Raw genomic sequence first — 64,931 nt, forward strand, 5'->3', positions numbered from 1 at the left:
GCAGCGGCGATGTATTACAAGGCAGAGGATTGTGTTCAAGTGCACAGTGTAGTGCTGGGAAAGTGATAGATGTGTGATTTTTGCCTCAGTAATAAACCGTCTGCCGAACATTTGTAGACTGTGTCGTCTCACTTTTCTGCAGGGAACTTACGTGTGTAAGGCACACTGTAATTTAATTTAATACCCCCTGGCAGATGCCAGAGTGAGTGTAGAACATAATAAACTGCACCATCATAGGGATTTCGAAGTTCAACCTTCGTACAGCTCAGGACAAACATCAGTCAGAATTGAACAGAAGCTGAAATTTTGTAAATAGAAACAAGAGTATGAAACATACAATTTGTACCTATTTTCCGGGATCTGAGACAAAAGAAGGGAGCTGGAGACGAACAGCTGTTGGCCGTACACACTCGTATTGAGATGGTCCAGGCCAGGATAAGATTGAGAGTTATCACTATAAAAAAATAAAACACTCAAATAGTAATGGATTCAACAAATTCAATAACAAGTCCGGGCACTCTGACGTCCTGCATAAAGCATACGAAATGACATGCTGTTGCTTGCTTTCAGCTTGCAAGCATTTCGCAGGTGATCAACTAAGAATTACATGATGAATGACATCACTTGAAAATAGGGGGATTGAAATGAGGGTTTTGCATGCATTCGACCTGTTTCCTCCAGATGGATCTGCTGGAAACAAAGGATTCCCCCTTGTGTTCACTATTGAGCAATTGGATGGAGCACTGAGCTCTAACAAGCATGAAATTAGATATCATAGTCCAACTGGAGCTTTTGTTGACAAGTGCAAAGAATCTTCAAACAATATTCTGCAAGCATGGGAAGCAGACTTTGGAAAATCTGCTACCGGGAGAGGAGTGGTGACAGGCTTGCACCTCAGCTCAAACCCAATCTGTCCACGCAAACTCCAAATTACTACAATACAAATGGCAACACCTCAGTCCGATCAGGCTACATCACTTCAACCCTAATATTCCCGACGTTAAACGCAGGCATCAGAAAGGGACTTTATTTCATTGCATGTGGGAGAGTCCTCAGGTATTGACTGATTGGATTATTAGAAGTCCGGGCTGACTGTGATTGATCGGATGATTGGTAAAGAGGTTCCTTTAAATCCTAAACTGTGTATTTTAAATACCTATCCTGAAGATTTTGATAACTCGACCAATCTGAGGTCCCTATTTAATGTTTGTTTTTAGGAAGCTCCACGCTGTTTTGCATCTTCGTGGAAGCAAGAGTCACTGTGTGGAATTTCCCAATGGCTTAAAGGGATGACTTTATTTTGCCTTTGAGAAGATTAGCTACTTTAGTAAGAACCAGCCTGATAGATTTTGGGTAATCTGGGCTGTTTTTTTTTACACTTGGTTAGACCAAAATGAGATGTTGATTTGACTGCTGGTAGGACGGCTTTTTTGTTTATTTATTTACAGATTTTTCACATATATATGTTTTTTCTGTTTGTATGTATATGTGCACAAGAGAGCATGTTCATTGCTCCTCATTTGTTAAAAATAATAAATAGATGTTTGAAAAAAAAAAATAAAGTCCACAAAATAGAAAGTCTGTCAATAAAAGTAGTAGGTGGCCAGATGAGGAAATACTTCTCCACTACAATAATAGCTGCTGACGGCATGCCCGCTAATCTACTGGATGTTTATGAAGGCAGACATGCTTAGTTTGTGAATAAAACACACGCAGACATCTGAACGATTGCCTCTCGTTTGAAATGAATACAGATCGTGGAGACAACTGGAAGATCAATGTCATTTAGCCTCCTCACTCAGTATCCTTCCCACATGTGCAACCTGGAGCTCCAGTTTTCATCTTATTTATTTCTGTCAAACCTTCAGTGTGTAAAATAGTATTGATTTTAATGAACTGAAATTGACTTGTTTGTCATATGTTGTCATTGCATATTACAATATGACCAGAATATAATTTTGCTGTTGTATGGTTGGGGTCTCTTATCAGTCATCTCGTGATACTAGATCAACTTAATCAACCTACAGTAAAATACTTTTCCAGTATATGTGTTCACTTCCAGACTGAATGTATTGTTTCCTAAACTGTTACCGCTGCCTTTCAGCAGACAGAACTGGCACAGTGCCTGTGTTATGTTGAAATGTCTGGATTGTACTTCCACCCCTGCTGCTTTTTTTTCCTGAATGATCACAGAGCAGCATGACGGAGCCAGTGATAATAGTGCATCTGGCATTCTGACAAATCTGACACAGCTCCACGTTTACCTTTGTCACAACTGATTCATCTGGTTTTCCAAATGTCACATGGCCTCTCACGCTTGAAAGTATCGGAGCATAGGCATGTGTAGGCTTCATTAACAGGTTAACACTCACCTATATCAAACCTGTTAGGCAACGTTAACTAGTATCTGGCATTAGTCATCAGTGGATTACCAAACGATAACAGGGAGTGACGTATGTGTACATAAGATCTTTTCAAGACAGGATTAGTTTGAGATTCTTGTTCATGCACTTCCTGTTAGTGTCAATAGAATGACTCCCAGAAAATCCACCAATACGGAACATGTAAATCCAAACGTCAGACCCATCAGAAATCAAACGTTTTGAAAGATACCAGTCTCGTTTGAGGCAAAGATATTACCTGACATTTCCTTTTTTTTTTTTTTTTCCTCCTAATGGTAAACACTGTGAGTTGGGAGTAAACTGAAGGTTTAATGGATTCTGCATATAGAAAGCCCAACATTGACGTGGTGAGGAAATGTTTGTTTGAGCTTGAGTTCGAGCTGCACCTTTAGTCTCCCCACTGTGCTGCTCAGCTTCGCTCTTCTTAGCAAACAGAAATAAGCTCCAGCCAATCTGTTTGCTCTGAAACTGAGACTAAAGAAGATCAGACGGAAATGCTTTTTGCCTTCACTCAGTCATGGGATGGACTCAGGTATCAGGTACCTGCTCTGTACTTTTAAACACCGCCCCTACTTTTTCATTTACTTTGTGCCTTATCCTCCCCCCCCCCCCCCCCATCTCCATCAACCCTCCACCCTGAAACACCACACTTCTTTTTATTCTCTTTCCCTTCTCGCTCACGGGGAGTGGTGTCGGGGCAGTCATGTGACTTTTTGTCTGAACACAATTGCCGGTGTTTTCCATTGGCCGAGTTTCTTTGAAAGAGCGTCGGTTTCCCGGGTGATGGGGAATGGCGGCACCACTTCACTTTTCTCTGCAGCTGCCCCCCCCTCCCCTCCGCATTGCTCCGAGCCGGCGCTCTCTCAGTCGCTCTGCCTCTTCACTCGCAGGCTGTGGCAGATCAGGTAGCCTGTGTGCACAACACCCACAGACAGGGACAGGACAGGGTTGTCTCGTTCTTCCTCCTTCTCGTTTTTCATCAGGCAGGCAGCCACAGAGACCATTAGACTGCAGGAGGTGAGTCAACCAAATGGCTGTATTGTCTTTTGATGCCCATTAAATTCACACTTTATTGTTGCACTTCTTGTCATTACCATGAGAATGTTACTAAGACTCTCCATTAACTGAGCCGCCTTCATGAACTTTGAAAGTTAAATCCTATCCTAATCACTGTATTTGACATGCGGCAGAAAGTACTTACTGGGCACTGTGGCACTATATGATTAAGAGATATTAGCTGAAGATGAATCATTCAGAAGTATCCTTTAAGATTACTATTACCACATGGTATCATTACTACTAACTTAAGTGTATGGTCTGGGAAAGATCTTAAGGTCAAAAACATATAAAGATGAGTGTTACACTGGGTGACATCACACTACTAGATTACGCTTAGCTTACAGCTTATGGACACTCAAACTTGGACTCAGCCAGCTTTTAAACAAGAAGTGCTTTGTCATTTCCCTTAGTCTCCACATAGACTCCAAACTGAACAACAATGCTCATGCAGGAATCACTGAGGGAGAAATCACTACGTGGAGAAAAGTATCCAGACGTCAACCCATGATACCAACAGGGACTGCATTGACGTTGTATTGAAATGCATCCACTTTTCATTTCTTCCCCCTTTTGCTTCTGTAATAGATTTCACTCTTCCGGGAAGGCTTTACGTGCAGATATGTTGTTTTTTGTGTGAATTTGTGGAGTTTGTGCTCATTCATCCTGTGAAGCAGAGGCGTTCAAATCATTCTGAATTGCTCCACAGCAGATTGTAACTTGTACCTGACTATATTGTTCAATATACTTCTGAATTTGAACACTATGTAGAGCTCAAATAATATAGTTCAGCCATCATCAATCTGTTTGATATGAGGGTGGATTCAGATTTACAGAGCAATTAAGCACTACTTGGCCAGTGTTTTAAGATCATGCCCTGGCAGCTCTCACTAAAACAAGGCTAATTAAGTAATTAATGGGTGTGGCTGAATACTCTGGTTCTTATAGTGTCTTTTCTTATTGCTAACAATACAACTCCTGTACTTAAGAACACGTGCCTGCTATATGAATGTTTTGTCAGCCTATTAGTAGTGTCACTATTTAACCACGAGCTGTGTTTTCAAGCCAAACAGCCCATCCTGGTTTTTCCTGCCCATATGGTAGACATTAGGACTTCTCTGTATTACAAAAGTCAACCTTATCACTTCAAATAACAATACTAAATTGATACAATACATTTCATTATTATTATTATTATTATTATTATTATTATTATTATTATTATTATTATTTCAATTACGATTGCTCTGTGAGTACTGTATTGCAAATTATATTCTGTGATTATCAAATGCATGCATCTTAATTTGAGAGGTGTCATTTTTTTTTATCCAGTTAGTTGCCATACTTCTCAAATATTCTTACAGAGGGAGTCCTCTGGCCCGATGGTAGTGAGGATGACATTTTTGTGATTCTCTCAACAAATTAAGCTTACATCCCGGGTTTTGACTGTAAAATGGATTTTGATGCATGTTAATATAAAGCAAATGTAAATATATGACTGTAATTGAATGGAAGCGACTGTGGTTAGTGTGGCTTTTACTGGAGTAAATAATTAAATACGTGTCCAGATGAAACAGAAAAGACTGCATAAAGTTGTGTCTGTAATTAGAGCTCTACAGTCGGCTCAGCCTTTTCCCATGAAAGCTTCAACAGCTGTGCATGATCTGTGCGCCACTCATCATGGCACAGACACAATGAGAGGTTGTGTTTGGGGACTGGGCCACTTTAAGAGGATTTTCTGGCGGAGGGTTTCCTGTCCTGAAGTGCTGCCCTCTGACTGCCCCGTCTTGGGCTCGGCCAACCAGGTGGTAGCTGCTGTGTTTGGTTACCGCGGTAACCCTGAAAACTGGCTCGCTGTCCCTCCATCAGGTGCACTTTATCTGATGACTTGTATGATTGTGTGTACACACACACACGCACACACACACACACACACACACACACACACACACACACACACACACACACACACACACACACACACACACACACACACACACACACACACACACACACACACACACACACACACACACTTCTGCCTGTTGACCCTTGACCCTCATGAAGACAACAGACACATGGAAAACCAGGTTGGGCGAAGAAGCAGGGCCTTTGCTGGGCTAACAAAGACAATCACACAAGTTCGTGTCTGTAGGCAGTTAAAAGACATAAAATAAGAAACATCTCAAAGCCAGAATTAAGTGAGATGTTGCCATGAGGTGAGAGTGGTAAACATTTCAAGTATTCTTTTGCATCCAATCACACACATACAAACACACACACACACACACATCCATCCATTCATCTTTTCTACATAATTTTATCAAATTTATAGTTGGGAAAACGTGGAGTCAATCGCAGTTGATAATGGGGGAAGGCAGTGTACACCTAGTACAGATTTCTCTTTTGGGTCATTTATGGTGACTAATTACTGTTAACCGCAGGTTTTTTTTGGAGAGTGGGAGGAAACCTGTAAATACTCACGCACACAACACAGAGAACATGCAAACTCCACGCAGAAATTCCAGCAAACCAGGCTTTAATTCTTGGATATTCTTGCTGTGAGGCCAGAAAGACAGCAATGGTCATCAAACAACCAATATTGACATTGAAAAATGACCCACTCTATCAAGTGCTTCAGACTGCTGCTTCTTCATCATGTCACCTTTTATAAATGTAAAGAATGAGAAAAACAGAATGATGCCCAGTCCTCCTTCCATATACGCCTCTTCAATAAGTTTAAGAGAATAGCCTTCAGGCTATACTCTTGTTTCTTTGTAAGCCATCCAACTATGCATGTCAGGCTTTTGACCTTAGCTCACCGTAGCCAGCTGAAGACTGGAATTTCACTGAAGCGCTAATGTTGTCAAAGCTCTTTCATCAGACTTTAGATTGTTATTGTGAATATTGTGCGAATCAAACCCCTCAAACTTGATTTCAGGCTCAACATCCAGGTTATATGGATGAAATCTACTGTCATAAATATGGCATTTTAGTGTACTCCATCAATTGCTGCACTTTATTAAGTGAAAACTCGTGAAATAAGTAGCAAGCCAGGCTGTAGTGGGTGTCATTCATAAACAGACTTGTATTGCATTGCTGATGCAACCAGGAGGAAACTGGTGCTGAGGCCTTATTGTTGCCTCTGCCTGGCTGCCATGATGTCACCGCTGCTGACCCGACAGTCCTAACATTCCTGCTGATTGGCTTTTACGCAGACGTGGAGGGGAATATGTGAGGGAGATGTGGCAGAGATGCAAACTTGCACACATATGGCCTTTGTCTAAGCACTGATTAGTAATCTGGCATATCCACCAACGGGGAGACGCACATACGTCATTAATTCAGTCTCACGCACATGCCCACTCCAGAACGCACTCAAATGCTCCGCAACCTGAATAAAGATGGTGATGGCAGTCTCACCGGCCTCGTTAAAATTCAACAGGTCTTTGAGTGTCCATACTTGAGGTCCGGGTGAATCAGTTTTGCATTCACCCCGGGTTCGAGCTAAAATGTCTGTCGTTAAAAACGGTGTGATTAGAGGCCTCCATGTCTATTATACATCTGTGTCATCATGCTTTCACATGTGCGCATGCGTGCATTAAATTATTCTGTGTGTACATGTGCTTGTCGTGCACCATTGTCGCTACAAAAGACTTCCTTGCTGTAACACTGCTACAGCTTTCCTTTGATCCAGTAAAAGCACAGCAGGAAAGAGATGACAGGCCTCGTGCAGTGAAAGCTTTCAAATGCTGTTGTGACTGCAGGTGTTTGGATAGTCCTCTCCCCTGCACTCTCAGGCTGACATTGTAAACAATGCAAAGAATAAATAGAGACAAAATAGAAGATGAGATTTTGGAGGAGAAATGGGTAAAAAGACATTTAGACTTGACGCGTTTTCACCGGCAAGCCGGAGGTCGATAGACCCGTGGAATAAGGTGCAGTCAGACAGTCTAGGCGTCAGTGAGTGCGTCCGGGGTGGGTGGGGGGGGGGGCTCTGATTTCCTCTGACGGGCTTATGAACCTTTTGTTTACCTCTGACCTCTGACCTGCACCCCCCCCCCCCCTGCTAGTTCCCCCGTCGCTAACCTGGATTTTCAGTCCATCCAGTGCCCCACGTCGCTGCCGCTCCTGAGATCATCATTGAATTACCAGTTCAACCTCCACATTCTTGCCAATATCTCAGCCTGCCCAATATTTTCATTGCCTTTGTTTACTTGCTCTGTGCACATGGTTTGCATTGACCAGGGTTCCACTTGGTGAGGAACTGAGGGAGGCACTGTCAGAACCATCTTGTTGATATTACTTTGGCTTTCTTTTGTTCCCCGGCTCACTCGTGCTTATTGCATGGGAGGACAGACAGGAAGAAATGAAAGTCGTCACCTATTCGGCCTGTCATCAACAAGCTGTCCGACTTTGTGTGTGAGTGAAGAGTTAATGGCCCCATGACAGTCACGACTTTCTCCTCAGACCATTCAGGCTAGTTGTGGCGTATCTGTGTTTACTGATAAGAACTGCACAGTGTGACACTAATGGTACAGCTTTATCTCGAGAGACAGAGAGTGGCTTCACATATAGAAGCAGGAGGGGGGGGGGGGGGTGGCGAGGTGGATGAAGGAGGGTGCTAAGACATTTTGAGACACTAATTAAGTACTTCCAACACGACAACTTGAAAGTTACAAAGGACAATGGCACAGCTTTGTGATCGCGAGCCAGTTTTTTAAGTCACCTCGGAAATTATCTTTTCATACAGCTTTTTTAGAAAAATGCAACTTGACGCCACTTGAGAGGTAGCGGTGTTGTTGAACCAGTCAGGACTGGTTCTGATTAAAGAAGGAGAGGAAGAGACGATGGAAAAAAGGGTGCCAGAGTGCCGTCAAAGTCCTGAAGACTTGGAAGCTGCTGAAGGCGACTGAGACTCTCTTGTGTTTCGTTAGAGTGGATTGAAAAGAGTGTTTAGAGGGTCAGAGACAGGGGGGGAAAAAAAGAAGCTTGTATCACTTTTTATTTGATATGTTTGAATGTCTGTTATTTCCCTCTCCTATATTTGGAGGAATGCTCTGTTTGTTCAGCAGCAGTGTATGTGCACAGCCGCCATTGACCACATTATCCTGTCTTTTTCCGTTTGTGCTCACTTGTCGTTTTCGTCCTCTGATTCACCTTGACAGTGCGTTATCAATGTGCCCATTGTTATTTGTGAATGGTTGATACAGTGACATGCATGTGCTTTCAAACCATGAGTCATCTCCTGAGTCAGGTCTCTGGGATATAAAAAAAACAAAACAAGCCTTTGTCTGCTCCCGATGTGGGATGTTCTATATTTATATCGCAACGGGGCAATTACCTTCGCTGGCAAAAGCCATACTGCCTGTCATAATGACACACAAGACATGGATCTACTACTGGAGCAACAGCATATGCCTGACCATAATGAGGCAGCGTTGCTATACTTAGGCACGTTTGGCACAAACAGCATTACTACCATGTGTTGCTTCCCATGAAAATGAAAACCAGTGTCAACACAAGTTCATGATTTTAAAACTTCAAAAAAATAGGGCTGTTGTAGTATGCTCTCCAGCTATCCACCGTCCAGGTTTTGGGTCTAAACGGACCTGTTGGCCACCTGTTGAAGGGTGGTTTTTGGTGTGAGGCTATATAAATAGAGAGAACAAGGAGTGGGGGGGGGGTTTCAACAGGGAAGATGGAAAGGCCTCGCTGCAACTTAATGCTATTCAATGTTGGTGAATAATGGCCAACAAAGACACGATCAGCATGTATTCCCCTCACTCTGCTCCCCTCCACCGGACCAACTGAGCCGCCGCCAGACCGAACCAGTCCTTTTTCTCAGTTTGGGAGCCATCGTCTTGTTGTGTTATGGCTGGCTCACCACTCTTTAGGCAGATTTACAGACTCCCTTGTTGAAGTATTAACTTAGTAGTAGGTGGTGATTGAAAGCAGCCGAGAAGCTGTGCAGATTAAGGAGCGGGGTGAACTTCCAATAGGGATACACGACGAAGAAGTGGTTTCAAAGCCTTTAAGGATTCATCTTTGTTTTCTTTAGCGTCGTTGCTGAATGCACAGGGAGGGTCGGAGGAGGAGATGGGAGGGCAAATGGGGGAAGGGGAGGGCTGCAGGAATGTTTGAGTCACGGATAGAAGAGGGATGATATGTGTTGTTTGACAGGGGAGGGTTGGGAATAGGGGGGGGCACAGCAGTGGGAGGTGCCCTGAGGAATGCCTGGAAGGTGTCCGCTAAGACAGGGAGGCTTTAGGCTGATAATCTTCCAAACCACAATACAAAACACCAAAAAGCCCCATAAATGGACCCGATGTGCGTCTCAGGATGGACGAACATATGATCCACTAAGGGTAATAGCCTCTCAGGACTGTAAAGTGTAGTTCTTTTAAATGGTCTCTCTTACATGCCATCTTCGCCTTTTCTCACTGTGGCTCTTTGATACGTAAGCAATGTCTCACGCGGCTTTCTCCCACTTTTATTCAAGTGTGAGGTTCAAGTGATTTGTCTTTAAACACGACTCCGCGAAGTGCCAAAAGCTTTTCTTTGCAGAGAGAACAGTGAAACAGTTCACATGGATGTGAACCGACTCTCGGTGGGCCTCGGTGACTCAGCCTGCCTAAAAGCTGCAGCATTCTTTGTCTTGTTTGAATGATGGACTCAATCAATTTAACACAATTATTCCCAGACATCTATTTTTGGAACGTCTGCTTTATAACATGTTCAGTAGTTATTAGGCACCGTGACTGTATGCCCTTATTGGTTTGTACACAATATAATCAGAGGTGAAACAGAAGCAGAGTAAATTGTATTGTAAAGTATGAAGGTGTTGTCCATCTCTAAAACATTTTGTTAGAGTTTATTCTTGAAAAAGATAAAGGAAGAATAATCTATTTTGTCATACTTGTCAATGAAATTTGATTTTCAACTTTGTGTTGTTGATGAATTCAGCTGCTTTTGTTGTGTTTGGAAAGGAAGTGCAAATCACTGCTACCTATTAGCAGAGCGGCTACTGTGATTAAGGTTGGAGGCGTTTCCTCAGCTGCTTGACACTACTTTTATCTGCAGAATTTATTTACAAATCATTTTTTTTATATCAAGACCCTTCTAAGGTCTTGCAATCTTTTCGGAATCTCTTCTGTTGCTTATCTTTTTTTCTTACAGCTTTGACTTTGTGCCCAAGTTCAGATTTGTTTGCTGTTATGTTCAGATAGTTTTGTGTTTGTGGGGGATCACTGCATCACAATCCATCCAGTGACTCTAATAGTGAAGGCAAGCTCATGTATATGGTCCCATTTCCAGCAGATTATAAATGCGTAACCGGAGCATAATGTACACAAATCCTTGATTTGAATCCTTCTGTTTCGGTGTGATGTCATTCATGGTGTTATTGTATTATTGATTATATTTTGCAATCGATTGAATCAATGCGCATGAATGAAAGTGCAATCTATTAACAAAGAAACCATCCAAATCAGTAATGCTTCTTCAATTTTTTTTTCACTCTTCACAAATGCATAAACAAGTTTCTGTGTCTGTTTTTAAAAAAAAAATTCAAATATATATATATATATATACATATGTGTGAGACACTGGCTTCAGCGATACTTCTATAACTCCAGTGGTTGAGCTCGGTATTCCTATGGAGGACTAGCTGTTACAATCCCTTTCATTAATAGTTAACAAACATTGGAATGACTTAATTAAACTTATCTGTACCTTCTAAAAGTTTTATCATTGTTTTCTTTTCTTTGTTTGGGAAAGTGACAGTCCTGGAGATGAAAGCTTGTATTCCACTTTGAGCTTTTAATGTATGCTCATTATACATTATTGTTACTTGGGGTAACTTAAAGGCTGGTCGAGCTCATGTTGCTATGCTTTTTTACATGATCTGATGGAGAGTAGTGAAGAAGAAAAAAGTTCTATAATGGGATGAATTGTAGAAAAAGAGATGTGGGGATAAAGACATTATTGGGTGGGGGGGGGGGGGGGGGGGGGGGGGGGGGCTCATGCTGAGGGGTGCCTCCACATGCTGCCTGGCCCATTGGTCACGCATGTCTTTGCTCTGCATGTGTTTGTTTGGGAGGAGGCTGGGAAGAAGACAAGAGTTCAGAATGGTGGCATCGTATGAGTGTTGAAAAGCTTTTTCTTTTGCTCATTATTTTGCTATTTATCGGGCGTCTGTTTTGTCGGCAGCCTGGATTTGAGTGGTCATTTGTTATGTTCAGATTTCCTCTTGCTTCCGTCACTGATTATCCCACAGGGCGTTGTCCAGCTCCAGCACACCGTGTTACCTGGTTTGTTGGACTATGACCTCATTCCAGGAAAAAGGAAGGGAACATCACCTGACAGACTCATTTGTTTAATCAGCTGTTGTTGCAACTCGGCGCTGGTGCATGGAAGTCTTAACGCCTCAGGTTATTGAACAGACAAATATTGGAAAGAGAAAGTTATGGATCTATGCAAAAAGATTTCGGCGTCTACAGTTCTTATCTGTTGTGTATTCTTAGAGGCAACATTTCTTGCCGGGAAGTGTACAACTTAAACAGAGCAATAGAAAACTGATACTATGAGATGACAGCGAAGTCTTTCAACTACCTGGAGAGGGGGAGGTTTCAGATCTGTCAGCACAGCGAGGAAGGGTGGGGAGGAAGAGAGTGAGAGAGGAGAGGAGAAGAGAGGGTGTGTTTCTGTGTGGGTGAGAAAGAGAGGAAGGAGGGGTGAAGAGAGAGAGTGAGAGAGAGAGAGAGAGAGAGAGAGAGAGAACTCTCAGATCTTGGCTGGGTTGAGGACACCCAGTAGAAGTGCATTCCTGAGGCAGCCGGCGACGGAAAAGCAGCCGGACAGAGCGGAGGAGAAGACGCAACATCCTTTACATCTCTCCGTGATCACGTCCGACTGCTTCTGACCTCCGCTGGACTCGCACGCTTCTCACACGCACCCACTCGCTGCCTCGCACACCAGCCGCACAGCCGGCCAGTAGAGGATCTCCCCGTGTGAGGCACGGGGAAGGAGAGAATTAGAGAAAAGGAGGAAATTTTAATAATTCAAGAGAAGGAAAGGATCCTCTCTCTGGCTCTCTGTGAGTAGAAGCACCTCTATTAGATATTGTTTGAACGTGTCATTGTCTTTGGAAATGTCACTGTCAGAAAGTTTTTCTAAAGTCAAGCAGTCTCTCTGTGGCATTGCTGTTAGAATTGAAGTCCATTAGTTGACATATTGTCGTGCATTTGCGTAGTTCTTTTTTCATATGTGGCAGACAAAGAAAGGCAATATTGTGTGATGTCTTTGCAGAGTTAAACCATGTCTTTACATGTACCTGTTGACACTAGACCCGCCACCCAAGTATTATAGGAGACAAACGGGATCAAACCTGTTTGAGTGAACCTCAAACCCTGAACTTCCAGTACTTTGTTTTTGTTTTAAGTCCTATTACTTTTTTTAATATTTAGAGTTGTTCCTGTGTGAGTCAGGGAGCCTGAGTGCATGTGCTGTTTTTTTTTTTTTGTGTGCAAACATTTGCTGTGTGAGAACTCTGAGCAAAGTGGAGGCTATCTCTGACACAGGTCTGCTGTCACACTGGCTGCTCCTTTTACCACTGTTGGATTAAAGATTAATTTATGGAGGACATGGGCAGAGTTCAGCCAGCTCACTGTGTGTTCCCGCTGCATTTAACTGTTAACGTGCTACTCATGTTAAACACCAACGCCAAGCAAATCTAATGCGCCAAATCACTCGAAGCCAAGTTATTTAAACACTGATGCATCTTTATGCATGGCCAGGATCTTATTTAAGAATTCCCAGTGTGAAAGGTGTCAGACTGTGGAGCTCATTAGCAGGCAGTATTTGTGATCCAATCAGGTCCATCGATTGGAAACCCTGCATCCCTGGAAGTGATTATTTTTTTCCTGACTGTGGGAGACGCACGGCTATACCTTATGTGTTATTTTTGTATATTTCACATAGTTAACTTGTTTCCCAGAGAGGTTGTGTCTGCAGAATAGATCGGTGCAGAGAAACAAACAACATGAACCACTGTTCTTCCCGTTGGGCCCAATTTTCCTGTTTTAATTCTTTTACGTTCTAATTCGCCTAATTACTTCAGTCTTTTTTTAGTTGAGCTGTAACACTAACCACTTTAATACTGGTGAGCTTGTTTGCAATAATGTTCTGCTGTTAGAATAGTTACAAGCTATTAAGACACACTAAAGTCATTAAAAAAACTTTTTTATTGACTACTGCAAATGCAATTAGCAACAACGTTGATTGTATTTACTGCTCTGCCATTTGAAAGTAATATCAGAATTCACTGATGCAAAAGGTTTTCATTTTCATTACTTTCAGACAGTCAAGGTCACCATGAAGTGTTTGAGTCTTTGCTTTGTATCTTTCACCAGGAGGCACAGAAATTTTGGAAGCAATTTTCATTCATATTGATTTTCAGACAGACAGCCACCTTCAATCAAGTTAACCATTTTCAATCACGGTCAGTGAATGAAAAATCTGTCCAGTGCCGCTTTTCTAATTTCCACCGACTCGCTAACAAGCTTGCTATTGTTGCACACTCTGTGTATGCACACTCTGTGTATGCACACCTGTGCTCGGGGAACTCTTGCGATCTTCGTTTGACACTGCTCAGTATCCGCTAGGATTTTATCTAAGTGCCCCTTTCTAGCATGATGCTATTGATCATGAAAAAGTGAAACCTCTATTCAAAATATTCTTGGGTAATCAGGTGTATCCGCAGTAGGTAACCTTCATTCAAATGATTCAGTCCCAACTGACCTTTGATCACTTCAACGTTTGAAGTGCTGACACTAAATATGCACACCTCCAGCTAAATCCATTACCAAGTCCACTATATAAAAGAAATTGGCCATTTGCATATGTTTATTGATGTACAGAACAGAGAAGTAATGGTGTATTATATTTCTTAATATCCAGTCACTATGTACACTGATCGGTTGTGACATTATGACCACCTGCACATCATCGTGTATGTCTCACCTTTTGCTCCCTAATATTCGACAAACTGCATTGTGTTGTATATTCTACAGCTTTCTACTCCACTCTCTGCTCCATTTGAGCTACAGTTGCTCATCTGATTGGATCAGAGCGCACAGACCAGCCTTTAATATCCATGTGCATGAATGAGCCCCAGCTGCTCATGACTCTGTTGCCGGTTTCGCTTTCTTTGGCTACTTTTAATAGATTGTGACGACTGCAGACCACAAAAACCCCACAAAAGCTGCCGTTTTGGAGCTTTTCGGACTCAATCCATCCCATCTTGGCTTTTGTCAGACCTTCCTCAAATCCTTATGCTTCCCAAAATGTTCACTTGCTCCCTAAGATATTCCGGTCATTAACAAGTGCCACGTTATGTCGGAATTCAGCTGATTACTTCACTTGTCACTGGTTAGAATGTTGTGACTGATTGGTTTCTACTCCATCTGAAATGAAACCCAGTAACTGTGAGTAGCTGAGATGCTTTATAATACTCCCAATGTCAGTTACCACTTCTTTTCTCTCTCCTTCCCTCTGTGTCTCCTTTTTTTTTTTTTTTTTTTTTCTGTCACACGAATGAGCATGTTTAGCATGGAGAGAGCAGAGCCTCCTCTGAGATCGGTTGTATGCGTTGTTCTCTGCTGTTTTAGTTTTACTGCTCTTTCACTGCTCCAATACACAGACGGACTCTTATTCTCTTCTTAAATATTCTGATGTCGGTCTGTCAGTGTGTCTGTCTGTCTGTCACCCGGCTTGTTTGGCAAGGAAGGCAAGTGTGCCCATGCGCGGCAAGATATCCCTTGGGACTCTTGATGGGAACTTTCTCAGTCATCTCTCTTGCTGGGAAGTGACTTAATTTCTCGCTGCTCTTATCAGCCCTTTTTCCATAGTCCTGCTGATGCACTGCAGGCCAGAGGTAATTGGAAACTCCATGACAGCACGTTGGTGAAATAATACTTTTGCATGTTTAGGTTCTGTGTGTATTTTGAGGGAGGTGATTGGAACATCTCTCTCTCTCACACTCTTTATTTCTCACGTGTTGCTCTCTCCGGCTCTCCCGCTCCCCCCCTCACACTTTCCGTGCGTCCTTCCCTCGGCTGTGCAATGTGACGGAAGGTACTGCTGTGCTCTGCTCATGTCGGATCCATTAGGGATGAAAGCACACTGCAGTGATAAAAGATTGATCCAGTCCTCCTTGCATCACAGTCACATCTCTCACACCCCGTTCCCTCATCCTCCCTCACGCCGCACTTTCCAATCCAAAGACAACCCAGTTTTCCCATTTATCAAATCATCTGTACGCCAATGAATAAATAATTCTGTCAAAGTTTACTGTGACAAACTTTTCCCTGCAGGATCTCAGGAAGGAGAATGTTCTGCTGTTCTTGCATAGGATGCTGTATCAAACTCTACAAGGTTACAAGTTCTCAGGGACGCAATGGAAATATTCTTATACTCGTGAAATTTCTTGACAGTGCACTTTATTAAGGGAGGACTGTTCTTTCTGAGTATCTCCTTCAGTGTTCTTGTTGTACCAGCAAGGGTAATATGTACTTGGCTAGCAAACCCAGTAAGAAACTGGCATCTCGCCCAGCATACACAGGCTTTTCCTCACCTGTTTTATCCAAGGAAGCAAAGACAAACACAGCAGACCTGTAGTTTGTCAGCTGAGAGGCTATAATTACAGAGAGGAAGGAGGGGATTTGAGAAAAGATTTTTTTTTCTGCTTTTCTGAGTTGTTTTTTTTCATAGATCTTTAAAAAAATACGTTTTCAATAGCACCTGAAAGTGATTTTTTTGATTGAAAAAGAATCAATAGTAAACATGGTGTAAGTCATTGGATTGCAACTGGAAGTTTGAAAGAACCCGAAAGGAATGGTTTGTTCAGCCTTGCACTCGCTTTTGTCTTCAGTCTGCCTTATTCAGGAATGCTGTTCAAATAGTTTGAGGTCACTGAGCGGCATAGCTGTCCTTAGCCTGAATCTCTCTTTATTCATGCAGCATGTGAAGGTCAGAGGTCTCTTACAGAGTTTGATCCACCTAAGGATACATTCCAGAGTAAGTCCAGCTGACTGTGAAGTTCACTCGAGTGAAGTCTGTCACGTTCTGTCAAGGTGAAATCCTGTACTCTTCAAACGTGCTTTGGCAACCCGTGACCTCATCAACCCGTCAGTGTCAGATTTGGAGTTTGTACCGTTTTGAAACCAGCTGCAGGTTTTGTTGCCGGGGCGTTGGACGTCTTTGTTTGTCTGCCTGTTCATAATTCTCAGTTCTACATGTACTGATTCTAGCTTGGTAAACATCTCCACACCCCTGGGATGGTCACGTGACTGCACGTGCGCGCGTCTATGGATATCTGTGTGTGTGTGTGTGTGTGTGTGTGTGTGTGTGTGTGTGTGTGTGTGTGTGTGTGTGTGCGTGTGCGTGTGCATGTGTGTGTGTGCAGCAGGTTGCTCCCCTGCTTAACCAGCCATGCCGTGTTGACTCTGCTCACGAAGCTCTCTGGGCAGTAAATAACATGGTGCCTCGGCCAGGGGACCGAGGCAGGGCCAGAAAGGGGTGGTGGTGGTGGTGGTGGTGGGGGGGTTCGGGGTCAAGATGCCAGAAAGAAAGAGAAAATGTCTGCTTCGGGGGCTCGGAGATACTAAATCAACAGAAAGGAGAGCGGCAGGTGAATCTGACAGAGCCGTTGAGAAGCTTGATAGCGGAACTGTCGTCGGATGGAAATGTGTTTGATCAAGTCAATGTTGCTCATGTGTCGATGTTCGCCGTTGATAACTAGCAATATGTGAAAAATAGAGAAAGATTTCAGATGGTCCTTTAGTTGCTGCTGTGGTTTAGTGCTTTGGTTTTTTGTGTAGGGTTTCTAAAGCTCTTTGAAAATACATAAAACAAGGTGAGTCTTTAGTTTCAGTGAAATTTCCACACTGGCCTTGTGAGTTTACGGACACATAATGTAAGTTGTGCACATTCTGCTGTGCTTTACATAACCCAGGGACTAAGAGGCATCGAGATAAGCCCTAAATTCAGTGTCAGATTACCCTTTTCTTTGTGGTTTTTGATGCAACGTTCGACTCGGCCCTACTCCAAGATGCTAATTTACTTAGTTCTCCAAAACCCACCAACAACCTGGGTCTTCCTCAAATGTAGTTGCAGTTTTTGTGAGTTGTTCTATCCGTTACATCTCAGACATGGGTTTTTTCTCTGCGCTCTTGAACTTTTGCTCTTTTTAACGGACACTTGTTTTTGTGGGGTCTGTTCCAGCGTCTCCTTCCATCATTCTTTCTCACCCGCCTCCTGAAGCCCTCTCTGGGCTCTCAAATGTAAACTCCAGCAGCACCTTTGTCAGTATTCATATGTTTGTGTAGCCATGCCAAAGATCACCCTGGTGATCTTGTGTGAGAGTGGTGGAAGTCAGCACTCTGGAGATGAAGGGGCACCTCACACAAATACTGTATATCGTTTCAGTGGCAGAGAGGCCAGGAGGACACTCGCCTATAAATCTGCCCTCTGGCCTGCTACCTTTTCCTTACTCATCGCGACTGTCCACACATCTTCCAAACACACGGCTTTGGTAGACATGATCGTTACTCCTTCGGGGAGGAATGACAAGAAAAGAGAGTCATGTGTGACAGCTGCATTTCCCCATCAAGCCGTAAATCAGGTGTATTAAGAGACCCATCAGGCATACTGTGAGTCACATCGGATGCAAACAGTCTACACTTTGCTTTGTTTGTAGTTTCTGGTTGATCAATTTAGTGGTGGTCATAAAAAAAATCCAGAAGGACAGCTCTGCATATATGAAAATCTGCTTTGAGTTGAGTCTGTTTTCCTGCGCTTCTATTCTTAGTAGCAGAATTTAAACACTGCTTTACTCATTTATTTATTAAAATGTCATTTTCCACATTATTTTTTAATAGGAAGATTTTTTTTCCCTCTACCAAGATGTAACTCTATTATATCTTTCAAGTAAAATCTTAAAAAAAACAAAACTATGTTGATACCAAGGCTGATGACTCAAGACTAGAATGGAAACATTTAGGACAATACTTGGCATCGTACCTGCTACTGTATCAACATTACCAGAGGCTGATCCTTTTTCCGAAAGACTGCACACCCCTCAGTCAAATACAGGTCTCGGTCCTCATTCTGCTGTAATGTAATGGCTCATAACGGCCATCCGCTACCTTTGCTGTGCTTTTATTTAAAAAAAAGAAAGAAATGTTTTAAAAAAATTGCTTATCTCTCTGATTCCTGTGGGAACAGATGCACTCTACCTCACCACCTTTTTAAAGTACTCCCCAAGTTCCTCCAGATACCTTTTTTTTCTTTCAGTTCTATTTTTTGCCTATTACCTTTTTTCATGTCTCCAGTCGACTCTTATGTTTGACTTTTGAAGTGTTTACTTGCAATATCTTGTTCAAGGAAGTACATACATCTGAACATTGTTTAATTCCATATTGTAAATAACACAAGTGTCTATTCCAACCCCTCAAGGACCTTGTTTCTGCTCTGAAAGGTCATTTTTGTCGAATGAACCTTCTTTATGGAAACCAAAAGGCAGATCTTATCTCTCTGCAGATAAGATTTTACCAGGTCATGCTGCGATAGAAGGTGACTCAGTCGCTGTCACACTGTGGCACTGTTTACCTGTATCCCTCTCTCCAAGGGCCAGGTATGTTGGAACTCCCTCGGTAAATATCAGGAGGGTGCGAGGAAAGATGTTTTGCATAGCAGAAGGACCTCAGCAATGGAGTCACGTGGGAATCTGTACAGCCGGTGGATTTCTCTCAGGCTTTCTGGTAGGTTTTCAAATGATTGTCATCGCGAGCAAGTCCAGTTTTTCAGTTTCAAAGTCGAATCAAAAGTCGAATCCAGCAGGGACTGGATTGCATTAGCCATGGCAGGTGTTCGCGAACTGCCCGTGTAATGTCCATGACCTCAGATTGATGTCTTGGGAGGAAACTAGGTCAAATTTCTCACTTCCATCTGAAGAAAAAAAAACATTCATCCAGCAGACAGGTTGATGTTGCGTGTTTTGTTGTAATATAGGAGTTTTAACCCTGCTTAGGAATATGCACCTGTTTTCTCCTGGATTCATAACTGCCTCATCTAAATCAAGTCTGTAGTGTATTACTGTTGCATATGATGTGGCAGGCTGGCTCTGTGTGTGTGTGTGTGTGTGTGTGTGTGTGTGTGTGTGTGTGTGTGTGTGTGTGTGTGTGTGTGTGTGTGTGTGTGTGTATGCTGTAATTGCCAGGTTTTGAGAATTTTATGTATGGCATATTCTTTACTGTGTCACCATTTGGTTCCAAGATCATGTTAATAACAATATGCCCTTCAGCTCAAATAGGGACTAGCAACTGTGTCTTGCGTCATAGATTGCATGGAATAAAATATGATGAAAGACCAACGCGAGTCCCCGTCACTGACAAAACAGCGCTCCCTCAGTGTCCCCACAGTGAAAGGAATTCCATATTCATATGAAGTAGATTGCATTCAGTTGCTTACATTAGATTATTGACAAGTGTGTAAATGTTTGCGGACAGGACTGAAACCTGGATTTACTGCACAGCTGTGGCTCAGATAACTGTTTCCTTGTGTTTTATTCAAGGCCATATTTGGTAATGTGCTTGAGGAATTTAGGGTTGCCAAAAAAAAAAAAAAAAAAAAAAAAGCAGATGTGAATAATTGATATGAGCAGACATGGAAGCGACCTTTAAATTACTAATGACTCTGGCTTCAAACCTGTGACACGGGACGCCACGGCATTCCCGATTCCTCAATAACACATGCGTGCGAGCTCAGGTGAAGTGAGAGTGAAGCGCTCACACCACGGCATTCCCGATTCCTCAATAACACATGCGTGCGAGCTCAGGTGAAGTGAGAGTGAAGCGCTCACACGTTTACCCCAAGAATAAAAAGTAACTACAGGTTCTTTCATGTGTAACAGCCATTTTGAAGCAGCTAATTTTCCACTTATGTACTCTGTGAATTGCATTCTTATAAAATAGTGGGTTCACATTTACGGTTACATTCAAAATCGAGCATCATCATTTTATTTTGAGTCAGACTGTCTGCTGCCTGTACTTATACCTGCACGCAACATATTATTTTAGCTGACAGCTACCTGATTACCTTGCTCTGCCTATCTATATCCATACAATGCAAATCTGCAGTAGATATGCAATTTGTTAACTATCTGTGTGCTATAAATGAGTCGACCCAGGAACAGAGTGATGTCCTCCTTCCCTATCAAGCGATGCTGAGTCAGATCAGGAGTATATAATTACACATGGGTGCCCATCAGCAGTCTGAGAGCTTTTCTTCCTCGGTTCACCCAGCTATGCAAACTCGTATGCTCGCCTGGCTCAGCCTGCAGGCAGCCAGACCACTCATCCTGAGCTGAGCTCCCAGTGGAGCCAGGCTCTGCCCGGCCCTCCACCGGCGCTGTGCAGTCCTTTATTATTATTCTCACCATTAGCTGCCGGCTCTGTGGGTGGATCCATGAGTCAGCGCAAACCAACTCCTCGTCTCTAATGTCCTCACCTCCGCTCAGTTTCCGGGGTTAAGGCGAGCAAGCAAATAATGACTGCCGTGCCAGGTATGAGTAAATCTTTCTCTCGGCACGATGAATAAATAGTGATGTTCTATTGTGGCCAGGGTAATATAAACTATTGTGACCACATGCCTTTTCAATGCGCGTCATAAGTGGGGCATGAATGCTTTAGACTCTCTGCCTAAGAAAACAATGCTTGTCTATGTTTTTTTTTTTCAGAAACTTTTAGCTCACATCTGCTCACTTTTCATCACTTTTTGTGGTTGTGTGCCTCAGCATTCACAATGACTGGGACTTCACTCCAAGGCCTGTTTTAAAGTTAAAGTGGTGCTTTCACAACAGTGGACTGACAGCCACAGGTGTGCTCTGACATGTGAATACGTGTTTCTGATCTACTGCCGTCATTTTCTTAAACCTTTAACCTCTCGTCAATCCTCAATTTGAATGCCAGTCCCATAAAAGTTAGGATTTTGCTCAAAATATAAAATACATTGCCTACAAAACTCTAAACTTCCCATCTTCAAAGAAGACTTGTACAAAAACATGTAGAAACTATTAATACAACTCAAAGAACATACAACCATCAACCTTTTTTTTAGACACTCTTCAAGCACATGGGAACTTTTGTTATATTTTAAAAGAATCCTCAGTCTTACTTGATTTCGGACGTCAGCTGCTCGGCAGTGTGGAAATCTCCTCGCTTGTGGTTTTCATTTTGTACTGAGTAAATCGTTTTTGATAGGCAATAAATCTGGACTGGAGGCAGGAATATTTAGCTCCTGAACTCTTTCGAGAGTGGGTAGTAGTGCGGGTTGACTTCCAATCCAAAGTCAAGTTTTTCGATACCCATCTCTTCCTGTCACCGTGTCCTTATGCAAGATGCTGAATGGCAAGTTGCTTGCAATAGTGAACCTGTAACCCGCATGCTGCATGAGTGTATGCGCATGAATGGTTTAATGTGACTGATTGTGTGAAGTGCTTTCAGATTACAGAAGTGGTAAAAACACAACAAAAGTGACGTCCATTTACATTTACTCTTCGGAGTTATCATAGAGGTTGTCATACATGCAAAGTGCCATTTGACATCGCCCTATAAGATCTCCTGGAAAAAAACAAATTTCATTGCCTCAAAACTTGTATATGTTGTCGGTCACACAGCATAAATGATGCATGTGCAGATGCCTCAGTCATGTCAGGTGTGTGAATGGTCCTCCACGTCATCACACACGGTGGCTTCGAAAATGTATGTTCATCATGAGCAGAATGGACCCGCTCCTGTTAAAGCTGGAGGTCAGGGCATCTGTGATTATTGAATAGGAGTTTGATCACTTTATTCTGTGGAGCTATTTCTAACACTTTTATTGATCAGTGCTATTGCCATAAGGTTCATTAGTATCTTATATCTCATAAGCATTTTGCTTCTTGGTTCGGAGGACACTTTTTTTAACTGGCTTCCACTTCATTTTAAGTGAGTTTGTGTCCAAAAAAGGTGGCAGTATATTTATGTTTATTTAATGAAATTATTTTTTTTCCCTCTGCACTGTAGAGGTACAACTAGCGGTTATGCATAAAGCAATCAGCTTTATTCAATGTTTGTCATCATTACTCCTCAAAAACACCCTGTTTTGGTCCAGATATGTTTATAACCTGGTTCCATCACCATGATTAACTGTGAGAAATCTTACCAGGGAAGTGGTTGGCACTCTTGCTGCCTGGTGACAATATCTTGTTTAGATTCTGGGCTTAGCGACATTTCTTTGTGGAGCTTGGATGTTCTCCTTGTTCTTTTTCTTACTATCCAGGGACATGCATATCATAAATGGGTATTATTGTGCTCTGAAGTTAACCACAGCACATATTTTTCATTGCTTGTCACACTGTGTTTGCCCTTTGAGGGAATGGCATCTGCTATTACCTCGCCACAGTAAATTGGACTAGACAATATAGAAGATGAATAAATGATGGCTTGATACCCCAGTTTCATCCTGTCTTTGTTGTCCCCTTTTTCAACTTTTCAAAACACTTGTATATTCAGTGATGTACAGTTACTACCACATGACATAAAACAGTTAAAAGGGAAATCGGTGCGTGTGTGTTGCAGATAAGATGATGAGCTTGCATGGTTTTGATAGGCACAATGATTTTTGTTGGCCCATTATTTGACCTTGATTTGGAGGCAAAGGTGCTCGTCTGCATTAATGAACTGCTGAACCACTCTCATTGAGATTTCACACTTGGATGAGCCAATCATTATAATTGAGAAGGCTGAAGGCTGCAGCGACAGATCCCTGTATGCGAGTATGACGAGTAAAGCTTATTAGTGCTGTTTGTGATTCCTTAGTGCTGAGTCATTAGCATGTCAATGTAGGAGAGACACAGGCGGATGGGGACATTTTCAAAGAGCTGTTCGGTAACAACCGCTTGGACTTTGTTCCAAGAAATATTTGCCGAATTAATGTGCTGTGAAAAGATACATTATTCATCTGCTGTGTAGAAGCGTTTCATGAAACTGTGTTAATGGAGAACGAGGCAACCATTCAGCCTAATTACCAAGCGGTGGATTGGTGGAGCTCGCTACATCCCGGGTCCTCTACTGCATGGGAAAAAGCTCCAGTGTCATTTTAAAATACACCTTTTTTACACAGAAACCTTAATTTTCGGACATGCAAATGAAAACAAAACAAAGTGATATTAAATACACCGCTGGGATTCATCGTCGATGTCGGTTAGCAAAAGTTCTGTCATATAGAGAAAACGTGTGTTTCAAGCTTTGTTACCACCGATAGACAAACTAGAAGTTATTAACTTTTAATGTCCAATAGAAACTCCAGACGTTTCCTTTCATGCCCTATGGACGACTCCCTGCTGTTTGACTGCAGGCACTGCTGCTCTGATCATGATGGCTCTCACACGAGAGTTATGGTGTTTGGAGAGCTAACTGTGGCTTTTGAAGAAAACCTTGGTGGGGTTTTTTTTACGACAAAATTGGAAGATGATCTGTCAGAGATGCAATCATAAAGCGAGGCTAGGCCTGTCGGAGCAATAATGCAATGTAAAGCATTTCCAGGAATGTTTTGTGAATGTGCCCGAGGACTCGGGCAGTCCTTGGTTGCACAGATGTTTTATACAGGAATTAGCACAATTTAATCCTTGGGGCAGTTTTTTCACGTTTGGGAAGCGATGCAATGTTTTGAAATGAGATGCTATTAAGTTGAGAAACACTTTATGAAAAGTCCCTCACGGATGTGTAGGAAAGAACGTATTAGAAAAAGTATTGGAGGTGCAAGAAATTGAGAACTCTACAACTGCAGAAACAAGTGTGGAATACTGCAATAGCACTGTATACAGTAACTTCTCCTGAAACAATGAGATGAGTATGATCCATTTTAATGCTCAAACAGGGACTGTATTTTCTCAGGGATTTTTACCTGTGTGTAACGGCTCTTCTGATCCATCTGTTGTATGAAGAAGAATAAATAGCCGCATGACTGATCACAAGGTTTTTGCTGTTTAAATTGCAGAAGCAAACTGACAGTTTTAGACCATAATAAATACTGATTAAGCTGTTCTCATGCTAACTACTGGCCTGTCACAGTCCTCACTCTTTGTTGTTGGCCTCATTGGTCTTTGAAAACTGTACTTACTCGGTAGAATGAGACACTGGAAGACGAAGGAGGAGGGGGTGGAGCAAAGAATGCAAAGTGCTCTGCGAGGCCCAACAAAAGAAAGTATCTGTTTTCTCTTGCATTAGTTTTATCGGTGGCAACATGTGGACACAACAGAATGGCAGTTAGAACTGCGTGGCGGACGACTCGGCGATGACGCCAGAAGCCACAAAAGAGGCAACACTGTCTTGCTGAGTGTCGAAGCAGAACAACAATAGTGTCTCTGCAGTACAGATGAGACCAGGCTGCTCAGTGCCAGCATGTTCCTGGCTCTTTGAGCATTTGTCACTGCCAACCTGGAGCAGCGTGGCACAGAGGGCACAGCTTCTCTCCGCACCATCCTTTGTCTTTAACAGTGGTGTTTGTCCTATTACGCAATGCTTCAAAAAAAATCTGCCTTATTTTCTCTACACATATCGATATGCGCATTGGTTCGGTTTGTCTACACTTGTTGTGTTGGTGTGTCCATCTGCGGCGGAGGTCTGAGGCTGTATGTGATGTTCACTTTGCCCTTTAATCGTGCCATTGTCCTTCAGACTTCTGTTGCTGTAGAGATAGCGGGGTAATTGCTCTGAGCTGAAACAACCTCTCGTAAAGATAGGCTCAAATGGCATGTCAAACACACACACACATTCAAGCTTGTGCATGCTTGCCCAACCTTTGACCTATCTAATAGACACCCACTGTTGTGTACTTCCCTCACACACAAATACACATCGCACACCCAGTGAGGCTGCTCCTCATAATAGCCTCCAGGTCTGAGCAGCTAAAGTATTTAAAAAACAAAACAAAACAAAAAAAACATTGGAATTTCTCTAGAAGCTTTTATTTCCCAATATTGTCTATGACTAAGACAAACTTACTGCTCGGAACTTTGGAAAGGCAATCGAGGGTTCAGGGTGTGATGCCTGAGTGCATGAATGTATGCACTTTTTGGATGTATAACAAAACAAAATATAAAAGTAGTGCGGAAGTGGATGTTGACCTACATCACGACCAATAAGGAGTGGCACATGGACGCGCTGTGTGGTGTGGCTCCGGGGCTCTGACGTTAACCACTTCTGCCTCCAGTCAAATCACAGAGGAGCAGCGAGGCTGTTATTGATGGGAGACAGTGCAGAGGCACCGACAGGCTGATGAAAGACGCAAAGCGGTTTAGCTAGATGGGCGAGTGATGATCAGAGAGGTGAGAGGGAATGGCACCTGTCTCCAATCGCTGCTCTTCTCTCTACCACTCTTTCCCCTTTTCATCTGTCAAGTTTTTTTTTATTTTATTTTCTCGTTTGCGAACTCTGTCTTTCTCCCCCTTTCATCATACGGTATGACTAGTCTGGGTTCTTTGTTCACTTCAGCAGACAAGCTTGTCAAATGTGGCTTTTTTGGGGGGGTTTATGGACATGAGTTTGATTGCTTCAGTTTTGCTGATTACCTTTTGAGTGATTGTTCATTTTCTGGGTTTCATCCAAAGCGAGGAATGGGTCAGGCATTGAGGGTTTAGCTGAAAATCTTTCAAAAAATACTTTAAAAAAACAAAGTGTTGGAGTGCCACGATTTTGACCTTAAATCCTGGCGTTGTCTCATCCACTCTTGACCTGTCAAGAAAGCAACTTTTCAGGAACGTCTACTTTATCAAGATGAGGACTCACACTTTCTACTGCTCTACTGAATGTGCTGCTCAAACTATCTGTCTAGACACCAACTAACTCTTCCATGTTACTTTATTGCGGGTATAATTGACTCTTCGAGGCCAGAACATCCTTCGGGCCAACAGGAAATGTGTCGGGTTCCCGACAGGTATCCACAGTTGATTCTCCTGCAGGCAGTTTCTGTCTGTGCAACCTTGGATTCCAAATTATATTATTTCTTATTTCCTCCTGTATGTTATTTAATTAGTTTCTATACTATTTAATGCACAGTTGCATTGGCAATCCTCATTTGGATGTGTTTGATCCTCTTGTGCACATTGGGGTTATGTTGTTTGTTGTCATGTGGTTGCAATTATGAGCTTTTGTTCACTTTTCTGGTTTGCATAAGACAATGCATGTGCACTCATGTGCTTTCTAACATGTGCAAAGCAGCTTGCAGCTTGTTTTTTTGTTTTTTTTTACCATCTGCATGCTGACTCTTTAACATTCTGAAATAGAAATTTGTTTTGGTAAAAGCTCATTCTGAACATTATGTCCAGTTCAGTCATCGCTGTGTAGAGCCTGTTTTCATTTTATACAGACTGTATTTCACAAACAGTGTAAAGGTGCCCTCCTCCATCTGTGCTCCTTTGAGAATTGACACGGGACTCCAGAGCTGTGCTGAGAAAAACGACCTGGGTCAGGCGGATGTCTGGTTCTCACTGTTGTGCCTGTGACCAAAAAGAATAGACAGCAACCTGAGACTCACAGGCCTGTTTGTTTCCTGTTAGTGCAGATTATCACATTTCAGCAGCCAGGAGGTAGAAGAGCTAAGCATCATGGGAGAGTGACATTTGTAGCTGGGAGATGTTTGTGTGTTTGTGTTCTCCTCTAATGTGATTGTTACGGTACAGAAACATCTTAGGAGGATGTGGAAACTTTTAGATTTGGGCACTGGAGGTGCAAACTTGTAGCGATTCATATGCAGTGTGGACGGCCTGAGTTTCCCTTTGCATGCAGACATCTACTTAACAAGAATGTCAAGAGTTCAAGATTTTATGGATCCTTGTAAAACTCACAGGAGGTTACTCTGAAGTATGAAAATGTTGTTGTGTGAATTAAAGTTTGGTTCTGGACAGCATTCCCCGACACGAGGCTTGAAACTTTAAAATGATTCTTACTGTGATTTTTTTAAAGCCTTACAGCTAAAATAAATGAGCATCGAATCACTCAGTGACTCAACCGGTTTGTCTTAATTATGTATTGCAACATAGCACGTTCTGTGCTGTCTTGAAGAACAATATAGACATCCTAGCTGTAGTGTAATATTTTGTTCAGCCCGCCTTTTATAGATCAAGTTTCCTTCTTGATGAAATCACCTTGCTGAGCTCGTTTCCTGTGATCTCATTGTGCGGGTTCAATCTCTACGCCGTCACTCCCCCGTATGCAGTGTCATGTTGAGCTGTTCTATGTGATGTTGTTGCCACATCAGAGAGGCTGTTGCTCCCTAGCAGAGTTCGTGTTTGGCACCTAAACAGCAGAGAAGCACTAGTGGTGCAGGGGGCAGCCAGGTCAGCGGCGGAGGGGGTGTTAGCGCGGCGCAATTGCTTTGTTAAGGAAAGCAGGAATTCTTCCGGCTGGCAGATGAAGTCAGTGCATTCCTCCAAAGCAGCTCCCTATAGGCAGCCAGTGAAGCACAGCCATGCACTGAATGAAGGGCAAGATAATGGTGGGGCTCAGTGTTAAACACCTCCCATTGAGAACTAGAGAGACAGACAGAAAGAGAACACCATCTGTCTGACGGCAGATGAAAAGTTGCCTTTTACTCACCTATGCTACAAACTTTCATTTACAATGCCAAGTTCGACAGAAATAGTCTCCCGTTGCCTCGGGCATTTCGCAATTTTATGTGCTCTACAGTATTTTATTACCTTGTTTTGAAGTTCAGCTGTAAAATACAGGCAGAAGTTGGGGGGGCGGTCGCACATAATGCTTTTCTAGGTTAAACCTGCTGCCCAGACGCGTGTTTGGCTACCTGCTGATGAGCTCTCTGAAGTTTGATGAGCCCCAGTTCTGGTCCTGCTGAGGCTGGAGAACGCACACAAACACAGGCATACACGCTTGTTCTGTCGCTGCTGTTTCTGTATATTTCTACTTCCACAAACACCCTCTCCAAAACATAGACACACTTGACTTGCTCTACTTTCCCTGTCTGTTCCCCTCAGCAATAAGCTATCATAACGGCTTTGAAGGAGGGCAGCCGAGCGTTTAATTGGGTTACAGATTGGCATTTATGCTCCCAGGTCCACAAGATACTGCCGAGGTTCTTAACTAACCACTATGAATTTAAAGAAAATGCTGCCGTGCGTCACCCAGTAGCTGCCAGTCTTAGAATTTACAAGTCAATGATGTTGTTCCAACTTAGCGCAGCACATTTTTTGACGTGACTGCAGTTTGGTGTACAAACTGGTATTTCAACAAAATGACTTGCAAGTGTGGGCACTCTGTACACAACAACTTCCGATGTGTTTGGATTAATATACAAACAATCTGTGTCACATGTTACACGTGAAACGTCATGGTCTTAGTGAGAAAAAGTTTGGTAAACAGGCTGTTTCAGCTCAGTGGTACTTTAGAGAACTTTTTTTTTTTTCGTTGAAGTTCTGTGACATTTTTCCTTATATTCAGTACCTTCGTAATCTAAGTAGGTTTATAGGCCTTGGAGGCACATTGGGTGGAGGGCAAAGTACATCTGGCCAGGTGCCAGTCCATCATATATTTGAACAGAGAAACAACCCCAGACACACATATGATTAGTTTAAGTCACCAGTTACTTACTCCATTTAGTTATTCTTTATAGTATGGGAGGAACATATAGAAGACATAGGCATGCAGCTCCGAACCAGGAGTCCTCTTGCTGTGAGGAGAAAGCACAAAGTAGATGGTGTATTTGTGGACCAATCAACAGTTGGCTTAACACTTTGCTCACATCTTTTACAGAACCTGTGTCATGCAGCAGTGAACTCCATTGAGCCAGTCTGCAGTGATCTGATTTGAAGACCGTCTCACCCCTCAGCCCAGATGGAGCTCAAAGTTTGGGTGGATGGAGTGGTGCGGGTGGTATGCGGACTGTCAGAGGAGACGTCCTGTCAGGATGTTGTCATCGCGCTGGCACAGGCCATCGGTGAGTAGATCAAGCCTAAATTTCACTGTCTCGCATTTCGTGCTACCAGCCTGCAAACAACCCTGTTTTCTGTTTGACAGTTTATCTGAAAGCTCCAACTGATTAGATAAAAGCCGTCCAATAAAAATCTCGATGCTGACAAAACAAGTGTACTGGTGTGTGCCAAGGTTGTAGCGATCCTGTTTTGGTGTTCACCTTTTCATTCTCCACTGACCCAAATCAAGTCCTCCCCCGGATCGTCGACGGGTCAGTTTGGATTCGAGCCGGTTTGTCCCTGTATCCTCCGGCTTTACTCAAGCCATCCGCCACGGCAGCATTCAACAACATAACTCCAGATTTAGCACTCTCCTCCTTCTATGAGTGAGCTGCCTGCCAAATCATTAGGGAGGGTTTGTCCTAATTTCGAGGTCCTCATGGAAACTTCATTTTATTTGAACATTTTTCAGATGTTGTGCGAGTCTCGCGCAGCTGCCTTTTATTCTGATCCTCAGAGGCAGAGATTTAGAGGTATCGTCATCATCATAATGCGCCTGATGTCATTTATTCACTCAGCATTACTTGTGTGTCATCAGTCGCAAAAGTTAAACCCAAAACATTATAAAAAGTGAAGGAGAAATGTTCTTTGAGAAGTAACTCAGACGCCAGAAAACATGACTAATACTTTGAATTTAGTATATTACATAAGATGGCACTATCAAGCATCTCCATATATATTGAAGGGATGTTTCTTGCTGATGTAGTGTCTGTTCATACATAGATTTTTGGACTAACTATGTTTCTCTCTGTCTTACTTCTCAGGCCAGACAGGCCGTTATGTTCTAATCCAGCGTCTTAGAGACACAGAGAGGCAGCTTCTGGCCACTGATAGGCCTCTGGAGTCTCTGGCAAAGTTAGGCCAACATGGCAGTGAAGTTCAGTTCTTCTTGCGTCGTACTGGTCCCAGCAGCAGTGACGGACCCAACTCAAAACAAGAAAGACCGAGCCCTATTCCTCTGCCCAAGCCTGCAGAGTCAGAGCCTTTGAAACGGAATCAGCCTAAGAAAGCTCTGACTTTTAATTTGGGGCCATCCACCTCCCCTAAACCCAAGGTCCAGCAATTTAGAAGGTCTCCTCGGGACTCTCCAGAGCAAAGAGCCTCCCCCTCCCCTTCACCCAGCCCTTTATCCCCTCGCATGCCATCTCCTTCTCCCTCACCACCTGCAGGCCCACCAAAAGAGGAAGTCTTTCGGAAAGTTCTTCAGCAGCAGGAGAGGTTGAGGGCCATCGAGGCCCAACTAGAAGCATTAGAAATGGAGTCACACAGTTGGGAGCGCCCTTACCCGTCACCCTGTCCGTCACCAGTCTCTGACGCTCGTTTGCAAGAAGAGATGGATGCTTTGGAGCAAGCAATGCGGAGAAACCAGGCCGAACTTGCACACGAGCAGTATTGGGAGGAGGAATATCAAGCAGAGGTGGAAAGGGAGCGAGGGATGAGGAGGAAGCTGGGGGAGCTCCACGCTAAGCTGGATGACTGTGGGCGACGGCTGCACGAGTTCTCTGTTCGCTCGGCTCAGCTTGAACAAGAGATCCAGAGAGAGAGCCAGGTGGAGGGAAAAGTCAACGGGCCCGAGGAGTCGATTGATGCTGTGAAGGCAGAGCTACGGAGCCAGGAGAGGAATGGAACGGAGGTGGAGGAGCAGATCTCTGAGACCGAAAATGCTCTTGGAAAGGCGGAGTCTCTGCTGCAGGTAAGGAGAGGCCCTGTAAATCCATGTTCGGCCCCATGTTTTGATCTGAGGGATGTGTGAACATAGACTGTTGCCCTCTTTTACCTCTGCAACACAGCAGACACAGAAAACAGAACACTGGGTTTCATTACCTTTTACCCAGTCTAAAGGACTATATAAGGTATAGCTTAGCGTGTTTGGCAGGTATCATTTTATGTGTCTTTCATGTTCTGTCAATGTGGTTACTCCCAGTGATTATATTACATTGACAGAAATGCGTTGTACATTGACAGATAAATAAAACCCTCTCTCATAGGGTCTGCTCAGTCTCATTGAGGTGTGGTTTGTGGTGTGTGGCGTTGAGGTTTTGTGTCTGTCACAGAAGCAGCTAAATCAATAAAAGACTTGACGAAGCGAAACTCGAACTTCGCCATGATCCAGGTGAAATATAAGCTGAACATTGTGCTTTTAACTGAACCATTCTAACTGGAAGACTGAAATAAATACAATTTCCCTCTGCAGTAGTTTTATAGGACATGTTGTTTTGAATGCTTTATTCCAATGAATTAGAAAAGTATTTGTAAACTGGTTGCAAAACTAATAAAAACATGATGATAGGCTACATTGCTTTCTGGCAGAGGTGTCAACAAATTTAGTGTGTACCTGATGGAACAAAGAGAGAATGTTATGTAAGAGACAACTATAGTTATTTGCCAGTTTTATAGGAATCATCTGCTGTAGATCAGAGGTGCATGTTTTGTTTTGTTTTTTGTATAAAATTTACCTCCATGCCACAACATGTAACCAACAGCATTCCAAGTGTTCAGAACTTGAAAGTAATCCGAGAGCTTTTTGCAACCCAGATGGTAATTATATGGAGGAAACAAGAAATATTCACACTGGTAATATGGAACGGTATAATAAATCTCTGTTCATAGTTGTGGAAGGCAGTGTGTGTGTCAGTCATCAGTTAGCTGGTCGAGTCGAGGCAGCCAGCCGAGCGTTTCCAAGTGTGGCGATGATGAGCGTGGCGTTCCTGTCATCAGGCTAATGGAGGCAGACCCGCAGGTGTGAACTGCCTCAGCGGGTTGCCTCAGTCCATCATTTACAGACACACACGCACGCACACACACACACACACACACACACACACACACACACACACACACACACACACACACACACACACACACACACACACACACACACACATACACACACACACACACATGCAGCCTCTGTTGAGGGATGGTGGAAGGTGGGGTGTTAGCATACTGCCACTGTTGCTTTCCACACTGTGTGCACACACACAGATTAAGCACAAATGGAAAGTCGATTAAGACTGATTGACTAGCCTGTTTGTGAGCATCAGTCCAACCTGTGGGCACAATGTCATCACTGTTCTGACAGTTTTCTTCACTTCACTTTTCCAATATGCACTGCTGATAAATATCAATCCCTCTGGCATCTCGTCGATGAAGACAGCTACGGAAGGCAGCAGGCATATTAGTGTTTTGATTTTATCCCTCGATATGTCTGCTTAAATACAATGGATTAAAAAAAAAAATGCTTGTGGCACTGGTGGGGGCTTTAATGATTCACCATAGCTGAAAGGTTTGAGGATGACCTGAGAGGGAACTGTGTCTGCAGGTGTGACCTATAGACTGTGCTGCCCCCTTGTGGTTGAATGTAATGAACTGATGTTCACTCATCCGCTTCATCCAATGCATCATCCAATCGAGCTGTTGCGAATCACAGCTGAGTATGTTCATGTTCAACTTACTCTATTTTCACAAGATGCACAGATAAACAAGGTGGCCATTATTCAGTCAATCGGTGCAGTTCTGATCATGGCTTTCAAACGTTCTTTGATCTCCCCCGTGATTCATGGTCTTTTTCTATTCCAGGTCAAACAGGAGGAGCTGGAGGAGCTGAACAAGGAGCTGAGGCAGTGCAACCTGCAGCAGTTCATTCAACAGACGGGTGTCCTGCCTGTGCACTCCAACTCGCGCTCAGAGCTCCAGGAGCAGCTGGAACAGTTGGAACTCGCACATTTTCTGCAGGAGGAATACAGGAATGGAAGTATGCAAACAAGAATTGAAAGATCGATCAGATTAAACGCTTTTATGTTGCCTGTATGGGGCTGACACATCGACTGCTTTTGTCTCTATCCCACAGATCCGGATGAATCTCCACCTCGCCCCACTGCAAAGCAGTTCCTGGGACATCCACGCAACCTGCAAAACCCTCTAGTGTCCAGTCTCAACCCAGAGGGTGTGTATGTGTGACAGCCTGCTGCTTCCCAAGCCCATCCTGCCGTGCGCCTCTCCTGCCCTGCTCTGTCCCAGAAGCCCCTGCTCTCTAATTTTTATTTTCCCCATCTTGATCGGGTTGAAGGCTGCAGCTGGTTTTGGTCTTGGGGGTTGGAAGCATGTGTTTGGTGGTGGTTCCTTTGACTTCTTGACCTTCAGAGACTTCTGTCCTTTACCTAACCATCAGTAGCCCTTCAGTCCGGTCCTTGGCTTTTTTTATTTCATTTTTTTTTTTTTTAAGTTGATGTACTCTTCCCTGCTCCTCCTCACATGTCCCCGATTTGCTTTACCTCTGTGGGTTTATTTATCCTTTCATGTTCGTTTTACTCCCCTCCTCCTCTCACTCTTTGCGTCTGGACTAACAGTAGCTGCTTTTGTTATACTTAAATGCATATGGGGATTTGCTGCTAATTCCCCCCCCCCCCCCCCCCCCCCCCCCCCTCCCTCTGTAATACAGAGTGGCCTTCCCACCCTCAAGTCAATAATCAACTACCAACAGCTGCTTTTCACTGTATCTCCTTGTAACACATCGATCTCACTGGGATTTACTGTGGCAGACATTCTTCTTGGGTTTGTTTTTATACTGTGACTTGGAAAGTTATAAAACCAATGTCCTTTCAGTTTGCCTTCTATGTATGGATACTATTTGTGTGTGTGTGTGTGTGTGTGTGTGTGTGTGTGTGTGTGTGTGTGTGTGTGTGTGGTGTGTGTGTGTGTGTGTGTGTGTGTGTGTGTGTGTGTGTGTGTGTGTGTGTGTGTGCGTGTGTGTGTGTGTGGGGGGGGGGGGATCTACACAATGCCTTGTACTTTGGTGATGCCTGACTGCCAAAGAGAGAGAGCCTTTCACTGGGGGCTCTGCAAAAAGTATTGCACTGTCCCATTCTCTTTCTGTGTGAAGCCTCAGTCCCTGTGTGCCTACGTAGAAATGTATCTTTCTGTTGTCTTGATTTTCCCTGCTTGAACACAATGTGACTTATTTTGAGAGCTTACTAATTTAATCGAGCTCCACATTTGCTGAAGAGATACATTTTGAAAGTAGCGCCACAGAGCCATGGATTGTTACGATGCTTTTCTTTTCATCTACTTGGACTGGTGCACGTGGTTGTTTTACTCTCATCTCAACTAACTTTTGACCTGTCACAACTTGTACGGTGCCTACATAATTCATATTTGGGATTTTACTTTTTTCCAAATAATAGCAACAATAATAAGTACAACAAAGGGACCTGATGTTTAAAGTGTTTAGGCAGATAAATTAACCTCCAAAACACCAAAAACAACGTATATTGTATCGTAGCACTTAAAGGAGAATGTGGGCAAAACTGCTATATTTCACTTTAATATGTATATAGTGGGTCTGTGGGTCAGGTGACAATGCAATAATAGGAGAAATTAGGACAAACACAAAGCTCTTCTTGAACATAGTTTGTCACTTTTATTGTGTATGACAGAAGTTAACCACATATGTCAACAACGGCTGTTTGAGTCAGAGCTAAAATTAGTGATATCTTATGTGGAACTACAGATCAGATACAGTGTTATCGCAGTGAAGATCAGCCTCTCACACACACACACAGTGACACATGAACAAAGAGCGCAGCTAGTTGAACTTGGAGGGAATTTCCTCATGTTACCATTAGCACTGTTTCAAACTGTTATTTTCTGTGTTTACCTTGGGTCAGATTCCAAAACAAATGTTAGAATTATAATAGTGAAATTACATGTGTTTGAAAAGCTACTAGAAGCTGTGTGTGGCTCATGAATGTGTTGTTGGGCAATTATATATTTTTTTCTAAATGTACGTTAACAAATGGGAAGAGGCTAACATTAGGATGACGTACAGACCCACATTACATCCATTATAGCAGATTCAGATTATCCATACATCTCCAATATGTTCTTATGTATTCTGTATTATACTGACAGGTCAAAAAGTCATTTGTTTGAATGTGTGCTTGTCTGCAGTGTGGTGTTTTCCTTGTGGGGTTATACAAACACTCCTTACTTTGGAAACCAGACACATCTCAATACTTGTTGTAAAGTCTGCTCGAAACAGCCTCGGTTCCAAAAAGCTCCTCTGACTGAAAGATTTCACTCCGCAAATCGTGGATGAAGGCATTAATCCATTGACAGGTTGTTTCTGATAGACGCCTATGAATGTTTTTGATCCGTCTGTCGTGTTTCTGAAAAGTGTTTTGTTCCCCCGAAACAAAGGGATCATCATCCCCACTTATTTTTGTGTGTCTTGCAGTCCTGACATCGCAAGAGTCGTCATGGAGATAAAACATGGACCACAGGGCCAAGAGACAGTTGTTTCACTGTTCTGTCACGTCACGTCTTATTTAACCATTTTCTACCACCTTCCTTCATTCATTATTCAATCTACCATGATATACATACTGTATATATGTTAGACAAATATATTTACAAACTTTTGCTACTGTAAACATTTCAAATGTAAAATAATTTAGAAATCTTTGACCTAGACAAATATCACCTATTACCATGTATTTAAATATAATAAAATGTGCATTCTGTTTTATGATTGTTCTTTTTTGTATTTTGTTTGAATGATACTGTAACAAGAATCAGAGGTTCAGTGCTTATGGAATAACCAGCAGTAAATAATTAACTCACATGTGTACACTTTCTTAAACTTACAGTGACATCAAGCCCCTGCGTGACATGCTTAATGAATATATTATAGGCACTGAAATATACATGCTTTCCTCGCTTTTTTTCTTTCTTTTGCCACAGAGGGTCCTGCACAACAATTTCATGGCATTTTATAGGCGTTTTATTTATTTTTTTTCTCACAGGCTTGAGAGTTCATAAAGTGCATCCTTGAAGCGAAATGTAGCAAACATCCTGGCATCACAGCTGTCGCTGTTATGGATGGTATGACACAGTGCAGCCACGGGAGGTGACGATAAAGGCGAAGGAGCCCTGCAGACTTGTGAGCACTCAGGAAGTATAAATGTATATTGTCGAGGTTATTCATGCCACGGGTGTATTTGAAATTAGCACTGGGTCATGTGATAATGGTGCATGTGTACTCTCCCCTGTCTGGGTGCATGGACATGTTATCACATTTTTTTTTAAAACTACGAACAAGCACATGGCCTGTTGTAATTTGATATCTGATTTAAAAGAAATCAGCCTGGTACATGAAACACAACTTCTCAGCTTCTGCACACCACTTTTGTCCTCCACCCCTTTCCTGTTTGTTTACCCTGGAGAGTAAATATGCTGGCTGTCACACAGTGAGTGACGTGAGCTTCTCCCAGCGCTCTGACAGCCCGGACTGAAACCCCGCGAACGTCTATAAATACTCTCATCTGCTGATATGTTGATATGTGGCAGGTAAAGTACCATCTAAAGCTGCCCCCCCCCCCCCTTCTAAATCTGCATAAATCAAGAAGTGTGTACACTCGTCAAACATTTTTCTCATCATGCCTATTGTCTTTACTCTTTTGTTTACAGTATAAATGAACCTGCCGTGTGTTAGAATGAGGCAGGGCCTTCACGACACTGCCAGTTTTGACGTTGTGATTAATTATGTAGAATTGGATTATACTGAGAAGATTTAGAACTGTCTGGCTTTTCAGGGGTTAGATAAGCTTCAAATCCTTGTTTAGTTCTCACTGTCTGGACAAGTCTGCAGCCAAGTGTGACACTGACGCCAACCTGTGGACATGAGAGATACTGTAATACGCATATCACAATAGAAATGCCTTATCTCAGCTTTTCCCGCTTTACTGCTACTTTTCACCCGGAGGATATTTTGCTCCGGCCACATGATTACGAATGGCCATAAAAACTCACTGCTTTACTCCGGGACAGTGCTTGTGAAATGTTTAATGCTCAGGTTACAATAGACTGATGGTGAAATCGTTTTCCAGAACTTCCGTGTGCAATATAAATTACATCTCACCTCTCCCATTTCACATCCAAACCCCGAGAGAACTCCAATCTCATCATGGCACATTAACAGATTATGATGATGTTTCAGGGCGCCATGCTGGGGGAATTATTTTGGCTCATGCATCAGCACTCCACATGAAACCCCAGCAGAATCTGCTTTGGAAGATTTTAATGTGAAAGGGGGGAAGCGGAGCTCCATATCTGAACTCGTTCAGGGGACAGGGGGGTCAATACAGTGTGTATGCATAAAAGGCAAGTAGGTGGAAGGGGCGAAAAACCGCCATGTGGATATGGGTACGCATCTGCACGTCCACATTACAATGATAAATGGGCCACAAGTTAATGAGTCTGACATACTGCACTTATCTATTCCTCTGTGTCACAATGAGTCATTACACACTGACGGGAATGGAACATCCTCACTGATAACAAGAAATACATTACATGGTAAAACACACAATAAGATGCATGATGCCACAATGGGTTTTGAGCAGAAACTTTATGCACGCACACACGTAGCGACATTGTACATTGTACGTTACTGGTGGGCTTCACATTTATTCTGTGCAAACAAAGAAGTGAAAGATTGTCATCTCTTTTGAAATCAAAGTCTTTATAGTAATGTTTATTTTTTATTTTTTTTAGAACCTCTTTAAGAACCCCTGGAGGCCCCCTGACCTCAAATCAGTACCCGGCCAGCCTGAAAATAATCTAAACCACACAGATGAAATAGAAGCTGAAGAAAAACACTCACCAGCAGTTTCAGTTGGTGGTATTACTGAGGTTATCTCCACAAGAGGCAGTGTAATAACCATTAGTCCTATTTAAGGGAGGGTGAGAACATAGCAGGAAGTACAGTACAGTACAGTACACATGGAGACCACTGGGAGGGCGTCCATGTAAAGCAGGCCTGTCCCAGAAGTGTAGATAAAGGTGCTGTCTGGTCCGGCTAGGACCGGTCTTTGGATGAACCAAAATAGAGAGGTATTCCCAAAACCAGGTTAGCCGCTGTCACACGCACAGTGGAACTGGCAACTGGCACAATGTGCGTTAGTCAGTGGCTTACCTGCTCTTAGATATCACACATTTTAATGTGAAGCCTTAAAGCGCACACACTCTGGAGAGTAAGACAAATAAACACAGTGTCATCAAACAGCAGTTATTACAAACAGTCATCATAAAACGGGCGCGTGTGATTTCTATTATGCAGGCCTACGTTACTAAGATTGCACTTTATGACATTTTTTTTTCCTAAAAGATACGAAATTTAAATGTGTCCAATAATATTTTGTGGCCTCAACACAGCAAAAGAAAATCCGCTATAGAAAGAAAAATCACAGTTGACATTCTGTCTACCATAAATAAGGCGACCTCAATTTATTATAGCACTTTCCATTATGAGCGGGACACAAAAAGTTTCGAAATAAACCGTGATTACAATTTCAAATATGACAATCGTAAAGAAACTTTGAACAAAAAAAAGACATTTACTGAGATATATCTGTCCTATTTACCGCACCATAAAGACAGAATAAAGAATAGTGGCGGATAATGGGAGCTACTTACCAGTTCCAAGTTTTCTTTGGAAATATCTTTTTAAAGAAAGAAATACATTTACACACACAGGTCCGGTTCTAGCAAATATCCTAACACTGTAATTGTTTGGGGGTTTTTTCCTCCAAAAAGCAATCTCGGTGCATGACTAAAGTTGGGTGCATTTAGGAACATAGTGTAGCCTACACCGACGCAGAAGTTCATTTCACTTGCACTGCCCCTACCCTGCCCACTCCCCTGCATCTGCAACCCGACCTGGTTATGCAAATCACACACGAACCGGCATCCCGCAAAGCCAATCAAAACTCGCCGTTGAGCTGCGCGCCCCGCCTTCTGGAGAGGTTTAGCCAATGAACATCTGAGAAGGGCTGGCCTACGAGACGAGCAAGTTTGCATGATTTGTAGAGTTATAGTTGGGGTGCGGCGCGTTCAGTTTTGCACGTCGTACATTAGGAATGAACCATTATCTTGTTCACAGTTTCCTGTCCCGGACGATTATTTATTACAAACATAAACGCGACACGGGTTCCTTTGCCCTTAAATAGACGGCGCGTAATGCGGCAGCTGTCGTTGGAGGCGTCGCGGGGGCGCTTTGTGCGCACTTTAACAAAGAGCGCGTCTACCCCTCCGGAGCGAAGTGGTTGAACTCGGCTTTACTTGTGTACAGTGTTGCCATGAGCGGAGTGTGGCTGTGCACGTACCAAGGATGCTGCATGACGGTCTGATCTGATGAGGAGGAGGAGGCGGAGGAAGACCACGATCAACCCTCAATTATTTACAGAGGACTCCCTGACATCGTGTACAAATTGCATAACGCATCAGTGTAAATCCACCATTAAAAAAAAATCAATTACCAGCCTTTGAATTAATTAAACAACAGCACATTTTTTTAATTAAGTTGTTGTAATTAACAATGCAGGGAATGGATTTGTCAAGGTTGTCTGTTTTTTTTTTTTTTTTTAATCTCCACATAAACTTCCCCTGACCCCCCTTTCAAACTGTCACCGAGAACACGATGTTCTCCCTCCAGAATATTGTCGACATTTAGTTTTTTTTGTGGTTTTTTTTCAATGTGGGGAAACACATTTTACTTTTGTGGGTTTCCCTCAAAACATTTTGTTTTTTTTGTATGAAGTTTTCCGCTTATCAGTTTTGGATTGTCGGATTATTCCCTGCCAGGATACACATAACCCCATGACATGCAGCAGCAAATCAGGATTACACGTATTACGTAACAGTGGCTTTTTGGAACAGTCCCTCCACTAGAGGGCGACAACGGTTTTTTACAGCCTGCGGGTACAATCCAGAGACTGGGGCTAATTTGTTAAAGTTGGTCTTCTTCCAATCCAAAATATTATGGTTATATCACCATCTCACCCTATCAACGTGTACAAGTAAAACTAAACTACACTAAACTTTATTTTTCTCCCCATGAAGTATCACACAAGTTACAGTGTTAAAATGGGTCAAATTTTGACCTGTAAATATAGATATGGGTTAAAATGGTTCTTGAATTGAGTATATAATATAATTGTACTGTGAGACAAAGATTTCTCAACTGAATCTGTTTCATTCACGAAATTGTGTCAAATAATAGCACTGGGCACACCTGCTGTCTTCACATCAGTTGGAATGATATGTGTGCACATTCACCGACTGAAACTTAACTGTATAATGTTACGCTTAACACGTTTATAATAAGGCTGACAGTATGGGTCTCCACAGATCTCATGTTTGGTCAGAGTTAATAAATAGTTAGCTTTATATTTTTGCAACTATGTTGCTATTTTATCTTTGTGGTCACCTTATCATATGTTGTATGACAGGTCGGTGATTGAAGACACACTACTGCACACTATTTTCAAAAATATTCAAGAATTTCCCGAACAGCTGCCCATTTCTTTTGATGGGGAAGGGATTTCATTTATTGTTGCTTCATGAATGTTTAATTGTTTTGAAATAACAAAGTCTCAGTTTGACATTGTCACTCAGTGAGTGCAGAGGTCTGCAACCCTTATCACCAAAAGACCTATTTATTCCAACATGTCTGTAGCCATAAAACATTTTGAACCTTTAAAATGAGGAAAACAAAACTAATTGAACTATATGTATAGTTTTAGTTAGAGGCAGCATGCAAGAATCTAGAAGAAACAATTGGGTGTGCAAATGTGTTTATCTCAATATAATTTCAGGCCCACCAGCTACCCCTGATTAAGGCCAAGTAGCTCATCCCCTTAATTCATGTTCACTGGCTCTTCTAAACTCGCCCTTTGTGCCCTGTCTCAGCGCTGTCTGCAGACCTTCTCTGCTCACCATCTCCCACACCCATGCAGGCACGTCCCTTTGCAGACAGGTGCTTCAGTGTAACAGCCCCCACCACCACCTGTTCATGTGAGCCTGTAAACTCAGTCAACTCTTCAAAGTCCCACCTACTCAGACCCATTCTCTCTTTATGTAACCAATGCTTGGGTGTCATGTACTGTATTCTTTGTTAAGGTGTGTGCACTTGGGTTGGTAAACAATTGCAAAAAAAAACCATATAGTTTAATGGACAAGCTAAATTTTATTTTAGGAAATTGGTGAACTTGACAATGGCATGTCCAGGCTTACTTGGTGATTTCATTTTTAAACTCTCCTGCATTCTTTTAGAGTTGCATCCAATCACTACATTTCCACGGCAGCTCGTGGTCTTGTCGCTCGTGCTCTGAACCCTGGAACAAGGGATCACTGTCTCTTTAAGAGCGCCGCTGCTGGACTCCGTGCGCTGCACGCGGCCTGTTCAGTCCGCAGCCAGCCGGTGGTGTCACTCAACAACGGTGGAGACTTCAAATCACTCAAAACATACCCCCACACTATTGAAGAGGGTAGGTTTGCAACCACTATTAAACGCCCACGGTGTACATTGTAGTCGTCTGGATTAAACAGGAGGTGTGTTTTAATGTCACTCAGGCACTGGTATTACATTAGAGGTTAAAAACCAGCTAATTTTAGCGATCCCGGGGCTAGCAAACACGCTGAACTGAAGCTAACGTCCATAGCGAGCGTCATTTGTCAAGAGAAGGTGGTTACTGGATAGCTTCCTTTCTTAATCAGACTCTGGAAATCCAGTGTTGATGTCTCAGTCTGCATGTCATTGCTATTATACGTCAGGAAAGGAGGAAGCGGTGGTCTGCAGCCGTGTTTTGCTCTTTGTTTACATGTAGCTTTGCAGCAGTCTGTTAGCTAGCAAGTGCAAGACAATTTAGCAGGCTGTGAAACATTGGATTTATCAAGGTTGAAAGTGTGTAAACTTGCTGGTCTTCGCGTTTCCTCATGTGTTAATTCGTTTGTAGTTATAACTGTTTCCTTCAACTCGCTTGTTTGATGATCTTTTTCTGTTTATTGTGGTATTCAATGGATAGACGTTATAGCTGACTCCTTAAATTCTCCTCAACAAATAATAACAAAGGGTTTTAACATCATGTATTTCGAATTAATCAAATGAGTTTTCAGATTTGAATCCTGATTTGTGTTTGCAGTGTCGTTGTGGATATAAGCACCCCAGAGAAGTTGAAGTCTTGCAGTTCTGATGACCAGCCATGGATGAAGACGACAGCCAGGATGAGCTGATCAATCGCAGCAAGTCTCAAAACAAAGGGAAAAGAGCTGCAGTGTGGGCCATCTCAGGTACCTTGTTTTGCATTGTGACACTCAACTCACTCATGAATGACTTAGGTGTTTCACCAAACTTCGTTCACTGCCATAAGAGAACTGTATTTTTAAATGTTTCCTCGCAGATGACTCGGATGACTTTGAGGAGTCAGAGGAGGGAGAATCTGACAGTGGTGAAGAAGAAGGGGAAGATCACGTGAATGGAGATGATGATGAGGAGGAGGAGGAGGAAGAGGAGGATGGTAAAAAGGACTCATAAATATCTGCTATGATATAAAATGTTGCTTCTGTACTGTTTTAAGAAATTAATTTTTTCATATCTTTTTTTACTGATTCAACATTCAGCATTTGATGTGTAGTTGAATAAGAAACGGTTCACTTCTGGGAAAACAGATCCGCAATGGCCACACAGACTTTTTGCATACTACTTTGTCATACAGAAACATGCACCGTTTTTGCCTATGTGAACAATGGATTTTTACCATCTTTCTTGATCAGATGAGGAAGAAGATGGAGCTGTCGGAGGGCCCTCCGCTGACTTTGAAGTGTTGAGCTCAGATGAGGATGCAGACAAGTGTCCCATCTGCCTGAACTCATTCAGCAGCCAGCCTGTCGCTACGCCGGAGAGCTGTGAGCACTACTTCTGTTTTGACTGCATCCTCGAATGGGCCAAGGTGGGTCTGACTTAATCCGTCACATTTTTCCAAGGCTCTCATGTTTTTGTGCATTTATTCAGTTTGGTTTTTATGCAGCTGTGCAGGAGGGATTAAGTGTTACTGTTTTTTGTTCTTCATATAGAATGCCAACTCGTGTCCTGTAGACCGCATTGCCTTCAACAGCATATACCTAAGAAAATGTTATGGAGGAAAAGTGAAAAAAATGGTGAGTGTATTGATTAACCTAAATAATCAAATCGTCATTGTGCCACTGTCTTTCTTCTGCAATCATATTTTATTGTGTGGTTTCGTTACTCAGATAACGGTGCAAAAGCCTGTGAAAGAAGGTCAAGAGGAAACGGTAGATGTGACCCTGGAGCAGACAAACTGTGAGGTGTGTGGCGGCAGCGACCGAGAGGACCGGCTTTTGCTCTGCGATGGTTGTGATGCAGGGTGAGATTGGTGTTGTTCAACTTTATCATTTCTATGAATTATTGTCCGTATCATCATTCTTTTAATATGACTTGCTAATTAGGCCTCTTTGGTTTCACAGGTATCACATGGAGTGCCTCACACCTCCTCTTAACTCTGTTCCAGTAGAGGAATGGTTCTGTCCTGAATGTCAAGCCAACAACCTTCATTTAAGTATGCGTATACCGCCTCTCTCCGAAATATTGAAATTCAGACAAACTAAGCCAAGAATACACACAACAACACCTATTATATATGTATGTTGTTTTTTCTTATTTGGTTTTGTTTTTTTACAAGTGGACATAATTGAACATTTATAGATGTAAACGTTGTTGCCCTAGGAGATTCTGCAGAAGAGCTCAGTGATTCAGAGACCCTACCTTCCACCACTCGTCCGGCCACCAGCCGATCCCAACCCAGGGCTGCAGGTCCCACCAGGGCCATCGCCCGCACCCAGCAGAGCGAGAGGGTCCGAGCTAATGTCAACCGACATCGCATCACTCAGGCACGCACATCGTCGCAGGTTTGGCATGAGGCGTGATGCTTCTGTTATGGCTTTGTTCTTCTCCGTCACTCACACAGCGTATGTGCAATGTTGCATTTTGTTGAAACGTTAACTAACACCCAACAGACTTTGTTGTTGTAAGAATCACTGTATCGGTGACATCAAGACTGATGACATTAATGACTGCCAACATTATTGTTGAGGAGCAAACATTCTTAGTTAGGCCGCGAGGACGTCCCGGGTTCAATTCCCGGTCGGCTGCTCCGACCATCTGGGCCGAAGTATGTCGGTGTCGCACAGCCGTGTGCTGCGCATGCACGTTCCACTATCAGTCATATTTTGATTATGTTTAGCATGTAGCCTCGCTACTGTATGAGCCCCGCAACTCGTTATCACGTCAGACGGCGGCTTTACGTGATGCACCTGAACGCATCAGCTCCTGCCGTTAAAACTGGACCAACATGGCAGCTCAGACACAAACTTTCAGTTCAGCGAAATGCATTTCTGAAAACATTTGAAGCAAGAAATAAGCTGTGCCATTGAACAGATAAAACGCTGCTTCACAGATGTGTGCCTGCTGTGAGGAGGTGTGGCCTGCGAGTTCGACAGCTTCTTCTAGGAGTATGAACTGGCAGACATCACAGCCCAACTTCTTGTTCTTATGGAAGTATGTGGGGGCCTTTAATAGTGGGCCAGCCAATAAGGACAAAAGAAAGGGAGTCACCATTGTCCAGCCCAATGGGGCCGGCACAACATGGTTCTCTCTTCTATCCTAACACAAACCAACTAAACTAAACAAGAGAAAATAAGGCCATTAATGCTAAATGATCAGATCCCCCAGAAAAACAGAGGGGGATACATGAGTTCCCACACAATCGCTGCTTGAGCTCTGCTGCTGCTGGTCCCAGATTGAGGGAAGAGAGATTGAGCTGCAGCCTCCGCCCCCTCTTGACCGTTAGTCTAATCGCTGAGCAGCCACACCTGTTGAAAAGGAGACACAGAGCGGAATAAAAGTTCAAGCTGATCAGCAAGAGGAATGACAAGTAACAGTGCTACATCATCTAAATTATGGCCAATAATTCCGGAAAAGAAGCCTTGCTGTTTGACATCTGTGGTGAATAGAATGTTTTGCTTTTTTTTTTTTGTTGTTAAGTAGCACATTTGAGAGTTGTCTTTGCACAATCAAAGTTTGTTTATGCAAATCATTGGGCTAATGCAAGCCATTTCTCCTCAGTTGGCTCCCACATATCTGATACAGTCAACCTGGCTGGATGAAACTATTAATGCAGTGGTGGCCGGCCTCAACACGGCGGTTTATGTACGAGACGTCACGCCTCGGGTCCCATCCGGCCGCAGACGCAAGACTGGTAAGAGATGACACAGTGGAGTGGTTCAGAAAGTTGGAAAATTGGGTTGTATGAGCATTAGTGCCTGCACAGAGCAAGGTCATTTAATTTTTTCTAGTACCATTCAGACACAAGGTCAGACACGGTGCTTTACAGGGAAATGAAAAAAAAATATTAAAGCAGTTCAATTAGGAATCTTAATTTAAGCGTTTCTTTATGGACGTTGCAATGAAGGCAGATATTTCCTGCCTTCTGCTTGAAAGAGTCTGGAGATATAGTGGGAGGGTCGGTGTCAAAGTTGCTCCAGAACCTAAAAAGTAAAGTGTATACGGAAGAATTGACCCGTAATTCTCTTTAAACAGTAAAGCGAAGAAAGGTGAGGAGTAAGAAGACGTCTTCTGCTCAAGGTAAAAAAGGTAAAGCGGCGAGCACAGGAGTGAGGAGGAGGAAACGGAGAGTACGGAGGACGAAGCTAAAGCGAAAGAAGGTAAGCACTGAGAGGGAACCGTTCACTTTGAAAACATTCACTGCCTGTCAACTCGTGGTTTATTTTCTAGTTCTCACCCATTTTTCTTTAACCCCTTTGTTTCCCACTGGCTAATCAAAAAGAATGCCACTCCCCGAAGCCGCATTGCCAGTAACCTTGGCATTGCAAAGGATAAGAAGGGCTCATCACTTCCTACCGTTTACCGACCGTCGGAGCATACTCTTAGCAACATGCGTGCTGACATAGGCGCTGCATCCCTCTCCATCTATGGAGATCCATTTGACCTGGATCCTTTTACAGATCGGTAAGCCAGCTTCTCTTCTGACATGCCTAAATCCCTCAATGCGGTCAACTTACTATATGTTTTCGAATAAGCGCCCTTCATCAGATTTCATTGATGGTCCACAAAACAAATGCGGAATGTTACTGACTGCCGAATTATGTTCGATTGCATTGTTTCCACCAAATTCAATTGTTTCCTTTATAATCTGGATCATTTTTTTTCAAAAACTATTTTACCATTGCGGTATTTTAAAATCCGAAAGCTCAAGTTGAAAAGAACCTGAATCATAGCTCACTTGGTGTTGTGTGTGTGTGTACAATTTGTGGCTTTTACATGTTTCAAAGTGCTGATATGCATGTTATATGTGGTTAACGTCATCAGTATCTACTGTATAACTTTTTTTCTTTCGACTAATGGGATTTCACCAGTGAGGATGAGGAAGAGGAGGCCCACGTCACGTCTCTGTTAGAGGCCAAGAGACGAGGAATCTCTCGCTCGGCGCTCCGCTCCCACCAACCTGTGGCTCGACCGGTCACCACAAGCCTCTCCAGGTAACACCCACTTGCACACAATAGTTTGAATTGCTACACGACAATGACCCTTCTTATAAGATATAACCAAATTTTATAAGACTAAAAAGTTTTGAAGGCTAAAACATGAATTCTTTTTTTTTAAACATTTTAAAAAATATTTAAAAAAATGTGAACCTGACATGCACACATGCTTAACAGTGCAACTTCGGGGACATTTCCCCTAGACATGCAGTTTCATATATTGCGTCCAGTCTCCAATGGGGTCAGTCGGAAGACCCTGCGCCTCGCTGGCTTTACTCTGTCGTCACTGTCACGTCGCTCCTCCCAGAGCTCGTCGTCTTCACTGCCATTCAAATCTTTTCAAATTCCGCATTTCAAATGGCCGTCTATCCAGTCATAAAATGAACGAACATCCAGTTGGTATGTTTTGCTTGCCAGCTTATTCGGGCTGGTCTAGCCCCACATGTACAGAATATCCCATAGACGCTCCAGAAAATTAATTAAAGGTTTTCTCTGCTGTCCCCGAAGGGGTATGGGTGTCCCCCAGTCTGGGGGCATGGTGGAAGCAGCGCCTGTGCCTGATCTGCTGGGCAGCATCCTATCGGGGCAGAGCATGCTCCTGATGGACAGCTCTGATGTCGTCATCAACCGAGACGGATCCCTTAAAACTACAAAACCAGGTAAGTGTGTGAGACGTTTAAGAAATAGTTTTAACGGTTGTAGGGAAACTACCTCAGTGCGCTCAAAATATCCAACTTCTAAAACTTGTAGATGCCAGCACCCTCATCAGTCCTGTGTCATCGCCGAACCTAGGAGAGAGCTCTTTGTCTCGCCACCACAATGGAGCGTTGCCAGGACCCTCGAGTAGCGCGATGAACAGAGATCTAACCCCGAGCTCGTCTCGCTCGCCGCCCTTTATGGCCTCCCCACCCAGCCACACTCTGACAACTCCTCATTCTGATGTACCTCTCAGAAGGCATCCGAGTTTGCTGCCACCCCATTCAGTCAGACCCAGCACTTCTCCTGTTCACCGAGGAACCAATGGAGTTGGAGCCTCAAGAGAAATTGCCTCCTCAGCCGTCCATCCTACCCCGGACCTCAGCAGCAAGAGCAAAGGAATGGCTCAGCCACAATCTCAGTCTAAAAAGGCGCCTACGAAGCCCATGTGGGTCGACGTGTCGGTGCTTCCAAGGATCCCCAAAATAAAAAGAGACAATCGCAGTGCCACACCTGAAAGCACTAGTCAAAGGGGCATTAGTGACGGGAGTGGCAGGGGAAATGGTGGTAATTCTTCTGTTGGCAATAGGTATGACATGCATGAAATGGGCACAAACAACTTTTCTGGAGACAAAGGAAGGCAGCAAAGTGTCGACCAGCAAAAGAGCCAAGTTGACGGTCAGGCCCAGAGGCCCAGATCTGATGGAGCAAGCTCATCATCATCATCATCATCCTTCTCCAACTCGTTCTCTTCTGCCTCCTCGTCTACTGGCTACCCTGGCAACCAGTCGCGGTATTCCTCAATGCCCTCATCTTCATCTTCAGTGAGTTTCCGCATCAACTCCAGCGGGAACTCGTGGCATTCGAGGCGGCTAAGCGTTGCGTCATCCTCGTCCAGTGGAGACACGAGTCAGGGGAACTGCAGAGAAAAAGAAGACAAAGCCAAAAAGAGGCAGTTGCGCCGGGATAAACAAATGCTGCTGGCATCGCATACGACTGTCAGTCTGGAGCAAGAAGCTGATGCATATGATCCCTTTAACCCGACTTTGTCAGATTCTAGCAGCTCAGACAATGAGGCAGAGCGCACAAGTCTGACTAGCAGCTCGCAACGTGCTTCATATGAGCGCAAGCCTCCTAATTTTGGAAACATTGAGGCCACGGTTAAAGAGGAAAACAGGTTACGGATTAAAACCGAAACTCAGCCAATTGAAGTATCACAGGAACAATCAACGTCAACTCAGACAGCTGTACCAGAGGGTGTTGGATGCTCAGAGGAAAAAGATTCGGCGATATTAAACATAAAGACAGAAAAACCAGCAATAGCACTTAAAATTAAGATTAAGAAAGAGCCAGGGTTAGATGATGAAGAAGATTCTGAAAGGTGCGAGAGCGTAAATAGTTGTATAAATTTAGACTCCGACAATACGCCACCCGCTCATCACAGCTTGGTAAGAACCGTGAGACGCATTAAAGAAGAGGACAGTGGACAAAGCTCTGCAACTCACAACAGCTCTGTCCCGAACAATAAGGATGAACCGTTGGCTTCCACCTCAGCAACCAACAAAAAGATTCTAAAGGAAGAAACTAATTCAGATTCTACACCCACTTTAAAGTCCCCGTTAAGAGATTCACGCCAGAAGAAGAGACCCTCCAAACCTTTGAAGGAGCAGTGCTCCAGCAGTTCCGAGACAGACCGGAGCAGGAGAGGGGATCACCATACCTCGGGACGGGGACGCATGCCCGAAGAAAGGGACGGGGACAGAGAAAGAAGTTCTAGGCAGTCGCCATCTGGGGAGAGGAGGAGGGCACGTTCAACCAGCTCGGACAGCTCTCAGCCCGGTTCCTCTGACCAGGCGCAGAGGAAAAGACGGCGGTCCCGTTCACGATCCAAAGACAAACCTCGGAGGAGACGATCCAGGTAAAAAAAAAAAGGAGAGTTTGTTTACTGCACTCCCTGCTAACACTGCAGTGGTCGTATATTTAACTAACGCCAATTAATTTTCTTAATTTTAGATCAGCTTCCAGCTCCAGCAGCAGAGAGCGTTCACGGAGGAAGAAACACGGGCAACACAACAAGGACAGGGACGACGGCAGAAAGAAAGACCACGAGAGAAGACGACCGTCAAAGGACAGGAGACGCAGTCGTTCTCGCTCCAAATCCCAATCGAAGTCACGTTCTCGTTCCCGAAGCACATCTCGATCAAAGGACCGTAAGCGCTCTCGCTCAAAATCACGGTCCAGATCCAGGGAGAGGAGGAAAGATCATGTGAAGCAGCAACGTTCATCTCATTCTTCTAGAGACAAAGTGGAATCTCAATCTAAAGACAGGAAGAGACCAAGGTCTAGATCCAGCTCAAGAGAGCGAAGGAAAAATGAAGGGTCAGCCAAAGGCTCACAGAAAAATTCAGGGTCAATTGTATCATCCTCCAAAAACACGAAGCAGTCCCAGGATAAGAAAAAAGCGAAGGATGTTACACAGAGCTCCATTCAAGAGAAGAGAGCTCCTCAAGTTAAACAGGAGTCACACTCCTGTGCTTCTACATCTAAAGTCAAAAAGGAAGAAAAAGATGTGGTCACTGAGAGCCAAAGAACATATCTAACAAAAGAAATTAAACTCAGAAAAGAAATTAAAAAAGAGAAGCTATCATATGTTGATATGTTTGAAGAGTCTTCATCTATTAAACCAATCAAGAAAGAAGAAACTGACGTGCCTCTTTCGACAGTTCACGTCGACGGGGAAACGCAAACCTCCAACAAGACAGAGTTTTGTGAACAGCCTATAATGAAATGTGAGCCAGATACCCCAGAATTAGTCCAGGTACCCCCTGTAACACCGCCTTCCACCCTGACGCGTCCTGCTGTAAAAACTGAAGGGTCTGTTCCACTGTCACTGACCTCCACGACGCGACAAACCCCTGCTGGATCAACTGTGCCTGACAAACCAGAAGCTCCGCAAACCTCCGACTCGGAAGAGGACTTCAATGTCGACGTGATGCTCGACAGCCTGGATTATGTGAAGTCCGAGCCGCCGGAGGGAAGCGGGACAGCCGTCAAGCTGGAGAAAGAGGGGCCGCCGGTGTCTACTTTAGCGGGAACTAAAACCAAGACTCAAGTAAAGCGGGTTACCTGGAACATACAGGAGCCAGAGGGGCCTCAACCGGAGAAATCCGCCAGCAGTAAGTGTTTTCACAGCAACATTTTACTAGGTTTTGTAACCTCCGTATATCGGCGTCCTATTTAATTGATTTGCTTTCCTCACACAGAACTTGCGTTGTACAAGTTGAAGCTGAAGCAAGAAGGAGCTCGCAGACCGTCTTTAGCGGCGCAGGCATCCAGTCAGGTAGGGGCCAGTCTTTTGTCTACACTACAGTTAAATAAGCAAGTGTTTCAGAGCATGTAATGCCTGAAATGACCAATGGGCGGCAGTGTTCATCTGTAAGTGACTTGTGTGGAGTCACATGGCAGAAACTAAAACTGATACTGAGGCATTTACTGGGTAAATGAAAGTGAAACTGTCCCTGAACTATTGAACTGAGTCCCTGTAAGACATCTCAAAATATAATGTCAAAGTTCATGCAAACTGGCAAAAAGTCGTTTGATCTTCTTTATCTATCGTAGATTAATAAGTATTACATATTGTGAATAGAAAAAATCACCTTAAGTACCAAATTCTTATGTCCTTGTACAGTCTGAAATGTTCCAATGTGTTGAAGCTCCAGAATATTGAAATTCCCACATTAATATGATCTAAATTGCAGAATTGCTCCAGTGTTTGTCTTTCATCAATATTTTGGTTTTGCAGTATTGACAGATGCTCCATTCTCTTCTTTACCTCTCTCAGGACATTTCTGGAACAGTTGCGGACCCCTCCAAGAAAGGGGCTGTTGGCCCACCCTCTACCTCTTCTCACTCTGATGGCCTCCACCCTGAAGCGTTGCCAGCCTCCGGACAGGCGGAAGGCGATGAAGGAGATCTGTCGAGGAAAGACAAGGTGATTTGTGTTTTAGTTTCGCAACGATTGCGTGGAGAAGTCGCCGAGCTGCAGCTCCTTGTTAAAACTTGTATCGTCTTCACTTGTGTTAGCAGTACTTAAAGAAGCTCCACATGCAGGAGAGAGCTGTCGAGGAGGTGAAGCTGGCGATCAAGCCTTTCTACCAGAGAAGGGACATCAACAAGGATGAATACAAGGAGATTCTCCGCAAAGCTGTCCAGAAGGTGTGCTCGAACGTTTACCAAGATACATAAAGTTATTACCGACCTAACGATCAGCACGTCAAACCAGCAATTGATTTCGTCAGTGACTCAGCCATTTTGTCAACGTCTCAATTCATCGCTTTGATATGCAGCTTGTTTATTTTGTTTCCCCCTTTACCAGGTGTGTCACAGCAAGAGTGGCGAAATCAACCCCGTCAAAGTGGGAAATCTGGTTAAGGCGTACGTGGACAAATATAAACATGCTCGGAAACATCGGAAAGATGACGATTCGGGGAAGGCGGCGGAGGTACAGCCCGAGGCGATGCAAATCTGTGACAGCCCGTGAGGAAGCTGAAACTACAGGCTTAAGACGTCCACAGTCCTGCAGCTGACACTGTTAATTACTTTATAACCCGCCGTACACGCTTAACCACGGTTTGCCCACAGCTTCAAGACGACACGTTTTCGATAATGTCAAGATAACTTGAACATCACCCTGTGGTGTCTTTCGCTCCGACTGTCACTGCCAAGAACTGGGATTTTTGTGTGGTACAGCTCAGAATAACAGACAAACTGACTCTCATGGAGGGAATAATCAGGTAGCTTTCGTCTTGAGCATATCCTCACGAGGACTCTGTGTGATGTGGACTCTTGAGTTTTCCATGGATGTTGTTTTTTTGTTTGTTTACTGGGAGGAAAAGGGTATTTATCAGTGACAACACTCATTTAAAATATGCAGTGGATGCATAATCAGTAATTTATCACCTAAAGGAAAGACACTGTTATGCAATTTTTTGTAGAAATTTATCAGTAGAATTCTGAACAATTTTAGATTTGCCTGTAAATAATATAGATTTGATATATCCAACTGTATGTTCCTTTTCATCTGTGTTGCCTGTGATGAATGACTGACATAAATGTTTGTAATTGAGATTTGCTGGTCTGCGTTTTGTATTTTAAAGCCGGTGTTTCGTGTCTTCCAAAAATCTAATGCGTGTGTCTGATGAGCAGATTTAGTCCAGCAAACTACACGAGGAATTTAGTTCAGTATATTTAAAGGGGAAATAAAGTTTCTCTTCTAAAATAAAGTGTTATTCATCCCCACTGAGTTTTAAAAAACATAGAAATTAAGTTTTTGTGCCAAAAGGGTAAACCTAATAAAGTTGAATAAATTAGACCGTTTTCTTGGGAAGAGTGAGGATTACCATGCCAAATTAGGTAATGCAGATTATACATTGGAGTGATACAAACTTTGTTTATAGCTAGGATTTCACAACATCAGGTCTCGATCGCGATAAGATTAAGGTCCATTTAATGTTCATCTCATAATTTAGTAAAATCCGATAATTGGAAATGTGTCACAATCCTCAGTATCTTCCAAAAAGTAAAAAGATGCTTAAACCCGGGAAAGATCAAGGTGTTTGTGTGTTTACCTTAATCTTACTCTTTCTGTGTTTTGTTCTCGAACACCGATGTTCAAGGAAAATTAAATGCTGCTTGTTAAACTTTTGGTTGTCTTTACTGATTCGTTTGTCAGCGATAAATGTCGTTTCATCGGGTGATTGGACTCGCCCAGCATTTTGCCATCGTGTTCAATCGGGCTTTAATAAAGCCAAGGACTTTTCGTGGAAAGGAATAGGTGCTCGCTGCTGATGTGATCTGAATGTATGTGAATGTGCTTCTTTTTCCTGTATGTACTTGATCAAAGCGATCAGGTGTTTCTATGAGGGAACACAAATGGTAATAAATGACTGAGAACAATAAGCAGGGAAGTCCATTTTTTAAAAACATTTTTCCATATTTGTTCTCACAGGAGGAAATGAAATGAAATCCAGGCTGTGGTCGTCTTTGTGCAGTTTACACGCACTGTTGCTTTGCCTGTACTTCCTGTCATTGTGTTAATGATTCAGGTTTTTTTGAAGGAAAAAAAAAGCATTCCACTTCATTTAAGAGGATTGAGGGATCAAAACGGTCTCCATTGGAAGCTACTAGAGCCATTCAATTTCCTCTACTTCAATTAGTGACTCCAATTCTCATTTAATGTTTACGATCTGGTACTCCAGTAGAAAGGATGACATTGTAGTTGTCATTTCTCTATTTTTATTCTAAATAAGTAGGTTTCTTCTTTTCATTGAATTCAATTTTATTCAAAAAAATTTATTCAAAACAGCTGGAGAATTGTATTTAATTCTAATTATGAAAATAGTCCATCATAGGATCTCTGAATATCAGTTTTAATGAACACAGGCACTGCTGGGAGATAATTCACACATTGACAGTTTATTCAGTATGAAAAGTGCAAGATGTAAAACAGTTCAAAAATGGCTTCAAGGTGTAAACTTGTCTTCACCACACGTACACAATGGCATGGCACAAAAGACAATTCTACCTTTTGCAAGTTTCTTGTATATCTGATCAGTAAGATAAAACATTTTTCTTAACATTTGAGTAGACGTTTATCTGCTGAATGAAAAATATTTACAGAAAGCATGTCTTGGAGTGGAATACATGGGTCAGTAACATCGTAACGTTTCATCTCAATCAAATGTAAATGAGCAGGATTCCATGTAATTTTTTTTTAGATACAATTTGACTTGTTTCTGGACATTTTTTTTTTTTTTTTTTTAACAATATGTTGCTTAACAATAAATAAGGCTACTTTACCAGCTTTTCTAGTTGAAAATACATTCTTGCATGTAACATTTTAAAGTGAACAACATTGATTACGTTTAGCTTCCCCACACAGTGACCAGCACTAGCTTTCTAACACATCGAAGCTTCTTTTCTTCAAACAAAGCAATTAACTCATTTTTATGTAGTGATAAAAAAAAATCTCAGTTTGAGATCAACGTGGGAAAAACAAAGAGGAAAAAGTTTTTGTTTCCAACAAATCATCAGTTGCTTTCTGTTCTTTCCTGGCAGGAGCCTATTGGATTGGTAAATGTGCTACAGAGGCGATGTGGTGCATGATTCCACAGGTAGTTGTTGGAAGTTTCAACATGAAGCAGTGGTTAGAGGAAATGTGTTGTAGCCTGCAGTGGGTCCTCTGCCGACGGCAGGCCGAAGGCAGAGCTGATGAGATCCATGAGGCTGTTGTGTGAGATCTGCAGGCTGACGTTGGCGCTGTGGAGGGAGGACGCTCCCTCCACCTGGGCCATCTCATGAAAGTGTCGACAGATCAGCGGCACCACCTGCAAAAGTGAAGAAGGAGAGGGGTTTTGTAACATTTCAAAATTAGAAAGTAGATAAATAACTTTTTTTTTTTTTTTAAAGAAGCTGAAGCTGGAGTGTTACCTTGACCACAATAAGCTTCTTCTCCAAAGGTTTTCCATCAGGAAACTTCTCTCCAAAGCACATGTTGATGGTGTACTCCGGAGAGCCTCCATTGTTCTCCTTGAACTGTTTCAGCTCTGAAATATTTACAGAATTTATTTCAGAACAGATCGGATATCGGTGTCACGTAAAAGGCGTTGGCAATACAATCCATTCCAATTTAGATTTATAAAAAAGGAGCATAAAAGCCACACCTACCATGCACAAACCTCGGGAAGCTCAGGAGCTCCACCATGGTGTTTTGAGGCAGCTTTGCTGGTTGTGGATGAGCCACAGTGGGATCACTGGTGCTTGCAAACACATGGCATCTGTCCTGCCTGCAGGCATAGATGCCCGTATCTCGTACTTCCAGGAGGAGACCCCTCTGGATGCTACTGAGCAACCGGTTGGTGTAATCAACCTGCGTTAAAGAGGCTGTGATTAGAAATGCATGATGAATTTGGTCACTGTGGAGCTTAAACATTTACTATTTCGCAAATGTGCAAAACTCCTTCGTTGGACTTTAAAAAGCGGCACATACACAGTAAAAAAAACAAAAACGTTTTTATATTCAATCTGATCAAAGTTCCCTTTGCAGGAACAAACTTGGCACTTAGCCTCTTTGAAAGCCAAATTGCTTGCATTGTCTTTGACAGTGAAATTAGCAGACATGCCAGGTGGCAAACCTCTTAACACGCAGGCCGGCTCTGTGTACTTCGCTTTCATTTGTGAACCAAATGTAAAAAAAAAAAATCAGTGATTTGACTTTATTTTTTCTTTGTCTTTAACTTTGATCCAGGTGCAAATATCCCACAGACGCATTGATTTACCTGTTTGTGATCGAGGAGCTCCTCGGCGGAGGGGAAGCAGACAGAATGTGCATTCAACTCCGGGGCCTCGCAGCCATAGTGGAGCTGGAGACGGGCGGCGCTCAGTGTTTGTTTAAGCATTTCCTTTTTTCTGTAGTGGATGGAGATCTCCAGGTCAAGCATGCTGGGCGGCTGAGGTGAACCGAGGACTGTGGAAAAATGGAAGAAGTTCAGAACATCCTATGCGAGAGCCATTCTTTCAAGGGAATAATTTGCATGTATTTGTTCTCACAGAATTGCATTCTAGGGTTTCAAACATTTAATTCTATGTGGTTGTACACACTCCCGTAGTTCGCTGGCTGCTGTGGCAAAAGCTGTGGGTGGTTCTCGGCCATGGCGGGATAGCTTCCAAGAACAGCTGGATCCTGCTGCATGTCATTTTCCATCCATTGCTGCACCTCTGTTTGTCAGTAGAGGTTAAGGAAAGCACACGTGAATCATATCAGTCATAAAACCATGAAAAAAAAAAATCCCTCCAAAACATTCATTTATATGCCGTTATTGCTCTGTACCTTTTGGCTGGTTCCCGATATCCAGCGCCATAAAATTGTTGAGCAGATCACCCTGTTCACAAGGAAAGATGCTAAACTTTCAACAGGCTTGAGAAGGTAGCGAACATCGTAATGCAATTCTCTGCAGTAATAAACCAATTTGCAGAAGCGAAAAAGACATTCTGGGAGTTTGCGGTACCTCACTTCCTGGGGGGAAGTACGCTACAGGAGAGCAGAAGATTTCTTGGATGATATCGGAATCCTCCTGGGAGTCCTGGGTTGGCAGAGTTTCATAGTTGTCTGCACACAAATAAAGCAGGCGAACAATGGTTTGCATTGACACGTACTCACATGCTTACAGGTGTGGTTTAAAGGGACAATCGTCTTACAATTTGTGTTGACGATCTCATATATTTTGTGAGGGTCATCCGAGTGCTTGGAGTTATCTTCGATCATTCTGAATTGCTGAAGGGTGTTCAGAGCACAGCGGAAGTTGGTTTTCCACCGGGCTTTGTCATTGGGGAACTCGTTGATTTTTCCACTTGCTGTGGCCCAGGCCTGTGAACAACATTTAATCATTTAATCTTGTTATTAGTGTAAACCCAACATTTCTCTTGCGATCATGCACGTTTCTACGACGCCACACGTTCTGCTCACACCTGAACTGTCTGCCATCGAAACAGTAGACACACCGTGACTGAATATTAAACATTTCTTTATCGATTGTGATGTTGCGAACTTTACAATAACAGCACATTATAAATCATACTGGACCACACCTTCAGTTTCTATGCTATATATTCAAATACATCATTGATGGACCATTTCCCATCATGCTGGGGAGACTTACTTCAGTGGTTACTTTCTGTGTTTTCTTAAGGAAAAAGTTGTAATTTGTGATTCTGAATGAGCATTACTGTTCTCTTATTCACACAATGCTTTAGCTTTCTCTCAAGTAGAAGTGGACGTGTCACCTGCACAGCAACACTGGTGGATTATTTGACTTTACCAGGAGCTGGCAACTACTGCCAGCACTTCAATGCAGGAATGGCTCAGTTTGGCTTCTTTTCAACTGAAAACAAGGAGGAATATGACCACCTTGGTTTGTAATCAATGTCACAATATAGTAGAAGTTCACTTTGCACCGGATCACACAGTGAGAGATAAAACCAACAGTGCTCTGACAAGTTAAAAAAAAGGCCATCAAACTTACCCGGAAGATTTTACTGTCCTCATCGTTGCAGTCCTTTCTGGAGTTGTGCTTCCAGGGGACTCTGAACTTGTTTTGGGCCACGTACCGCAGGCCGGGGTATTGGCCTGTGGCCACTTGCTCAATGAGCCAGTTGGCAAACTGAGGCTTCGGGCTGCGAGAAAAACATGGCAGATTAGCGTTGCTCTGCTGTGAAACAAAGAAAAGTTTCACAAGAGGACAGAGGGGAAGCACATGACCACAAAGCATCTGCTTTGACGGTGTTATTGTGCTGAAGCAGATCTCAATCATCCACGCTTCCATGGAAAAACAGACCTCAGAGATCAGCTCACCCTCACCCTTTATATCTTTTATAGGGAACTCGCTGCAACACTTGGGAATTGACATTTTCAAGCTATTAAAAAAATATATATATTTTGTATTTTTTATACTTGAATTACTGTCAGTGTAAAGTCAAGACAGAAACAGCATCTATTTCAAAACGCTATTGATTCACCACAGTGAGAGTATCACAATGGTGCATTTGTACACATAACAACCCTAATCGCTGGCAGACCCCATCCAGTCATGGCCAATGATGCAACATCTGACCTGGTGCAACAAAAAAAAACTACAAAAGCAGCACCCTGGGATCTTTTAACCCAGCCATGTTGGGTTTTTTTTTTTGCCAGAATATGTAGAAAAATGTAAAGATCTAACAGTAAAAACTCGGATTGAATACTGGCATAGAGAAAGGAAGAGTCCTACCTTTGCATTTCAGAGGAGTGAGGGAATCGCTGTCAGAGCTGCAGGACTGGTTTGAACTCACCACCTTCCCAGCATTTAAAGGACCCGGTGACATCATGTGAGTCTCCCGCCTCCCTCCCTCCCCTCTGTGGGAGGGCGCACCTCCACCGGAGTGACGAAGGACGCCCGATTGATACTCGGATATCGAGGAGCTCACGCGTCGTCAACAGGGCGGGAGAGACTCCCTCTGCGCACCGGAAACCCGGGGGCGGGTGAAAGACTGGAGTCACACACACCGAGGGAGACAGGCGAGAAAGGGAAAGTTAGGTGCTTATTTTCATCTCTTCTCTTTCATCATCTGAAAAAAAAAAAAAGTTTAGTCTTTCTGCCCCCCTGAGAGTTTGTAGTTAAACTAATCCTCGCCAAATAGAAACGTTCATTTTCACTATAAATCTGGTTCAGAGTGTCACAGTGGCGTTTAAAATTATTTTCGTGCTTTAAAAAGAAAACAAAACAATCAAACAAAACGTTATCCAGCAAAATAGCCAGACAGATCCGTGGAGATATGCCTTAGTCTTTGCTCCTCTCTGGGTTCTTTCTTATTTTATTCACGTGGCGATCTACAAATGACACAATACTGTTTGTTTTACGTGCAGTGGAACAGAAACCCCAGTTTGTTTGTTTTTCCCTTTTAGATTGACAACTTTTCATTGCGTGGGAATGTCCAGTTTCTCTCTCCTGTTTTGTGTTTAATTAAAAATAGGCCAAGCAGATAAATGACTATGACAAATGCACTGGTTTGTATTTTCAGATACAAAATAAATTGGAAGAGAAAAAAAAATCCATGCTTGGCTTCCAGTGTGGAGTTTGCATGTTCCCCTTGTATGTTTTGCCCCCCCTCAGGGAGGCAGGGACTTATACTACGACCCATGATATACATCCTCTTTTACCTGATTAACTTACCCAGACGTGCATGATCCTGACAAGCGTTTACATGTAACAGTTTATCAACTCGGTAAACCAGGGTTTTCCTCATTTTCCTGACTACACAGTCAAAAATCATGCTCAACTCTAATGGACTAGTACCAGCGATGACCTGTGGGGGCAGTGTTGTACACTGTAGCTCATGATCGACCAGTCAAAGGAACCAAAAAGAAAACCGACTATGAATATATGTACAAGCAAAAGTAAATCTTCACCAGCAAAGGTCAAACCATTAGACAAGAAATTCTTCCCCCAAACCAACTTTATAGAACAACGAGAAACATAAACATTCATTTTAACAGTGTTGACCCTGTATCATCGTCCCACGTGAAACTAACAATGCGCACTGCGATCTACTGGATGTGTTGCTTCTCAACTACACCAGTGTATCAGACTCGTGGGATGAGGAAGGAAATGTCGTATACGTTTCAAAACGCATGTCGCAATATACATGCATACTGCCACACTGGTTGGTTTGGATTGGCTCCAGCGCAAAGTGTCCCGAAACCGAATAAAGCAGTATACAGAATGGATGGTTATCACACTTTTTATGGTGTGTACTGTGTTCATCATTCCAATTGTCATCATAAAACAATATGTGATTTATATGTGAGCATTACTTGTGAACAGATCATATAACATATCATATGACCTGAACAGATCACGTGTCCATCACAAGGCAAACAGAGAGACGCTTAAATTCACACCAACAAGCAATTTAAAGTCACCAATGAGCATGAAATGCATGCTTTGGGACTGTGTGTGTGTGTGTGTGTGTGTGTGTGTGTGTGTGTGTGTGTGTGTGTGTGTGTGTGTGTGTGTGTGTGTGTGTGTGTGTGTGTGTGTGTGTGTGTGTATGGGGGGGGGGGTTCCCGGAGAAAACGCACACACAAGGGGAACATACAAACTCATCACTACTCTAAACCACAGCTTGTGAAGAATTTTAAAGGATTTGGCTTAGAAGTCTGATGGCAGTTCTATAAAAAAAATTATGAGTATCTATCTCGCTGTATCGTCACCGCAAGAATCTTATTGGTTTGATCCGGCTCCCCAGCAACCAGAACTGGATGACACTAGCAGAAGCATCTATTCTCTTACATTTACAAAACATTTCTTTGCAATTCTTTAAATTGTCCAAAATCTTTAAAAATGTGCTTCTCAATCAGACTGCTTTAATTTGTGCTGAAATATATATTGATGACAAGCCGAGATGCTGGAGGAGAGGGTGCTCCACCTGCACTGGCCTAATGTACAAAAATGCATACTAATATCAGTACTGTACACTAAAATAGCACCTGACAAAACCCCCCAGTTCCAGTGAATTGAGATACTTAAATCCACCAGTCGATTTTACGTGTTGCGAAATGAATGCGGTGCACTCCTTTGTTTCATGAAACTTCCAGTGAGAGGCCTGCAGGTGTAGACTTGTCATGTGTCTGAAAAAAGAATATTTATAACCTGGCAGTTGTCGAGAGTGGGGTGAGGATGTCTCGATGGCATGCGTTTTTGTCTGCATTTTGAAAAACCGCTACTCGGTTCTGCTACTTCATTCAAACAAGGCTTCATTTCCTCTTTCTGTCAGAGTTTTAAAGCTTCATTGTGCAGAAAAGAACAATTGTAAAAATAATATTTTCAAGTCCTCCTCATTGGACAATCTGGGTTTTTATCCACAATCACAGTTCAAGCGTCCATGTGTTACATGTGTGTATTGCAGAAGGTCAAGAAACCTGCTTCTGTTTATATTTCGGAAATAACTACTTGTTTTCTGACCACAGACTGCATTAGTGACGCTGTCAAACACTGCACATGCATCAGGATGTGGCTGCTGATGGAATTTGGCTCACAGACTAACAGAGTCCAGTTTATGTGTCAGGAAAAGGGAAGTGATAAGTGCACTAATGGAGCACTTCCGTTTTCAGGATCACTGGAAGTAGAGCACAGTACTGATATCTGGCTGCTGGACATAAAGCATGTCATGTCAGCAACATCGAGGAAGGATCCTTCCTACTTTTTGACTTACCACACAGAAAGTTCATATCCTGTTTTAGAACTATATTGAGAATGCAGAGGGACATATTAGTGTCAACCTCCCATTGAAAAGAAAATAATTTTGACATTTCCTACACGTGGATCTTGTGTTTTCGACGACAAACACTTATGAATGTTATTTACTGGGCCTTTTTTTAATTTCTTTTTTTTTAATCCCTCCAATTTCTCACAAACAAACACGCCCACTCACTGATACCCAAATAGTGTGTCTCATGAGCAATGCATTCACTACTGATGTCATTTATGGTTTTTATTGTTGTTGTTGTTGTTGGGAATGGTGTTGCTTTGCCAGATGGGGTTTAAAAATAACCTTTGGATTACTCATAGACAAACCACACCCTCAGCTGTGAACAGAGGTTTAACAGGTTTCTTCTTTACGGTCACAGGGGGATATTTGTTGCTCTGCCTCAGATGATGTAACATTTATATCATATATTATATTTGTTGTTTCAGTGTGAGTCTACCCATGTGTCATCTCCCATTCTTCGCACACAATGTCTGACAGGTTTTTTGATTACATAAAAAGTATTGCACAAAAAAGTATAGTGCAATACAATAAATCAGCTTGTTCAGGCTGATACTTTGACATGAACAATACAACAGTCAAACGTCCTCATAAGGTGCAGTTATCAAGCGTTAACAACTCAATAACATTTATTTCCTTATGACCTGTTAATTGTCCATCGCGTTCTCGATCGAAGTGCACTGTCGTTTGCTACAGTTTATTATTTAGCGCCCCCTGCTGTTAACACATTTAGAAAAAGACAAAAAGGGCACGTCTCAAGTGAAGCTGCAGTGAGGATGGCCATTCAGTCAGAAAGCTGCCACTAAGGTGAGACAAACTGACTTGAGCTTTCAAACAAATGAAGTTGCAAAAGAAATACATACATATCCTGCCTCCGTTATTATACACGAGTATGTGAGTGCTGTTTCTTGACAATGAAGTGATCATCAGTTTGATGACAGGGTCACACACGGAGTCTACAAAGAAGTGATCTGAAGAAATTTCGTCAAAAACACAAGCTGGGGAAAAACTGAGGCTTGTTGACTGTCTCCAGTCCAGCTGAGGAGTGGCAAGGCATTCTAATTTTACCCCCCATAGAGCACTTATTTGAGTCCAGGCTTTTATGGATCATTAATAAATTTGTTTTAATTGACGTGAATTTGTAATTTTGAATTTGAATTTGTAAGTTTATACATTAAAACAGTTTCAACGTGTAAAACTGAGCAAAAATCATAGTTATTTCCGTATTTAAGGCTCATAGATAAATTGTCATGCCGTATATTTTTGATGATCTTTTTTTTTGAAGGTATATTGAGTATTGAAGTCAATCTATAATGCGTTTTCTGCTAAAGACATTTTTTATTTTTTTTATTTTTATGATTCACCACGTTGGAGTCATTAATGTTGTAGTCTCACAGTGCACCTGACCAAAATTGTGCAATGGCACATTTTTCCTTTATCCTTTGTAAAGTACTATGGATTGCCTTGTATCTGAATGAATAACTAAATACACTTGCCTTGCTTTGCCTTCATTTTAAAAGGTTTGATGTGAAAGTTGCCATAAACCTTCATCCTACTCAAGTAAAACCTCTCCCAATGCAGAGGACAACTACGTCATCGTGTGTTTGATGACTGTCAGTACCTCAGTATGGTTCAAAGGAGCTGATTGGGATGAATACCTCAGGTTGGGAGTGGAAACAAATTCAAGACTTGTGTTGTTGTTTGATGTCTTGTCATGCTTGAGGTAATATTTAACTGTGGACATTGTCTATTTATGGAACTTCCCTATTGCGCTTTGGGAGGAGTTGGGAACTGGACAATAATTCCAATGAATTATTAATCATACTGTTGAGCCGTCTGGTGTAACTGCTCATCTTTGGCAGCAGAGGTCGCAACTGCACTATTTTTTGCTCATCCGCACAAGCAGCGTTTACGTTTGTCCGTGCTGACTTCTCACTGCAAGAGTTTGCAGGTAACAGGAGGTTTACATGCACAGAGCGCTTTGTCGAGGTTTCTGACACAGGCAGACAGTTACTTAACTCCAACGAAACTTAAGTATGGTTCGACGAAAAGGGCGCAAAATACAGTGAAGGGTGGACACAGTTGTTCTCCACTGTCCAGTGAGATGTGGTGCTGAAACTGCGTGTCCTTACGCCATCATTTATACCTGCCGGGCGTGTGGCCCCGGGTGCGTAGAAGTACACACACAAGTACATTGTATCTATTCAGATCATCTGATGCTACTTATTAGAAACTTTGTCCAAAGTTTTTTTTTTTTTTTTTTTTTAATGCATCTGGTCCGGTGTTGAAAGAAGTGACGCGCAACACTGTCCTGCTCTTTACTGCGCCTCCACTCAGTAAATGTGACGTTTTCGCCACATGTTTCGCGTCTCTGCGCGAGTTTTATAATTGCCAATTATTGTGCCCAGAGACACGCTTGCAATTTATTTTGCTCTGTAAAGCTGTAGCCTGGATACAGCTGAGAGCGTCCTTGGTATTTGTGATTGTAAAGAGCTGGAGGAGAAAGATGGCCGAGGGGGGAAGACTGATAATTTGAAGACTTGCCAGGGGTACATTGTCAAATTCAAAAGGCATTTCAAAGAACCAAACCATTCACTTTTTCGTTCTCTCTTCTTTTTTTTCCTTCTTCTCCCTGTCTTTTTTTCTCCCTTTCTTTCTTTTCGCACGGTTGCAGGCCGTTTGAATCCACCAATAGGCCTTCAAGTTAGAGACATTGGCATGTAAATGAGCTCAGCGCGTGCTCCCGGCGCAGTGAAAGCTCGGGATTGTTTATTGAGCTCCCGGAGCCACGCGCCTGGCCCGGGGGAGTCGGCGTGCAGAAGAATCACACAGCGGGGGCGGGGCCTCGCGACGAAGCGTGCGTCTCCAAAAAGGGGTGGGTGGGGTGTGTGTTGGGGCGCGTGTTGAAAAAGAGGAGTGCTGCCAAAGTTTGGGTCAGATCGGCTCGTGGAGTAAGCAGTCAAGAGAGACTTGGACTAGAGTTAGCCACACGGTCCCCCACGCGAAGGACACGAGAGCTGTGCACTGCCAAACCATTCCTGCGCGTCCTCCTCCTCCTCCTCCTCCTCCACCACCTCTTCTCCCACTCTTCTGCCTCCACCAGAAGACCTGACGGAGAGATGGAGACGACCACCGTCACCACCACGCAGACCGCATTCGGCTTTGGACGCGCCACCATCAGCCTGCACGCACCCGCGCAGGACTGCGCGGTGCCGGCCGTGCACCCCAACGCCAGCGCCGCAGGCTTCCAGAGCAAAACCAAGGTGCTGAAGAGACAGCGCTCCAGCTCGCCGGAGCTGCTGCGCTGCAAGCGGCGCCTGAGCTTCAACGGTCTCGGCTACTCCATTCCCCAGCAGCAGCCCGTGGCCGTGGCCAGGCGGAACGAGCGGGAGAGGAACCGGGTCAAGCAGGTCAAC

At 43.1% G+C, this 64,931-nt stretch overlaps 4 protein-coding genes across 4 annotated transcripts in view; 3 read left to right on the forward strand and 1 right to left on the reverse strand.

Moving 5' to 3' along the window:
* The first annotated feature begins 12,374 nt into the window (after positions 1-12,374).
* LOC308136349 (ras association domain-containing protein 7-like) lies at positions 12,375-36,023 on the forward strand. Its single transcript, XM_080504667.1, has 6 exons — positions 12,375-12,555; positions 29,327-29,510; positions 30,309-31,237; positions 33,124-33,298; positions 33,395-33,490; positions 35,780-36,023. Exons 2-6 carry the CDS (start codon positions 29,408-29,410, stop codon positions 35,809-35,811), a joined length of 1,335 nt encoding a protein of 444 aa, XP_080360793.1. The 5' UTR covers positions 12,375-12,555; positions 29,327-29,407; the 3' UTR covers positions 35,812-36,023.
* A 5,784-nt stretch (positions 36,024-41,807) lies between these two features.
* Positions 41,808-52,782, forward strand: phrf1 (PHD and ring finger domains 1). Its single transcript, XM_080504661.1, has 19 exons — positions 41,808-41,870; positions 42,525-42,672; positions 42,783-42,899; positions 43,156-43,331; positions 43,456-43,539; positions 43,633-43,766; positions 43,867-43,958; positions 44,126-44,307; positions 45,524-45,656; positions 45,998-46,122; positions 46,245-46,426; positions 46,834-46,956; positions 47,467-47,618; positions 47,710-49,573; positions 49,669-50,831; positions 50,919-50,995; positions 51,497-51,646; positions 51,739-51,870; positions 52,031-52,782. Exons 2-19 carry the CDS (start codon positions 42,585-42,587, stop codon positions 52,193-52,195), a joined length of 5,139 nt encoding a protein of 1,712 aa, XP_080360787.1. The 5' UTR covers positions 41,808-41,870; positions 42,525-42,584; the 3' UTR covers positions 52,196-52,782.
* Positions 52,783-54,108: 1,326 nt separating this feature from the next.
* Positions 54,109-58,558, reverse strand: irf7 (interferon regulatory factor 7). Its single transcript, XM_080504669.1, has 10 exons — positions 58,479-58,558; positions 57,735-57,885; positions 56,911-57,079; positions 56,721-56,821; positions 56,543-56,594; positions 56,314-56,430; positions 55,992-56,179; positions 55,381-55,582; positions 55,144-55,259; positions 54,109-55,040 (listed from the first exon to the last, which is right to left on the reverse strand). The coding sequence occupies exons 1-10, from the start codon at positions 58,484-58,486 to the stop codon at positions 54,861-54,863; spliced, it is 1,284 nt and encodes a 427-aa protein (XP_080360795.1). The 5' UTR covers positions 58,487-58,558; the 3' UTR covers positions 54,109-54,860.
* Positions 58,559-64,634: 6,076 nt separating this feature from the next.
* Positions 64,635-64,931, forward strand: part of ascl1b (achaete-scute family bHLH transcription factor 1b) — a gene marked incomplete at both ends in the record, with an annotated part of 600 nt that continues 303 nt past the window's right edge. The window contains one exon of the mRNA XM_080504675.1: positions 64,635-64,931. This exon is cut by the window's right edge and continues 303 nt beyond it. Coding sequence (XP_080360801.1) covers positions 64,635-64,931 — 297 coding nt within the window.

This window comes from Blennius ocellaris (genome assembly GCF_963422515.1).
Source record: "Blennius ocellaris genome assembly, chromosome: 11".
NCBI classification, from domain to species: domain Eukaryota; kingdom Metazoa; phylum Chordata; class Actinopteri; order Blenniiformes; family Blenniidae; genus Blennius; species Blennius ocellaris.

Coding starts and splice junctions, on each gene's coding strand:
- irf7 (XM_080504669.1), bottom strand. Junction 56,595..56,720: donor ACTTCCCCCCAGGAAGTGAG/GTACCGCAAACT, acceptor CCTTGTGAACAG/GGTGATCTGCTCAACAATTT. Junction 56,180..56,313: donor GCAGCCAGCGAACTACGGGA/GTGTGTACAACC, acceptor ATTTTTCCACAG/TCCTCGGTTCACCTCAGCCG.
- LOC308136349 (XM_080504667.1), top strand. CDS start 29,408: ATGGAGCTCAAAGTTTGGGTGGATGGAGTGGTGCGGGTGGTATGCGGA. Junction 29,511..30,308: donor CGCGCTGGCACAGGCCATCG/GTGAGTAGATCA, acceptor CTTACTTCTCAG/GCCAGACAGGCCGTTATGTT. Junction 33,491..35,779: donor GTCCAGTCTCAACCCAGAGG/GTGTGTATGTGT, acceptor TGTGTCTTGCAG/TCCTGACATCGCAAGAGTCG.
- phrf1 (XM_080504661.1), top strand. CDS start 42,585: ATGGATGAAGACGACAGCCAGGATGAGCTGATCAATCGCAGCAAGTCT. Junction 43,332..43,455: donor GCATCCTCGAATGGGCCAAG/GTGGGTCTGACT, acceptor TTCTTCATATAG/AATGCCAACTCGTGTCCTGT. Junction 46,123..46,244: donor CGAAGCTAAAGCGAAAGAAG/GTAAGCACTGAG, acceptor CTAATCAAAAAG/AATGCCACTCCCCGAAGCCG.